General features: G+C 42.0%; 2 protein-coding genes across 5 annotated transcripts; one reads left to right on the forward strand and one right to left on the reverse strand.

The window, feature by feature from the left end:
• Positions 1–4201: 4201 nt before the first annotated feature.
• On the forward strand, positions 4202–21323 carry gnpnat1 (glucosamine-phosphate N-acetyltransferase 1). The gene is made up of 6 exons (XM_078406679.1): positions 4202–4306; positions 11703–11883; positions 14810–14872; positions 16337–16464; positions 16952–17013; positions 20677–21323. Exons 2-6 carry the CDS (start codon positions 11730–11732, stop codon positions 20822–20824), a joined length of 555 nt encoding a protein of 184 aa, XP_078262805.1. The 5' UTR covers positions 4202–4306; positions 11703–11729; the 3' UTR covers positions 20825–21323.
• Positions 21324–24778: 3455 nt separating this feature from the next.
• Positions 24779–51966, reverse strand: styx (serine/threonine/tyrosine interacting protein). 4 transcript variants are annotated; one of them, XM_078406682.1, is made up of 12 exons: positions 51893–51966; positions 45405–45437; positions 43476–43529; positions 39766–39863; positions 39051–39111; positions 36709–36745; positions 36582–36621; positions 36444–36494; positions 32365–32437; positions 29311–29392; positions 27973–28097; positions 24779–25390 (listed from the first exon to the last, which is right to left on the reverse strand). In XM_078406682.1, exons 2-11 carry the CDS (start codon positions 45429–45431, stop codon positions 27973–27975), a joined length of 648 nt encoding a protein of 215 aa, XP_078262808.1. In that variant the 5' UTR covers positions 45432–45437; positions 51893–51966; the 3' UTR covers positions 24779–25390. The 4 variants fall into 4 exon arrangements, 3 of the variants coding, with proteins under 3 accessions (XP_078262808.1, XP_078262806.1, XP_078262807.1); XM_078406680.1 differs by having other exon boundaries at positions 51795–51957; XR_013547744.1 differs by lacking the exon at positions 24779–25390 and adding an exon at positions 30270–30331 and having other exon boundaries at positions 28066–28097; positions 51795–51957.
• Between the last annotated feature and the right edge of the window lie 1202 nt (positions 51967–53168).

A 53168-nucleotide genomic window follows, 5' to 3' on the forward strand; every position in this document is an offset into this window, starting at 1 on the left:
TCACAGTACCTTAATACACATGACAATAAACTAAACTGAACTGAATTATGTGATGGACTACATGCACAATCTGCGATTTCTTGTGACTATGATGGACTACATGCACAACTCTGCGATTTCTTGTGACTGTGATGGACTACATGCACAACTCTGCGATTTCTTGTGACTAAAGGAAACCGTTACAGTGCTTCTTCGTTTTGCAATGCCCTAAACTATAACAATGAAGCATATTTATTCGCTCTGCCCGACAATAGCACCTTCAAGTTGGTGCAGAATTCCACTGGCAAACAACCAAATTTTGTGTTGCTCAACATTCCAACATCTGCATTCCTTGTGTTAACAGTTACGTTTCATTGGTCAGGCTGCCAGTTGCAGACTGGCTGGCCAAGATTCTTGATGGGAGTAATTTGTCATGCCAGACCATGCTCGAGGGCATCAGTCTCCTAACAGGGGACCCAATGCAAGGAGACAGAGGGCCATAAAAGGAGGTCAGAAGCAAAAGGTAGCAGGGCGATAAGAAAAACAAACCTGAAAGCTTTGTGCCTTAATGCGAGGAACATTCGAAATAAGGTGGATGAATTGAATGCGCAGTTAGTAGTTAAGGAATATGATATAGTTGGAATTACAGAGACAGGGCTCCAGGGTGACCAAGGCTGGGACCTAAACATGCAGGGGTGTCCGATATTCAGGAAGGATAGACGGAAAGGAAGAGGAGGTGGGGTGGCATTGCTGGTTAAAGAAGAGATTAATGCAACAGCAAGGAGAGACATTAGCTTGGGTGCTGTAGAATCGGTATGGGTAGAACTGCGAAATAGAAAACACTTGAGAACTGCAGAAAACGCTTGTTGGAGTTGTATACAGACCACCAAAGAGCAGTAGGGAGGTTGGGGATAGCATCAAGCAGGAAATTAGGGATGCGTGTAGCAAAGGTACAGCGGTTATCATGGGTGACTTTAATCTACATACTGGAAGAAATTTAGAACAACAAAGAAGGACAAAGGGGTTAATTAAGAGGGGGAAAAAGAGTTTGAAAGAAAGCTTGCGGGGGAAAATATAAAAACTGACCGTAAAAGTTTCTTTAGGTATGTAAAAAGGATTAGTGAAGACGAAGGTAGGTCCCATACAGTCAGAGACAGGTGAATTTATAATGGGAAACAAGAAAATGGCAGAAAAGTTAAACGAGTACCTTGGTTCTGTCTTCACTAAGGAAGACACAAACAATCTCCCGGAAATACTAGAGGACCGAGGAACTAGTGGGAGGTAGGAACTGAAGGGAATCCATATTAGTCAGAAAATGATGTTAGGTTTAAGGCCTGTCCCACTTAGGCGATTTTAAGGCGACTAGGCTGTTGTCGATAGTTCGCCGGGGTATCGCGGGTATGATCGTGTGGAGTCTTCAAAGAATCATAGTGGATCTCGGTGCGTCGCTGAGAAATTAACCGGATTGAAATTTCTCGGCGACAGCTGGCTTGTCGCCAGGTATCGTTACTTATTGCTGGCGCTGTCGCATGCTGTTCCCAGGTTTGCTAGGTTGTCGCAGATGCATTTAGAAGCACGTAATATTAAATTAAGTAAAGTCATTTGAAGATACCATAAAATACTTGTGTTTAACCAATTTATTTACCGTCAGGACATTTGACAGGTACATTGGAGGCAACAGTTTGACGGTCAGGTAAGCATGGGAATTTTGCGATGTTTATGGCTATCAGCAATTACTTTTAAAGTAGGCTCCCAACCCAGATATGCAACCCAGAAACCAGATATGCATCTTCCGTACATTTTCACAGAATGCCCACACTCGCACAAAAATCCATTTAACCACGTTTAAAATTAAATTTCTTAATACTGCTATAAGTAAACTGGAAGTCAATCCAGTTTATGCCTTGTTACCGTGAAGCTTATCAAGTAACCCGGGCAAGATGTTATATTCCAAAACTCTCAAGTAATTACAGACTTGTCAGAGATTTCAGCGAAAATTAGGACGCCGGAGAAGCATTGATAAGCGTGGGAATTTTGCGATGTTTCCGAAGATGGTGTAATCTCTTAGCCAGAAATCTCTTCACAAAAAAAGTAACTTGTATTGACCTGACTTGGCATTGTCGTGGTCATTGTCGTGGTCATTGTCGTGTCATTGTCGTGGTCATTGTCGTGGTCATTGTCGTAGGGTAAAAGAAAATTTTGGCGATCTGCTACGACTTTGACAGTCGCCGGCAGTCACCTAAAAAATTGCTTACGTGGGACAGGCCCTTAAACTGTTGGGACTGAAGGTAGATACATCCCCAGGGCCTGATGGTCTGCATCCCAGAGTACTCAAGGAGGTGGCCCTAGAAATCGTGGAGGCATTGGTGATCATTTTCCAATGTTCTCGCTTCTCTGGATCAGCTCCTGTGGACTGGAAGGTAGCCAATGTAACACCACTTTTTAAGAAAGGAGGGAGAGAGAACAGGGAATTATAGACCAGTTAGCCTTACATCAGTAGTGGGGAAGATGCTTGAGTCGATTATTAAAGATGTTATTACAGCGCATTTGGAAAGCAGTGACGGGATCGGTCAAAGTCAGCATTGATTTATGAAGGGGAAATCATGCTTGACTAATCTTTTTTTCTGAATTTTTTGAGGATGTAACAAGTAAAATGGATAAGGGAGAGCCAGTGGATGTGGTGTATCTGGACTTTCAAAAAGCCTTTGACAAGGTCCCAAACAAGAGATTAGTGTGCAAAATTAGAGCACATGGTAATGGGGGTAGGGTATTGACATGGATAGAGAACTGGTTGGCATAGAAACATAGCAAATAGGTGCAGGAGGAGGCCATTCGGCCCTTCGAGCTAGCACCGCCATTCATTGTGATCATGGCTGATCGTCCACAATCAATAACCCGTGCCTGCCTTCTCCCCATATCCCTTGATTCCACTAGCCCCTAAAGCTCTATCGAACTCTCTCTTAAATCCATCCAGTGATTTAGCCTCCACTGCCCTCTGTGGCAGAGAATTCCACAAATTCACAACTCTCTGGGTGAAAAAGTTCCTTCTCACCTCAGTTTTAAATGGCCTCCCCTTTATTCTAAGACTGTGGCCCTTGGTTCTGGAATCGCCCAACATTGGGAACATTTTTCCTGCATCTAGCTTGTCCAGTCCTTTTATAATTTTATATGTCTCAATAAGATCTGGAAGCAAAAAGTAAGCAAGAAGCAAAGGGTAGGAATTAATGTGTCCTTTTCAGAATGGCAGGCAGTGGCTGGTGGGGTGCCACAAGGCTCAGTGCTGGGACCTCAGTTGTTTGCAATATATATTAACAATTTAGACGAGGGAATTAAATGTAACATCTCTAAGTTTGCGGATGACTCAAAGCTGGGTGGCAGTGTGAGCTGCGAGGAGGATGCTATGAGGCTGCTGGGTGACTTGGATAGGTTGGGTGAGTGGGCAGAAGCATGGCAGATGCAGTATGTGGATAAATGTGAGGTTATCCACTTTGGTGGCAGGAACAGGAAGGCAGATTATTATCTGAATGGTGTCAGATTAAGAGAAGGGGAGGTGCAACGAGACCTGGGTGTGCTTGCACATCACTCACTGAAAGTAAGCATGCAGGTACAGCAGGCAGTAAAGAAAGCTAATGGCATGTTGGCCTTCATTGCGAGAGGATTTGAGTTTAGGAGCAAGGAGGTCCTACTGCAGTTGTACAGCGCCCTGGCGAGACTGTACCTGGAGTATTGTGTGCAATTTTAGTCTCCTAATTTGAGGAAGGACACTTTTGCTATTGAGGGAGTGCAGCGTAGGTTCAGCAGGTTAATTCCTGGAATGGCAGGACTGTCAGATGATGAAAGAATGGGTCGACAGGGCTTGTATTCACTGGAATTTAGAAGGATGAGAGGGGATCTCATAGAAACATAAACAATTCTTGGAGGATTGGGCAGGGTAGATGCAGGAAAAATGTTCCCGATCTTGGCGGTGTCCAGAACCAGGGGTCACAGTTTAAAGAAGGGTCTCAACCCGAAGCGTCACCCATTCCTTCTCTCCAGAGATGCTGCCTGTCCCGCTGAGTTACTCCAACATTTGCGTCTACCCTGCCTGACACGTTACGTCATCACGTTGCCGACATTCCCGCACCCTGTTTGACACGCTCTCTGTAATACGTCATCACGTTGTCGCCCGCGCCCACACCATGCCCATCCACGCTGCCTGCGGCGCGTCATCGCGTCGTTGCCACCGCGTCGTTGCCACGTCAGTGGAGGACGGTTGACGCTCCTCCCGCGGGCCATCCATCACAGAGTGGAACCGGCGGAGGAGCGCCCGATCTCCCGATCTCCCGGGGTGAGTGAGAGTGAGAGTGAGAGTGAGAGTGTGAGAGTGTGAGAGTGTGAGTGTGAGTGACGCCTCGGCGTCTCCATGCGGCGACAGCCGGGACAGGCTAATGCCAAGTTTACAGCAGTTAGGCTGGAGGCTGAGCCCTGGAGCGCGGCGCCGGGCCCGGGCAGGACCTGCTGACAACAGTGTGTCCGGCCCGGCCCCAATCTCACTGGGTACAGCCGTGAGTGCCCCCCTGTCCCACTGGGTACAGCCGTGAGACCCCCTTACCCCTGTCCCACTGGGTACAGCCGTGAGTGCCCCCTTTACCCCTGTCCCACTGGGTACAGCCGTGAGTGCCCCCTACCCCTGTCCCACTGGGTACAGCCGTGATCCCCTGTCCCACTGGGTACAGCCGTGAGACCCCCCTACCCCTGTCCCACTGGGTACAGCCGTGACCCCCTGTCCCTGATCCACTGGGTACAGCCGTGAGACCCCCCCTACCCCTGTCTCACTGGGTACAGCCGTGACCCCCTGTCCCTGTTCTACTGGGTACAGCCGTGACCCCCTGTCCCTGTTCCACTGGGTACAGCCGTGACCCCCTGTCCCTGTTCCACTGGGTACAGCCGTGACCCCCTGTTCCACTGGGTACAGCCGTGACCCCCTGTCCCTGTTCCACTGGGTACAGCCGTGACCCCCTGTCCCACTGGGTACAGCCGTGACCCCCTGTTCCTGTCCCACTGGGTACAGCCGTGACCCCCTGTCCCACTGGGTACAGCCGTGACCCCCTGTTCCACTGGGTACAGCCGTGACCCCTATCCCACTGGGTACAGCCGTGACCCCCTACCCCTATCCCACTGGGTACAGCTGTGACCCCCTTCCTCTATCCCAATGGGTACCGCCGTGAGTGACTCCTGCTCCTGTCCCACTGGGTGCAGCCCTAACCCCTGCTCCTGCTGCTGTCCCACTGGGTACAGCCGTGACCCCCTGTCCCAATGGGTACAGCTGCGAGTGACCCCTGCTCCTGCTCCTGTCCCACTGGATGCAGCCGTGACCCCTGCTCCTGCCCCTATCCCATTTGGTACAGCCCTGACCCCTGCTCCTGTCCCACTGGGAACAGCCATGACCGCCTATCCCTGTCCCACTGGGTACAGCAGTGATCCCTGCCCCTATCCCACTGGGTACAGCTGTGACCCCTGCCCCAATCCCACTGGGTACAGCCGTGCCCGCTGTGGTGGCCTTCCCTGGCTGTGCCCCCTAACCTGCTGGGTGCCCGGTGCCCCTGTCCCTGGATATGTTGCAATTATGTCTACCCCACCCCCTCCCCAAACCATCCTTGCCTGCTGAATGCAGCTGTGTCCCCTGCCTCAGTCCTACTGTTTACAGCCACACCTCCTGTCCCTGTTTGTCAAGAGCAGCCTGTGCCCCCTGTCCACTGGAGCACAGCCATGCCCCTACCCTGGTGTTCACCGGCTGTACCACTGCCCCACTGGGTGCAGAAGCTTGTCATGTGCACTGATGCCCTACCCCTCTCTGCTGGGCACTGCTGTTTGCCCCCTGCCCTGTCTGGTGGCCCTGTCGCTTGTCTGCCAGGCACACCTGCCCCCTGCATTGTGCCCGCTGCCTCACCTGGTACCCCTGTCCATGGTTGTCGGATGTATCCCTGCTCCATCAATCACAGTTCCTAATATTCTAAGATCCGGTGTGCCCCTGACCCAGGCTAGATGATGTTACTCCAAAGTTGGCCTGACAGCTGTCCCAACTCTGGAAAGCGCGTACAGAACACAACAGGTGGCTTGTGAGTTGACCAGTAATGGAGCTGGGCATAGCCACTCTTAATGTGGTACTGCCAGGATGTGTCCTGTGCCACGCAAGCTCTTGAGCAGTTTTCCTTGTGGCCCTGGTGTTGGAATGTGAGTTGCATATTCTCGGGTGTCTTACTGGGTGACCAAGTTTGTCCTGTGAAATAGGATATCCTACATTTACTGTAGACAATTGTGTAAGATATTCCATTACTTTATAAAAGCTTTCATTGTTTTGGTAATTGCAGTTGCTCCTTAGTATCTGCCAAGAGCTGTAGTATAGCATTAACTGCATTTATCAACTAAATGGATGCGAAAGGGCATTGTTTGTGTAAATAGGACATAGAACAGTACAACATGAACAAGCCCTCTGACTTACGATATCTGTGCTAAACAGAATGCCAAATTAAATTAATCCATTCTGCCTGCACATGATCCATATCCTTATACCTAATACCCTCTAATCCAGGCAGCGTCCTGGTAAACCTCTTCCTTCTTCTCAATAGCCTCTGCATTCATTCTCTAATGCGGCAACGAGAACTGCAAGCAATACTCTAAATATAGGCCAACCAAAGTTTTATATAGCTGCAACATGACTTTCTGATTCTTATACTCAATGCCCTGACCAAAGATGGCAAGTATTCCATATACCTTCTTTAGCACTCTATCTACTTGTGTTGTTACTTTCAAGGAACGATGGACTTGGACCCCAAGATCCCTCTGTTCATTGGTTAAGAGTCCAGCCATTAGCTGTATACTTTCCTCTTACATTTGACCTCCCAAAGTGCCAAAATGAATGTCATGCGGCGTCTGTAATTTTTTCAATAGCAGTAGATGAACTCACCCAAACTTTATTGCAGTGCTTGTCAGAGATGGTTAAATCTAAACATGGAATTTACATTTTATTTCTTGGATTCCCAGAGAATGAGTCTGAGTTGCCGTGATGTCAAAGTGCATAATGCAATTTTGCCCTGGCATTTGAAATCACATTGCAAACATGAAATTTATGGTTTCAAATGCTTGTTGCATTATTGAATCAGCATGGTCTATGAACAGGCAAAGGCTGCCAACGTTTATGAACGTCTCACTGAAGGTCATAGCTGTGGGTGTGAGAACCTGCAGGTATATCCTATTCTTTGAAGGGAAGCTGACAGCTGACATTAAAAAAAAAACTGGCTGGAGATAGTAGACATAGCCATTAAAGTAAGATGAAGGATGGTGCTCTCACACTGAGAGTGCTATTACACTGCGGGGGAAAGGTTCGTACAGTGCTCCCATGTCCTGATACACTGAGATTCCAAACTTCTTAATCTGCCCTTCATCATTCCTAACATTGCATTCATTTCTCTCAACTTCAACTTTGCATAGTGGCATACCTTGTTCTTGCAAAAGACTGGTGATGAATACATTAATTAAGAGGGTTAGTTGTGGTGTTGCATGAATTCTAGGTGTGTCCTCTTCAGGGATGCTGCCTGTCCTGCTGAGCTACACCAGCATGTTGTGTCTATCTTGATAAAAATAAATCTCACCTAACATATGAGTTGAATGAGTGAAGGTCAGATTAAGAGGCTTGGAATCAAAGATATATTAGCCAGTGCTGTCACCCACGGGCTGCTTGCATATATCAGGATAAAGCACACAGCACATCAGAATGATGCAGTGATGAGCTTGGCTTTCCAGCCATCATCCCGCTAGCAATAACTAACATTTAGTTAGTTGGAATGTTGGCCTTCGTAACAAGAGGAGTTGAGTATAGGAGCAAAGAGGTCCTTCTACAGTTGTACCGGGCCCTGGTGAGACCGCACCTGGAATACTGTGTGCAGTTTTGGTCTCCAAATTTGAGGAAGGATATTCTTGCTATGGAGGGCGTGCAGCGTAGGTTCACTAGGTTAATTCCCGGAATGGCGGGACTGTCGTATGTTGAAAGGCTGGAGCGATTGGGCTTGTATACACTGGAATTTAGAAGGATGAGGGGGGATCTTATTGAAACATATAAGATAATTAGGGGATTGGACACATTAGAGGCAGATAACATGTTCCCAATGTTAGGGGAGTCCAGAACAAGGGGCCACAGTTTGAGAATAAGGGGTAGGCCATTTAGAACGGAGATGAGGAAGAACTTTTTCAGTCAGAGGGTGGTGAAGGTGTGGAATTCTCTGCCTCAGAAGGCAGTGGAGGCCAGTTCGTTGGATGCTTTCAAGAGAGAGCTGGATAGAGCTCTTGAGGATAGCGGAGTGAGGGGGTATGGGGAGAAGGCAGGAACGGGGTACTGATTGAGTGATCAGCCATGATCGCATTGAATGGCGGTGCTGGCTCGAAGGGCTGAATGGCCTACTCCTGCACCTATTGTCTATTGTCTATTGTCTATTCCCAAATAACAAGGCCATCATGGCTACTGAGTGCCAGAATCAAATGGGATCAAGCATCACTGGCTAAACTGAAGTCAGGGGGAAAACACTCTGCTGGTTTGGAATCACAAATGAAGGTGTATGCAGTGTCAGCCTCAGGACATCTCTGCAGAATCCTAGATCCATCCATCAGCTGCTTCATCAGTAATGAATCATTTGTTCATTCCTTCAATCATAAGGTCAGAAGTAGGGCCATTCACTGATGGTAGCACAATGTTCAGAAACGTTCACAACTCCACAGATAATGGAGCAGTCCACATCCAAGTGTAGCAAGACCTGGACAATATACGGGTCTGGACTGATGTTGTTTGTCACCTAAGTGCCTGGCAATATCCAACAAGAGATAATCCACCCATCATCCCCTGGCAGTTAATGACATTATCAACACTCAATCTCTATTAGTAGCCTGGGGGTTAACGTTGACCAGCAACTGAACTGGAGTAGCCATACACACAACGTGGGGAATTCGCCTCCTAACGTGGGGAATTCGCCTCCTAACTCCCCAAAGCCTGTCCAGCATCTACAAGGCTCAAGTCAGGAGTGTGATGGAACACCCTCTACTTGCCTATATTAGTGGAGCTTCAACAATACTCGAGAAGCTTGACACCATATGGGGACATAGCAGCCCAGGAGATAGAGCATGGCCCACTGAGTCCACGCTGACTAATGATCACCCATACACTATTTCTAACCTACACACTAGGGACAATTAACCTACAAACCATCACCCCTTTGAAATGTGTGAGGAAATCGGAGCACCCTGAGAAAAGCCATGTGGTCACAGGGAGAACGTACAAACTCTGTACAGACAGCACACGTAGTCAGGATCGGACTCGGATCTCTGGCGCTGTAAGGCAGCAACTCAACTGCTGTACCACCGTGCCACACCTATAGAGAACCAAGGCCTGCAAGAGCGTTCTGGGCACCAGAACAGGGATGTGTGCAATCTATTTCAAATTCTCAGTCATAGCTGAAGAAAGCTTCCATTGTTGTGGAATTTCTGGTTGATTGAAAGTTGTCTCCAGGTTGGTCAAGGCAATTGAAGCATATCCTTAAGCATGTTCAATAGCATTTCTTGGTGGTAGATAACTTTGGTTAAATCACTATAGCACCTTGTTTGAGTTTCTCAATGGGGCCATTAATGTGAACTTGACCAATTTCCCTCCTGGGATAAATAAAGTTCTATCCTATCATATCATAATTTTTTTCTTCATGCAGCTGGCTCATACCTCACCTTGGAGGTCTAATAAGTTGAGAGGTTAACCTATTGAAGAATAAACAAGTCATTGGATTCAACTGGGAATCTTGCATACACCTGCACAAAGTGCTTTCTGTTTTTGTAGATCAGAAGCCTTCATGCTTAACGACCGATCCCTGATAACCTTACATTGTATTAGTGGGAAGCCAGCCATACTCACATAGTTATACAGCACGGAAACAAGCCCTTTGGCACAACTCTCCCACGAAAACCAAAATGTCCCATCTAATCTAGTCCCATTTGCCGGTGCTGACCCTTATCCCTCTAAATCTTTTGCATCCATGTACCTATTCAAATGTCTGTTAAATGTTGTTATTGTACCTGCCTCAACTACTTCCTCTGGCAGCTCATTCCACATACCCACAACCCTCCAAGTGAAAAAGTTGCCTCTCAGATTCGTATTAAATATTCCTCCTCTCACCTTATATCTATGCCTTGCAGTTCTTGAGTTCCCTATCCTGGGGGAAAAGACTGCATTCACCCTATCTGTTCCCCCTGATAATTTAATACACCTCTTCCAGAGGTGCAGGATTTTATACACCTCACCACATACTGCTCAATTTTGACTTGCTTCATTGGTAATGGCGGTTATAATTGGATCAGATCAGGAAGAGATAGAGGAAGAAAGTGTTAATATTTCAGGTGATCAATCTTCTATCGGTTAGTATTGAGCACAGCCATATAAGATGTTGGCTGTTGGAGTACTGTGTACAGTTCCGGTCACTCTGTTATAAGAAAGGATGTCGTTGAACTGGAAAGGGTCCAAAGATTATTCACAGGGATGTTACTGGGTCTGGGGGGTGTTTGAGTTATAAGGAGAAGTTGGATAGTTTGGGTCATTCTTCCCTGGAGGCTGAGGGATGACCTCAGAGGTATATAAAATCATAAGGGGCATAGATAAGGTGAATAGCCACAGACTACCGCAGGGTAGGGGAGTCTAAAACTTGATGACATTGGTTTAAGGTACGGCGTTAAAGATTTAAAAGGGACCCAAAGGGCATCTTTTTCACATAGAGAGTGGTGAGTTGTGGAGCGAACTGCGAGAGGAAGTTCGAGAGGCAGGTACAATTCCAACATAAAAAGTATGTGGACAGTTACGTGGATAGGGAAGGATGTGGGCCAGGTACAGGCAAGTGTGACTATCCTGGTTCAGAAACTTGGTCTGCATGAACTTACGATGGAAATTAGGAGGGCATAAAAAGGCGATGGAATATCTTTGGCGAGTTAGATCATGAGGAACCCCAAGGCATTTTGTAACTATATTGGAAGGAAGAAGGTAATCAGGGAAGGAGTGGTCCTCATCGCAAAATCGTAAATACAATCACTGTTTAGTTTAGTTTAGTTTAGAGATCCACTGAGTCTGTGTCGACCAGCGATCCCCGCACATTAACGCTACCCTACACACACTAGGGACAATTTACACTTAGACCAAGCCAATTAACAAACCTGTACGTCTTTGGTGAGGGAGGAACCAAAGAATTTAGACAGGCAGTTAAATAGACAAAGTAAAGAAGGATATGGACTTTGAGAGCAAATTTGATCAGCGTAGACGGTACGTAATATCATCATGGATGTGGTGGGCTGAAGGGACTGATTCTGTGTTGTATGATTCTATAACTCTACAGTGTGCATATTATCGTTACTTAATTGAGGTTGTCTGTGTGCTTATTAAATAACTCAAGTGATGTGTGTTGTTATGTTCCTAAATAGCATTGACTGTTAAAATGTTATAAAACAACGATGGTCACTCCTTGTTTAATTACTCTGAGAACATTAATTAATGTTTAATTACTGAGAATTTATTACTGTACAACTCTGTCTAACTTGCAATAATCAGGAATCATAATGAGCAAACTCACATTCTAAAGGAGAAATATGTTTTTCTTGTCGAAATTTGTTATTGCATTAATGTAAACTAGCCAAAAATTTTCAGTTGTATATTTTTCTTTCCACAGTGCACTGATTTATGAACTACTTCAGCCATGATTCTTGATGACACGCCCTTGTTTGATCCCAACCTGCTGAGTGAGCTGGACTGGAGTCAGAAAATGGTGAAATTCTCGCCGGACATTTCCCCGATGAGCCCAGGGGATGGGCTCATTCTGAGGCCTCTCTGTACTGCAGACTTCAACAGAGGTACTGTTCAAACTGTAATCAGTTAGTTACCAACAGATGTTAATACTAACCCATATGAGTATAACTTTTACTGATGTGCTGGTTTTTAAAACTAGAGTTGAATATTTTTCCAATGCGTTTTTTCATAGTCAGAATTTTTTGCAATTATTTTCAATAGCAGTATTTTCATTTGTTGAGCAAAAGAACAAAATGCCCGAGGAACTCACCAGGTCAGACAGCATCTGTGGAGGGAATGGACAGACGATGTTTTGGTTCAGGCCCCTTTTTCAGATACATGAAGTAGTGAGGAGAAAACCAGAAAGGAGAGGCGGTGTGGGGAAAACCCTGGCAAATGATAGGTGGATACAGGTGAGTGGGGTGATTGGCAGATGGGTGGAATAAGTGACAAAGCCTGGAGATGAAATGGAGACCAAAGGGTGTTGGGGAGAAGAGGAGGAGTGAAATGTAACGCCGGAAAGAGGGGTATTGGTGAAAAGGGCGAGAGAAGGGAAAGAGGGGGAATAAAAGTGAAATGGGGGAATCTGGGATGGAGATGGGGTAATGAGCAGGATGACTGGGGTGATGGGAAATTATGCGAGAAATGTGCACTTGCTGGGAAGGAAGGGGAAATAGAGGGGCGGGGGGATGTGACAAAAATGTTGGAGAATGATTGTTGGATACAGAGGCTGGTGGGGTGAACTATAATGACTTGGGGAAACTCTATCCTTGTTCTGTGGGGGGGGGGGGAGAGGGAGCGAGAATTGCAGGGCACAGAGGTGACAGGGTGAGGTGACAGATCCATCCACAACTGCAGAGGGGAAATCACACTGTTGCTGCCTCCAACAGTTGTACAGAATACGTTACATTGTCGAAGCTGCCAATTTCCATCCTGCCCTCATTTTCATATTAACCACCCTCACTATTCGATTATCTTTAAGGAGATATGGTAACAATCAATATACATTGCAGTCCACAGATTTTCACCCTGCCTCATGCATGGGCCCCATTCTATTCTGAAGGAGGAACTCATTGTGCTTTGCTCAAGGGTGTGCAACTTCCACTCCACCAGCCACCGTGTTCAGTGGATTATCCTTGTTAAATTCTGCTATATTCAACACAATGTCTGAGGCACCACAAATTCTCTTCCCCTCCCATTTCAGCTTTTTGACAGGGTTGTTTTCCCCCATGGTTCCTTGATTCGCTTTCATCTCCACCAATATCTTACCTCCTTTCTTATTGCACCTTAACATGTGGCTGTGGAGGATATAAATCCAGCCTTTCACCTTTTCCTTTTCACCATCCACCAACCCAAGCTTTCATTGAAAAGCAAAAACCGCAGATGCTTGAATTCTAAAATAAAATATGAATATGCGGGAAATATTCCACAGGTCAGGCGGCACCTGTGGCAAGAGTGCAGAATTAATGTTTTGGGGCAATGACCCATCAGTTACAACTGCATAGATTACTCTGCTTCACTGTCTACATTGCTGCCGACCTGCTGAGTATTCCAGCTGTTTTTGTCTTTAATACACACCTTCCTTCTGGACGAAGCACTGACTCAATGACACTTCCTCAAATTTAGTGTACTGCATCTGTGTTCCAGTTTTACTTGACCACTGCGTGGAAAAAAAAATCAGTTGTCTCAACTCAGTATGCTGTCAATGACGCAAAACCTATGTGGCTCTGCACTCAACTGCAAGTAGCAATCTGACTCACCATCACCTTTCAAGGACAATTGGGGACGAACAATAAATGTATATTTTGCACTGGATTGGAATAATCTGCAATAGTGTGAAAGCTGGATGCTGCTGATCATTATAGTTGTAGGATAAGAAGCACATGGGCCATGGCATGTTGTTCAGACCATGTAAGCTTGTCTAGTTGCTCGCAAACCTTGTCATGGCAGAGCCCAGGAGCTAATAAACCAAGGAACATCAAAAGCACAGACGCAGCCCAGAATTGCTGTGCTCTTTGCAGACGTTAGACATCCAGTCTTGGTCAGTCTTGACCATCTTGGTCTTTAGTTATACCTCTGAATATGTTTTCATAGTGCAAAGCAGGGAATAAGGTACCTACTTGCTGTAATATATCTTCCGTTATATTTTTCCTTTTAAAAAAAAAATTCCATTCAAGTCCTGGAAACAACGCGCACTCAAAATCCACCACGATATGTCTGCATCTGGCACAATGCCACTAAAATTGCAAAATCATCAAAACCTATGGCAAACGAGAACATTTGGTCGATTGTATCCACACTAAATGATAAAGATCTACTCTGACCGATACCGATTCCCAGTTGTCAACCTGTTGACTTGTAACTTGCAGCTGATTAATGACCCATTCAAATAAATTTTAAATATGCTGAGCACTTTTGAAATATCTCACACTTTCAGGCTGTAAGCTCCTGTCTTCGCCACGCTTACAAGTGAAAACACCTTTTTCCTTTGATCTTACCTTTGACAAATCTGAGCTTCTTGATATTGACTGCTGTGAAGGAAAAACTGGTCATTTATATTCACTTTATTTAAACCCCTCAATTCAGTACAACGATTAAATTCATTCCCTTTTTCCTCTGTACTCAGCCTTCCTAAACTCTCCTTTTAACTAAACTTCTCTGGACGGCATTAGTCTCATGAATCTCCTCCGTGATCTCATTAGTGCGGTAATATCAATCGTCAGCAAGAAGCCAATTGCTGTAATTACTCTGCGGGTGTGGCAGCATCTGTGGCGGGCATGTACTGATAAGATTTCGGGTCAGGACCATTCTTCACACTGATGCAAATCACATTCTGTCCATTTGGATGCTGCCTGACCTGCTGAGTTCCTCCAGTACTTTGGTTTATGCTGAAGATTCCAGCATCTGCAGATTCTTGTGTCTTCAATGTCAATTCTTCATTTAACGGTAACTCCAGCAAATATGTAACTCATTTAATTTTAACTTTTCCAGGCTTTTTCAAGGTACTCGCACAGTTAACAAAAGTAGGCGAAGTTGAGCCTGAACTCTTTGTAAGTAAGTAGGCTAGCACTTTCAAATATTATCATACTTTTACCTTAAACTATCCTCCATTATTATTAAACCTGGATTTTAAATAATCTGTAAGCTGTTTTTCTAATTTTGAAAGTATGTGAAAATTAGCTTTCAATTTTCTGTCATACACTTGTTTCAAGAAGACGACTTGATACCGCACGCCTTTAAGGTTTAATATCAGTGGTTCAATGGCACTTTATTGTCACATTTTTGTTTACAGTTCAGTATGTATCACTATACATAAGCATTTAGATACATGTTAGGTAAGCATCTCGGATACAGTGCAAGTGTATAGCAGTGGTACACTGTGACAGTAGACAGAGTTGCCCGATTTGGCGCAATTTTCAAGTCCCAGTTGTATGTGTAGGGTTCTTGACCTGACCATGAAGGCCCGTTGTCCTGGCGGCGTCGCAGGGTCGGTCTGGTTAACCGTAGCTGTTGCTTCTTCCACGGCTGTAGGCCGCGTCTTGAAGTGACGCCTGGTCCAGCTGAGCCCCAGGCTGTTCCAGGGCCTCCAGTAGCCCACTCTACCATCAAAGCAGTGCACTCCCTCCCATCGCCGGTCTGCTTACTGGCCCTACGTCTGACTCCTTCCTCTCTGGGCGGGTGAGCCAGGCCTTCTAGGTGGGTTCCCGGTCTGCAGCATGGGTCCTCGGTTCTTGCAGGCAATGCCAGGTTTGTCACTTTAAGCATGCAAGAATGAGTTTGCTGGAGAGTTGCCTAGGGCAGGGCATTGTGGTTTATGTATATGTGGAAATTAAAATCCATGGGGTTAAAGTGGAATAACAATAGCAGGGTTGCAAAACTGGCCAAGAATTAGAAAGCAGTGACCATTCTTTCTTCAAACTAGAAACAACTACACAAATGTTCTCTCTCATGGATTGGTAAAAGTCTAGACCCTGGCCATGGATATAAAAGCCATAATTTCAGAATGGGCAAATGATCACAAGCTTGTAATTCAGTTAATAATGAGCAGCATACCAGGAAGGTGCAAATAGGCAGACAAATGATGTATTGTGCTGTTTATTTTACTGCTGCCTCTCTTTCATCCATCATTTTTTGTGTACATATTCGTGTGACGTCGAAATTTGCATTATTTTCAAGTGAGGATCGATCACATTATGCTAAGATTACTCACATCTTAGGATGGATCGCCTTCATTATTCCTCCCCTGAAGATGATGAACGTTTAATAAAAAGTAAATATGTGGAATTTTTGTGTACCTGATTGTAGGAACTTGCTTTTGTTTGTCTGAAGTGGGCAATGAAGGCTCAACCAACTTGAAAAATGGGAGGGGAGAAAAAGGCTATTGTTTAAAAAAAATCTTTGATCAACATTTTAATGTTCTATACCTAATTGTACCTAATTTAAAAATAAACAAATAATGGCTGAAAGGAAAGTGCTGACTTTGGACATTTTTATAGTTTGTTTCCTAAAATTTTACAGATAAGTTTGAGCATATGAAGCAAACTGGAGATTATTATAATATTGTTGTTGAAGACACTCATGTTGGTCAGGTCATTGGTACGGCAACGCTGATAATTGAACATAAATTTATACACAGTTGTGCAAAGGTAAGCCTTCAACTAATACATTACAGTATTGTTTTGGTGGGAACCAGAGTTACAATTTAGTTCTTGAGTGAATTAACATTAAAGAAACATAATATGTGTATTATTTGTTCTGCTGGCAGAATAGAATTGAGGTATTTTGTAAGATTGTAGTATTTTGTTTGACAGGATAGAATTGAGGTATTTTGTAACCAAAAGTGAGGCTATTTGCCACAGTAAGATATTATCACACTGATGTATGATGGCAGATGAATGATGTGTGTGTTATTTTCTTTCTTTCCTCACCTACTGTCATGCAGTGTTAATGATTTTTGGCACTTGCATGTTTTTTTCGGTTAATGTAAGATCTTATATATGGCTACAAAGAAGGCAATGTTATCATTGTTTTAAATGACTTAATTTATCTTGGGTAGATAGTTCATCTCTGCATCTGGGCTTCATCCAATGTGAAACACTTTAAAATATTCAGCCTTTTTTTCCTCATCTTTAGCGAGGAAGAATAGAAGATGTTATTGTTAGTGACGAACACAGAGGAAAGCAACTTGGAAAACTGTAAGTATTTAAATCTGGTATAGAAACATAGAAAATAGGTGTAGTAGGAGGCCATTTGGTCCTTCGAGCCAGCACCACCATTCATTGTGATAATGGCTGAACATCCACAATCGGTAACCCGTGCCTGCCTTCTCCCCATAATCCCTTGATTCCACTAGCCCCTAGAGCTCTATCTAACTCTCTTTTAAATTCATCCAGTGAATTGGCCTCTACTGCCTTCTGTGGCAGAGAATTCCACAAATTCACAACTCTCTGGGTGAAAAAGTTTTTTCTCATCTCAGTTTTAAATGGCCTCCCCTTTATTCTGAGACAGTGGCCCCTGTTTCTGGACTCCCCCAAAATATTGGGAACATTTCTCCTGCATCTAGCTTGTCCAGTCCTTTTATAATTTTATATGTTTCTATAAGATCCCCTCTCATCCTTCTAAATTCCAGTGAATATAAGCCCAGTCTTTCCAATCTTTCCTCTTATGACGGTCCCGCCATCCCGGGGATTCACCTCGTGAACCTACGCTGCACTGCCTCAATAGCAAGGATGTCCTTCCTCAAATTAGGAGACCAACACTGTACACAATACTCCAGATGTGGTCTCACCAGGGCCCTGTACAACTGCAGAAGGATCTCTTTACCCCGATACTCAAATCCTCTCGTTATGAAGGCCAAAATGCCATTACCTTTCTTCACTGCCTGCTGAACTTGTGAGTTCTTGATTGAATCTATCTTGATATTTAATTATCCACTTTCAGAATGTTTACTTTCAGTGACTGGTGTACAAGGACACCCAGGTCTCGTTGCACTTCCCTTTTTCTTAATCTGACACCATTGAGATAATAATCTGCCTCCTTGTTCTTGCCGCCAAAGTGGATAAACTCACATTTATCTATATTATACTGCATCTGCCATGCATCTGCCCATTCACTCAATCTGTCCCAAGTCACCCTGCAACCTCCTAGCATCCTCTTCGCAGTTCACACTGCCAACCAGCTTTGTGTCATCTGCAAATTTGCTAGTGTTACTTTTAATTCCATCTTCTAAATCATTAACATAAATTGTAAAAAGTTGTGGCCCCAGCACCGAGCCTTGCGGCACTCCACTCCCCACTGTCTGCCATTCTGACAGGGACCCGTTTATTCCTACTCTTTGTTTCCTGTCTGCCAACCAATTCTCTATCCATGTCAATACCCTACCCCCAATACCATGTCCACTAATCAAAATGGGACCTTATCAGTGTATTTTATTATTGAATATAATCTTGATTGAATCTATCTTGATATTTAATTATCCACTTTCAGAATTTCCTGTTATACTTTATTCATCACACATTAGGTGTTTGGTATCATAATATGTATCTTTATTTTCAACCTTGCATCACTATCCTTTACTACTACCCGTGTTGCCTATTGTGGACCACCACTTTGGCTTTAGCTTATGACAACCCCAATGCCTGTAGCTCTGTCCCACAGAGCCTGGCATATGCCCATTCCTACTCTTTTGAATAGTGTTTCAGATGGGACGGCCTTTCCTTCTGATTTATCTGTTAAGTTCCATGTAGATTTTGCTAAAATGATGCTTTGGTTTTCTGGTTCCTGACGATGCCCAAACTACAAGGAGTGATTTCCATGTTGATGCTAAATTCTTTGGAATTTAGGATGGTTACATATTTAAATAAATAAAGGGAAACTGAGGGAAGACAATAAGCAGCTATATCTTTTCATGCTTCCAGTTTCTCCCTGCTCCAATCAGTCTGAAGAAGGGTGGCGACCCAAAATGTCATCTATCCATTTTCTACAGAGATGTTGCCTGACCCTCTGAGTTACTCCAGCATTTTGTGTCTCTCTTTGGTATAAACCAGCAGCTGCAGTTGATTTTTATTACAAAAAGCTACATGTGCTGGTTGGGGATTCTAGGTTTAGAGACATCTTCTAAAAATATTAATCTAGAGTGAATACCTCTCTACCTATAGAGTGATTGGGGTTTCCAATTGTGGTCATCAATTGGTGCTACGTGCGGTTACCCACAAATTAGAACTTGAATGTGGTTAACCAAAGTAACAAGGCTTGTGGGACAAGGGCAAGTATATGGAATTTACAGATTAGACAAAAAATCTTCAAATTAGGAGCTTTCATGGTAAATGTAATTTTATTGAAATTGCCACAAACAAGGATCTTTTTAAAACTCAACCTTCCTCTTTACCTTTTTGTTCATTTCCCTGTTTTCATGCTTCAGAGCTACCACTATTTTGATTTCTCAAATTTAAAATGTGCAATTCTGCAGTGATTCACGGAGTTAAAGGTACAGTGAACTTTCCCTTGACTTGAGATCTTTCTGTTGGGTCACTAAACTGGAATTGGTTAATTCCAATGGTATTGTTGGTTAGTAGTTATTTGAGCTGCTAAACTGTTTGATGCAGTTTAGTCTTAAAGGCAAACAATAATTTGGATACAGCAATTATTGTGGAGTTGCACACAAAATGCTGTAGTAACTCAGCGAGACAGACGGCATCTCTGGAGAAAAGGAATAGGTGACATTTCGAGTTGAGACGCTTGCTCAGACTGAGTCTAGGAGAGGGAATTTTGAGGTAGGAAAAGGTACAGAACTAACCAGAGCCGGCAACAATGGCCAAGGAGCCCACAATGCTCCATTGTTGACTGTGGAGGAGGTGATGACGAAGGGATATGAAAAGTGAAACTAGAAGGGTGACTAGGGTGGGAGAGGGACGGAGAGAGAAGGAATGCAAAGGCTACTTGAAATTAGACAAATCAACATTCATACCGCTGGGTTGTAAGCTGCCCAAGCGAAATATGAGGCGCTGTTCCTCCAATTTGCATATGGCCTCACTCTGACAGTGGAGGAGACCCAGGACAGAAAGATTAGTATGGAAATGGGGAGTTAAAATGTTTGGCAACTGGGAGATTGCGTAGACCAAGGCGGACTGAACGTAGATGTTCAGCGAAACAATTGCCCAATCTGCACTTATTCTCGCCAATATATAGGAGTCCGCACCAAAAACAACGGATGAATTAGATGAGGTTGGAGGAGGTGCAAGTCAACCTCTGCCTCACCCAAAAGGATTGTTACGGGGTCCCTGGAATCGAGGGAGGAGGTATCTCCTGCACCTGTCCCTATATTTCCTCCTGAACATCCCAACAGACTACATTTATCTATGGACTGATGGTTTCAGGCAATAGGGGTGGGATTGATAGTACTTGTAGAACTGCATTCCACAGCAAAGTGGAATATGAGTGACAACATCTGAACTCTTAAATTATTGAAACGTCATTCACATCAGAATGCTCTTGGTTTCACAATGTACCACACTGCCTTGCATTTGACTTGTCAAACGTAAATGGCATTTTTAGTTTTGTAAAGGATACTAGCTTCTCATGATATTCCCCATTTATCCCTCCTGTATTTGTTTTCCCCGGTGAAGAAGTTATTCCTGTTAAATACTTTCACAACTTAAAGGTATGATTTTTAAAAAGCTAATTATTGAGTTACCTTACATATATGCCTTGTATTTTGAATTGTCTATGAGACTGCAATTACATGTTTCATGTTGATGACTCCACCTAACCTGGAGTGATTCACTATTTAAAAAATTGTCTTTCACATAGAAACTGGTTTGTTTCAAAATTCAGGATTTTTTGCTGTTCTATTGCTATAGGTTAGTTGCGGCCCTTACACTTCTCAGCAAGAAACTCAACTGCTACAAAATTACTTTAGAATGTCTACCAAACAACAAAGACTTCTATCAAAAATTTGGATTTCAAGTTACAGAGGAGCTTTACATGCAAAGCAGATTCTTTGACTGAAATTTGCAGAGGTTTTTCCTTCTTGGGTAATTTGTCATAAGCTGTTGATTTAGTACTGGCAGGACATGTTGTATATTACAATACAAATGGCAACCTTTTTCGACCTGTTTAATGGTACTGAGCACATAGTTGAAATTTAATAATGTATTTTTCTTAAACTAATCTTGTGGGTGATGGGGAAACTGCAGCATGGTTCATTTGACATTGTTAAACTTTAGCTTAAAGGGAAATCAAAAGCACTAGCATCGTGATGGAATTGTTTCACCGAGGAACTGAAGATGGAGATAATTGGACCAAAGTATTTTTATTCAGAACTTGGAGTAGGACACTTCTATGCATTTATTTCTGTTTTTTTTAAGAGAATTTATAATTGTAGCTGTCATACTGTTGTGGGTTCCAGGTTGAAATGGAGATTGTTACAGTGCCCTCCATAATGTTTGGGACAGACCCATTATTTATTTATTTGCCTCTGTACTCCACAATTTGAGATTTGTAATAGAAAAATTCACATGTGGTTAAAGTGCACATTGTCAGATTTTAATAAAGGTCTTTTTTATACATTTTGGTTTCACCATGTAGAAATTACAGCTGTGTTTATACACAGACCCCCCCATTTCAGAGCACCATGTTTGGGACACAGCAATGTCATGTAAATGAAAGTAGTCATGTTTAGTATTTTGTTGCATATCCTTTGCATGCAATGACTGCTTGAAGTCTGCGATTCATGGACATCACCAGTTGCTGGGTGTCCTCTCTGGTGATGCTCTGCCGGGCCTGTATTGCAGCCATCTTTAGCTTATGCTTGTTTTGGGGGCTAGTCCCCTTCAGTTTTCTCTTCAGCATATAAAAGGCATGCTCAATTGGGTTCAGATTGGATGATTGACTTGGCCACTCATGAATTGACCATTTTTTAGCTTTGAAAAACTCTTTTGTTGCTTTAGCAGTATATTTGGGATCATTGTCTTGCTGTAGAATGAACCGCCGGCCAATGTGTTTTGAGGCATTTGTTTGAACTTGAGCATAGGATGTGTCTATACACTTCAGAATTCATTATGCTACAAACATCAGCAGTTATATCATCATTGAAGATAAGTGAGCCAGTACCTTCAGCAGCCATACATGCCCAGACCATAACACCCCCACCACTGTGTTTCACAGATGAGGTGGTATGCTTTGGATCTTGGGCAGTTCCTTCTTCCCTCCATACTTTGCTCTTGCCATCACTCTGATATAAGGACCTTTTTCCAGAACTATGGTTACTTTTTTAAGTACTTCTTGGCAAACTGTAACCTGGCCATCCTATTTTTGTGGCTAACCAGTGGTTTGCATCTTGCCGTGTAGCCTCTGTATTTCTGTTCATGAAGTCTTCTGCGGACAGTGGTTATTGACAAATCCACATCTGTCTCCTGAAAAGTGTTTCTGATCTGAGAGAATTCTTCTGTCATCAGCTGTGGAGGTCTTCCTTGGCCTGCTAGTCCCTTTGCGATTAGTAAGCTCACCAGTGCTCTCTTTCTTCTTAATGATGTTCCAAACAGTTTATTTTGGTGAGCCTAAGGTTTGGATGATGTCTCTAACAGTTTTATTCTTGTTTCTCAGTCTCATAATGGCTTCTTTGACTTTCATTGGCACAACTTTGGTCCTCATTTTGATAAACAGCAATAAAAGTTTCCAAAGGTGATGGAAAGACTAGGTGCTGAGAGCTCTCTTATACCTGTGTCAAGGAGGCAATTAAACGCACCTGACCAATTACAAACACCTGTGAAGCCATGTGTCCCAAACATTTTGATGTCCTGAAATGGGGGTACTATGTATAAACACAGCTGTGAAACCAAAATATATTAGAATGGTCTTTATTAAAATCTGTCAATGCGCACTTTAAACACACGTGAATTTTTCTATTACAAATCTCAAATTGTGGAGTAGAGGCAAATAAATAATTGATGGGTCTTTGTCCCAAACATTATGGAGGGTACTGTATGTCTGTTGGAATCAATGCAGTTACAGAAAACTTTTTGAGTGCAATTCTGTTCAAGTCCCAGGGTCTGCAAATCTGAGAATGACACCACATGGACCTTTATGGGCACTTTACAAGTTGAAATGGAGATTCTAAATGCTTTGTGCAGGTGATTTCATTGTCTTTTTTTATGTATTGATGGTGGGATATTTTGGGAGCACGTGGAGCTATGCCTGCATGGATCTCTGTTGCACCGACTGGAATGTGCAGCTGTAGCCAAAGACAGGCCACCGAGAATTAGCTGCCGAGGTACAATGTAACTCAATCCGTCTGTTAAAATGTCGATCAGTGTGATTTATCAACCGGGTCAGATTTTTTTAAAATCATCATATAATTGAAATTAATTCATCCAAGGCACACATTTTATATTGTTTACAAAAAAAAGTTTTGTTTGAATATTTGTTATATTTGTATGCACTTCATTGAGGAAGATTACCTCAAATAACATGTATCAATTTACCCATCAGGAGACTTATTACAATGTATACTCAATGTTATTTATGAAATTAAGGACACAAACAAATTCCTCCCTTGTGACCAATGTAAATGTGCTGTTTATGGCATTAGTTTTCTTCTATGCATTATGGAAACTGCTTGATGACTTATGTATGAGCTCAAACTAAATTTTATTAGATCAAAATTGATCGCCAAGTGTTGCATCCATACACTTAAATTCAACAGCTGTAGCTGACATAAGGAAAATATATTGGGCCTTCTGCCTCTCAGCGCCAGACGCGGCCGGGTTCAATCCTGATCTCGGGTGTTGTCTGCATGGAGTTTGCACATTCTCCCTATGACCGAGTGGGTTTCCTCCACATCCTAAAGACGTGCGGGTTTGTAGGTCTCTGTAAATTGCCCCTAGAGTGTAGTGGGATAACTAGTGTGAACGAGTAATCACTGGGCCTGTTTCCATGCTCTCTGAACTCAAATTTGAACAGACTTCAGTAAAATAAAGTTTTGTAAGTTAAAACTTATTTTTTTCCTGTATGTTTTATAAAATTAGTATGAAATTAGAATGTTTTGTTTAAGCCCCAAAGTATACAGACAAAATATGTAATAGTCATTTAAAATACTGAAGTAAAAATTGGGACTTGAAGATGCATTAATTAAATTTGGCAAATAATGAATGTAGTTTTTACCTTGTCATAGGAAAAATAGATTCTAGCAAAATGCTGTTTTGGTGAAAACTTACTATGCTGAAGGAATTGTACAATAATATACAGAAGATTGTATATTTTCACCAATTAGTTTTTTTAAATGTTTTTGGGTAAATTGTTGAAGCTTTACTTTTGTACTAAAGGGTCAATTAATAGTTCTATGTAGAATGATACATTGATGGGGGGCATATTTTATCTACCAGATGGCCGGTAGAAAATACTATTAAAAAATCTACTGTGTACTGTTTCTAGATTAGGACCAAGATGGAACATTTCAGCCCCATTTTGTTTACTGCAGATGGTAATAATCCTTCAAACAAAAAAATGTGTGCTTTTTTCGAATTATGGCTGCTTTTAAGTACTGTTTTAATCTGGAGATGGTTATTTAACTAATGTGAATATTTTTTCAGTAACATTATTTAGTATTGGGTTAATGCATTTTTACTGTATTTATTTAATTATAAGTATACCATTTTTGTGCAGAGGGCAAATAAAGTATTAAAGTATTGGTGTGAATGTCTATGCAAGGTCATTGTAGTTGGTCACTGTTCAGGTTAACTGTCTTCCTTTCGATAGTTGGCATAACTCAATTTTGTGTAGAAAATCATCTTAAGTAGCAAATGAAAGAATTGAAAGTTGCTTTGCTGTGGAAATTGGATAATGCATAATTAGGGTATGAGCATAAAGGAATCAACGTTTTACAGGGGATGAAATGATGATGAGTGATTCCATTAAAAACAATTCACTTACACACACACAAAGTGACACTGCACTTATAAGGAATTAATCAGAAAAAAACTTTTATTGAAAGTTTTAATAAATTACACAAAAAGATTAACACTTTGTAACATAAATTGCATGTATGGGTCTGACCTCAAGCACACAGTGCATATTTTCCCTATCAAACTTACATACAATCAAAATTCAAGTATCAAAAGTGCATCCATGTATTATTTGCACATACTTACTTAATAACTGTCAAAATGGCAGTTTTGGTAAAAAATGTAAAATTAGTATATGAAGACTTGTAAATCCATCAAAAAATCATTTGCTCCTCTTTCTGGTCAGAATTAAACCACTATAATACATTTTCACAGGCATACGTTGCTCCAGGTTGTTCTTAAGGGCAAGTTCTCTGTTCCAGCATCACTTCCTCAGAAGTAGCAAGACAGCTGAGAAATGGAAATAAAGTAAATGTGCCATGTAATATCAGCTTCTAGTATTTGTAATCTTAAGTAGTCCATACCACTTCTTTCTTCTACGTGCTTAATATTTAATACAGTAATCACATCCATTACAAGCCACAGGGTATTATTACAGGTTACCCATCATGCGCTACAGCCACCTGCATACTTGAGAAATCATCATCATCCTCCAGTGTTCTTTTCAATGTTCCTAAACAAGACAAAATACAAGGCATTAGAGCATAGAGCACAGGCCCTTCGGCTCACAATGTGAAGCCAAGACCAACCCTTGTCTGCTTGCACAAAATCCACATCCCTTCATGTCTTTATCTAAAAGCCACAGATGCCACTATCATGTCTGCCTCCATCACCAGCCCTGGCAACACATTCCAGGCACTAACCACCCTTAGAGTTTAAAAAAAAACTTGCCCTGCACAACTCCTTTAAACTTTGCCCCTCTCACCTTAAAACACAAATGTAACAATCGTTGAGTGTAATGACAAATGCACAGCAAATATTTAATTAGTATTGTATAAATATATTTTCTATCAAATTTAAATAATGAGTTTAATTGCACATCATTTTTCCAGTAAACGTAAGGAACAGTGAATGGCATCCCTATGGCTCCATCTATTTGCAACCACCCTTAAGGTTTTTAAAGGTGAAAAGATAATTTGCTTTTGTTAAATGGGTATTTCTGAAGAGCTGCATCGGAGAAATTGCTTTAAATGCCAAGTCAAAAATACTGAAACAAGAGGATTGTTCAACAACCATTGATTGATATGTGCTGTCATTGTGGACAGGAACAAAGTAGATCTTTTGAATGATGAAGTGAGGGTTTCGTAAATAAATTAAACCCACCTGTATTAATTAACAGGATATTCTTGTAACTCAAATTTAAATATTAAGGTTTGCCTTACCCGATGTACGATTACTGTGATTTTACATAGACTGAGTACAAAACTAACAAACTGAGTTTGAATAGGCATTTTAAATGTCTAACTGCATTGTCTCAAAGGGTTACTTAAGATTGTCAGGAATATGTTGTCATACACATCAATCCTGGGAGGTGCCACATTTAATACTTGATATAATCCATAATAAAGCAGTCTTAGATTGACACTGTAAGCATTAACTGTCCTCAATACCAGTGCAGCATTGGTGCAATGGGCACCACTCAAGAAATGTAATGCATCAACTTGACATGATTTTTTTGACAGCACCTCAGAACCTCTGTCACCTACATATATTAGTTTGGGGGAGACATGCAAATACGACTGCCTCCAATTCATATACAGATGCTCCCCGACTTACGATATTTCGACATTACGATGGTGCAAACGCTGGGCAACGGCAGCAGCTCGCTTCCTGCCAAGTGATCAGGTGTATTAAATGCATTTCGACTTACGATATTTTTGGTTTACAATGGGTTTCATCGGAAAGTAACCCCATCGTAAGTTGAGGAGCACCTATAACATTACAACACTTACAGTATATTGTCTTTTAAATCTCCACCCAAAAACAATGAAGATCCCACAAATAAAGGGTTAGTACATTCCAGCATGTACTCATTTGGTATAGAATTCAGTAATAACATTTTTTTTCCTGGACATTAGTCAACAACTGAATAACTATTTGATTTTAGGCACCACACTGACTCGGTTGTCATTTGAGCCAAAGTAACAGGCAAGTTCTTTCTAACAACATCCATTCTCTGTTGCTCAATTCCAAGTTACGTTCCCATTTATATTTTAGCAATGCGTTACATTTTGCACATCTAATCTACTGCAACAGAAACTCAGGAATACTTTGCACATTAACACATTGCCATGACTGGCTTTCATCAATTGTTATTGCTTATGGGAATGTCCAATTGAAATCTTTAATGTTTGTTACTTTTAAGACAAATGTTAAGTAAAACCAGAAAATGTACATTACTAATTGCAGACAAAAAGGAAAGCAAGATGTGCCCTTGTAACAATGACAACAAAGACAGCCATTTGTGGCTCTGCTGGGATGTTAAGTCTATTAATTTACTGTGTGGGTACAATAAGAATAACAAAAGACTTTCTAATTCGCATGCCCAGTTACACTCAGGATAGGAAATATTATGTCATACTAGGTTTTTGAAGTTAATTATCCAGATTTGCTAATATCACTTTTTATTCCATCTTGTGGGGAAAAAATACTTCCAGTAAGCTGCCATATCGGCTTTTTTTTACTAGAGGAAACAAGTTATTTGGAATTAGAGGAAAGTATTAGGATTGACCGTGCAGGTTCTTGATCTGGTGAAGGGTGTTGCATTCAAAGAAAGGCCATCTTACACGCAAGGAAATCCACTTCATTATAACATCGTCCACAGACATTCAAATCAGTAATGTCTTAGAGAAGGGAAATGAAAACTTTTACCGGTCTAGAATATTCATCGAGTTCTGGGGATCATCCGTTAACACTATTGACGTAGGATTTTAATTGATGTTACCCAAGACAGAAACTCCAGCTAAAGAAGTCCAAGATGCTTGCGGTCATAAACAGGCACCACGTAAATAGTTGGCTGGTTAACAAAGCATTATTGTATGGGTATAAATGCAGAAATTACTGCAAAGAGCTTTGTAGATACTGTTGGGCATAGCAACACCAAGCAATATCAGTGGATCAACTGACAGTACTCAAAAATATATATCACATAAATGAATCAACTGTATGTATTCAAGCAAACATCTTACTAATCTGTGTTGAGGTGGCCACGCCAGATATATGTGGTCTGCAGAAGACAACTAGGAAATTCCCTACCTAACACCTTGGTATGAATACCATCAGCAGAAGGATTGCCAGCAGTAAAAAGAAGGCCTTCTCAGGACAATTAAGGATGGGTGATAAATGTTGTATTTCCAGTAGCGCCCATATCCTGAGAACAACTAAAAAAGGAAAAGATTGTGTTGCATTTACACAGATTATATATCTATTACCAACCATACAACAGAACAAGAATGGTTATAAAATCAGCTCTGTGATCACACCACTGGAAGACTAGTTGCTCAGCCAACAGTAATTGAAATACATGGACCATTCCAACTGAAATCAGACCTGCCAGATCTAAGTTATAAGGACAAATCTGTTAGAAGATTTAGATCAAAGGCTTAGTATGGGTTGTCAGACTTAAATCCGAAGGAAGAAATAAAGCTAATTCTGCAAAACCTTTCATGCCCCCTTCCCAACTGATAATACACAGGATTTTCATCGAGACTTTCTAAGAAGAAACAGGAGGAATGCAGATGGACAATGTTACTTTTGCAATTCAAAACCAAGTTCAGCAGACTTTGGTTCCAGGATGTATTCCTACTGATTTAACAACTTCTACTTTGTAATAAGAATGCTTTAATCATGAGGCTTCCTGGATAACAAAGAGTTCAGTACAAAAAAAGAGCCCCCTTTAGCCAGAGAATGATGAAAACGAAACCAGAAAACTGTAGACTTTGAACAAAGGATCTAATTTAATAATTGGGTAACATGGCCCTCCCAAGGAACAGAAAGAATGGATGGACATTATTCAATTTGAGAACGCTTGAAGCACTAATAATGTCACCTTCGGAATAAGAGGATTAAAATCTCATCTTCATTCATGCTTAATTTTGGTTAGAGGTGCTCTGACTCAAGGGCAGTAAATTGTCCTGTTCTTTCCACTCAAGGCAGTGAATGTGGCTCACCGAAGGAATGTTGATGCCACGAAGAAACGTTTTTATATGTTCAGGAGAAAGACATGAACACATGCTAACCAAGTACTGTAAATTGTCCAGTTGTCTGATGCTCTGCAGTAGAAGGTCAATACTGAAAAGAATAACTATGCAGGAATGTGTTGCTTTTTTCTTTCCAAGCTTTTGCCCTGACTGGAGCTGTTGAAACATTGATCCTTTACATCCCACGCGATTTTAAAAACCTGGACATTTCTTTTCACATTCTAAATTGATTACTATACTTTTTACTATGTCTGAAAGAACTGAATTATTAAAAATATTTGTATCAAGGTGTTATATACACTATTTCAGAATGTCATTTTAATCAGATGTAATTAATATTCATCAATTCCAAAATAAATTTTAGTGAATGTAATCATTTTCAAAAACTACTAACCTTGTGCAGGAACAGATCTACCCAGCTGGAGTGGTGACATCATCTTTATCGTCAATTTAGCTAAATAAATGGCTTCATATTCCTATTAACAGAATAGCATTTGAGTCAATTCTTTTAATCTTCAAATTTCAATGCAACATATTTATCTCAAACAGTTTATGGATTTATCACATATTCTTCAGAATCCCAAAAACATAACATGCATTAATAATGCAAAATGTTATTATCCAATCAATTTGCATCCTCTGTTTAGCAAGAGATTTGATGTGAATTCTCAATTACTAACGGTTTGCTGGACTTTCCATCAAACATCAGGCTTTATCACCATGCCGCACAGCCCTACCTCAGCTCTGAACCACTGCAGACTTTGGCAGCTATGACTGGTCTTTGTACTGTGGTTTTTTTTCCCACTACCAGGGTCTGATTATTTTAGAATAACTCATAATTTATCGTATATTTATCGTTGTCGCCTCTAATGGGCTTGTACAGCTGCAGCAAGGAAGACTTTCATCTTTCTAGTTCACCTCTGGCAACATATGAAAACTTGACTCTTGACTGTAACTCCAAAAGGGGTATCTTCACAAAAACTCCTACTCTTAATCTCTGAAGACTTTCATGAAATTGGTCTGTTTGCACATTACTTACTGATTTAACATCACAGAAATATTGACAACGCATAGTCCAAAAACCCTTTCAGTGACATACTTGTTAATGATTTCAGTTAGCCTCGTTTGCCCAGAAAGTGAGCAATTGTAATTGTGGAAGCTCCTTGTGAATCATTAGATCCCCTGTCTATTTCCCCACTTTTCATCTATGTTTTTTCCCATCTCCATTTTCTTTGACCAAGTGAATATTTATGGCATCCCCTTATTTAATTTCTGTGCCTGGTTTAACATTGACACCTCCATCTAATTTACCTGCCATTTCCGTTCTTTCATTCTGTCTCCCAATCTGCTTACCTCATCTGTGAAGGAGGTACATTATTTGTTCTGAAAAATCAAAGATTGCAGATGCTGCAAATCTGAAACAAATGCAGAAAAAGCCTGAAACACTCAGCTGGTCAGGCAGTAGCTACAGAAAAGGGCAGTTAATCTTTTAGGCCAAAGACCCCTCGTCAGAACTGGGAAAGGGTTAAAAAAAGAAAAGATACAACTAGGTTCAGTGTGTGCTTGAGGATTAGAACGTCATCATCTATCTAGACATGCTGTCGCCTTCCAAACCTAATAACAAGTTGTCCAACCTCTTCAAACTTGCTTTCTTTGTCTATATCAGAGGCAGACAGTTTTGCTGCAAGTATACATCTTTAATGTTAGATTCAGGGTTTTCTCCCCCATGTTTCATTGGATACTATTGCAACAACACAAAAGAGACAAAGTGCTGGAGAAAATCAACGGATCAGGCAGCATTTCTGAAGAAGAGTCCCGACCCAAAGTGTCATTTATCCATGTTATCCAGAGATGCTACCTAACCCATTGAGTTACTCCAGCATCTGTGTCTTTTTTAGTAAGTTGCTTGTGTCTACGTAGATGGCTTTCTCCATCGCTGCTCCCACCCTCTGGAACTCACTACCCCAAACCGTCAGAGACTCCTCCTCACTCACCACATTCAAAACATCACTGAAGTCTCACCTGTTCAGCACTGCCTTCAACCACTGACCGTCACCTCACCTTCTGTCTCCTTTTTCTGTTCGTTTACTTATTTATCTATTTATTTTCTTCTCTATGTTCTAGTAATCCCTGTAAAGCGTCTTTGAGTGTTTGAAAAGCGCTATATAAATGTAATGCATTATTATTATTATTATTACATTGCAACACACTTGTTTTCTCTCTCCAAATGCCTCACAAACAGCTCAACAACACAACCCTGGTCTTAACCAAACACAGATACTCCCTTTGTCCTCTCTGTCCCTACTTGATTGCAGCTTAAAACCAACTTTTATCTCACCTCCCTAGTTCTGACAGAGGCTCTTCAACCTAAAATGTGAACTCTATTTATTGTTCCACATTGTTTGCAATCCAAGGTGAAACATGTACTGTTAGCCTTAGCTTGCATTTCCAACATCAGCGTGGACTAATATATTTTGAGCTGAAGTACATAAACAAAGATAACGGCACATGAGGCAAGAAAGCTTGATCCAGTAAACTATGCACCCGAGGAAATAGATGAAGCAGAAATTAACCAGCACTTCCTCTGCCACACTGCTTGGTTGAGAACCTCTGTTCATTCAGTCTGTGGGGGTGACCTCAGCCTCCCAGTTACCTGTCACTTTACTGAACCAACCCACTTTGCATCAGGCAAAAGTGATCTGCACTTTTAAAATAAGTACCAATGTGAGCTTGCAGCACTACACCTCATCTTCTGTCTCAACATGTGGAAGTCTTCAGCACAATTTCTGGCTAACTTGCATTCTCCACTGGTATCAGAAGTGGTCAATTCTACTGCAAAGTCTCCACCTGTAATTAACTCAGCTTTCCTCTCCTCCACTGGTCTGTGGGGTTTCAACATTTTTTATTTAATTTCTGATGTTAAGTTTCAACATCAATTCTGACCATACAGTTCACAGATTTCACAAGATCCTTGTTTTCTCTCTCTTCAATTGACCAGATACCTCTATCATCATTTACGCAACTTTGGCCCCACCATTTCCTTTGTTCCATCCAATCCTCTCTGCAACTTAAAACTTTTCTCAGATTCAATGAATCTTGGCTTTGACAACTGTTTCTCTCTGCAGGTGAAAGTATTTCTGGCATTTTCTGTTTTGATTTCAAATTTCCAGAGTTTTTCATTTACAATTATGCACCCTATTTTTTTTCATGAAATGTCCCTCAATGAGAATACATCACTTCATTTCGATCATCAATAATTCCCTATGCCTGGAAAATGGTTTTAAAGCAAATTTATTTTTAAAGGAAATAAACCAAACCTAAATGAAAAATAATCGCAACTTATTGATAATTACAACAGTCTAGCGCATTTATATACAAATTATATTCAAAATAAATGTTACATTTGTTTTAAATTAACATTTTAACATAATTAATAAAGGTCAAATACCTGCAACTGATGGACGAATCCAGCATTTGGATTGATACAAAATCTCCTTTCCTGAACATAGGTAAAGGCATCCCTAAAGAAATGAATATATCCATGAAGATTTTTCAAATATGTATCATCAGTCATCATCCACTGATTTAAGGTTTTTTTTTCATGCCCTTGGACAAGTGAAGTGCGTGTGGGATTTTTTTCACCAACTGGTTCACTAATGATTCACCCAATAACATTCCTGCTTTCCGTAGAGAAATATATGGCTTTCTCTCTGCTAAGATTTCTGATCACAGAGTGTGCTTGTTCACAAATTTTCCTGTAACCTAATTATAAGTTATATTTAATGAAGCTATTAGATATCTTAAGTGATTAATTTGATGGAAGGGAAACATTCTGCGGCTAATAGCACAACACAAATTGGAACATTTAATGTAAAATGTTGGAAATTGCAATAACTTTATACCTTTGTCATGCTGATCAAAAATTGTATTCTCCTACGTTTGGAGCTGGAATCAACTTATTTATTATGAACCCTATTTAATATCAAATATAAGGGTGAAGATATTCAGAACCATAAGATAATAGAACAGACAGAACATATGCATTTATGGGGTCATTTTTTATTCCCCACAAGGTGTTCCATTTTGACTGAAAAAGCATGAAATAGGAAGTTAAAGCTCTCAATGAACAGCCACATTTCAGTGTTCAACTACATAAAATCCTGAGAATCTGTGCAAGTCCACAAGCTTTTTTTTTTTTAAAGTCACAAAATGTGCTTTCATAAATATGGGAACAAATGGGAAAAGTAAAAAGACTCTTGTGTGTAAAGCACTGGTTTGTCTATAGTGGAGACCTATACAAAAGAAAGTTACAGACAAAAATCCACCTGGATCATGTGAGTAATAACAAACGATAAAGACTCAAAGCTCGTAAAGCTGCAGCAAGTTAGAATGTCATTGTTCCGTTGCCAATTAAACACTCTTGACTTGAGATACTCTAGCAGAGAACAGATTTGATGGAGGTTTAAAGCGTTTATTTTAATCCAATAAAATAGAATAAATTGAACAGTTGCAGCATAGAATATTACATTATAGCAAGTACTGGGTGAGTTCATTATCAAGTAGGACAATGGAATCTATGGGGAGACAATAAGGCAGTGGGATTAATTTTGGGCTATTCTATCAATTCAAGCACAATAGCTAAATAACAACATTCAGTGATATAAGTTTAGATTGTACCACTTGCCTACCACTCAAGTTCATGCCATCGGGGCAGAATGAGGCCATTCAGCCCATCAAATGTACTCCACCGTTCGATAATGGCTGACCTATCTTTCCCTCTCAACTCCATTCTCCTGTTTTCTCCCCATAACCTTTGACACCCTTAATAATCAGGACCCCGTCAATCTCCGCATTAAAAATACCCAATAACGGCCTCCACAGCAGTCTGTGTCAATGAATTCCACAGATTCACCACCCTCTGACTAAAGAAATTCCTCCTCATTTCCTTTCTAAAGGCACGTCCCTTTTATTCTGAGGCTGTGCCCTCCGGTCCGAGACTCTCCCGCTAGTGGAAACATCCTCTCCACATCCTCTCTATCCAGGTCTTTCAGTATTCGGTAAGTTTCAATAGGAAGGAAGGAAAATATTTCAATACACTAGGCAATATGAGCACAATCCTTGATTCATTTAAAAAAGCTTTTGAAGTAAACATAGAAAATGCAGCACAGGAACAGGCATTTTGCCTACAATGTCTATGCTAAACATGATGACAAGATAAATTAATCTGCCTGTATGTGATCTATATCGTCCATTCCCTGCATATCCATGTGTCTACTTGAAAGCTCTTAAATTACACTATAGTATCTGCCTCCACCACCACCTGTGGCAGTGTGTTCCAGGCACTCACCACTCTCTGTGCTTGCTCAGCACATCTCCTTTAAACCTTGCCCCTCTCAACTTATTTGATATACTTCCATCAGGTCTCCCGTCAAACTTCAATTTTCCAGAGAAAATAATCCATGCTCATTCAACCTCTCCTTGAAGCTAATATCTCCTAATCCAAGCAGCAATCTGGTATCATCTCTAAAGTTTCCTCATCCTCCCTGTAATGGGGCAGCCAAAAGTGCATGCAATACTCCAAATGTGGTACAAGAAAGTCTTATAGAGCTGCATCATGAGTTCATGATTCTTATACTCAAGACCCCAACTAATGAAGGCAAGCATATCATACGACTTCTTTACCGCTCTATCCACGTGTTGCCCTTCCCTGGGGACTATGGTCTTGAACCCCCAAAACCCATGCACATTGATGCTATTAAAGGTCTTGCCATTAACTGTATACTTTCCCCTTATATTTAACTTCCCAAAATGCAGCACCTCACATTTGCTCAGATTAAACTCCACTTGCCATTTTTCAGCCCATTTTCGTAATTGAACCACATCCCATCGTATACTTTGACAGTCTTCCTCACTATCCGCAACTCCAGCAATCTTGGTATCATCTACAAACTTACTGATCAACCCATCTACATTTATGCCCAAGTAATTTACATATACAGTAGACTCTCGTTATAACAGATTACGAGGGGGGGGGGGGGGGGGAGGGAGAGAGAGAGACGGTGTCCGTTATAGCCGGTTGTCCAATATAACTAGGTAAGGTATTAGCATGGGAATTAGTTAAAACAAAGAACTGCAGATGATGGTTAATACAAAAATGAGACAAAATGCTGGAATTACTCAATGGGTCAGGCAGCATCATTGGAGAACATGGATAGGTGACGTTGGGACCCTTCGTAAGACTAATTCAGTCTGCTAAGTTATTCCGGGGAGCCCTTCGTTACTGGTTCACGCTGCTGTTGTTACAGCTTATGTTATAGTCCCTGGGGACATCGTTTTCTTCAGGCCACTGCCAACGACAAGATGCGCTCGGTCACCGCGGGGCTCTCTCCAGGGCGTGAGGAGTAAGCTGTGGCGGTGGAGTGGGAGTGAGAAGATGTTGAGTGGACAGAACAACAGACAAAGCCATCGCTGATAGCAGGAAGTGGAAGGTGAGAGGGAGGGAGCCTCATGGTGACTGAGTGCATCATGTGGGTGGCGGCAGCTCGAAGAAAGAGCTGTCCCTAAGGGGTTACAATATGAGCATCAACAACAGCCATTTCACTGGACCGTGCGTGCGGTGGGTGAAGGAAGATTCGATGGTGCACCTTGCAATGTGGGGGTGGTATCGGAAGCCAGGGCTCTAAATGGCCGGAGAGATAGTGACAGCCCAGGGTGTTATTGACAGGTCCATCCGCTATATCCAAAATCATTTATAAAGGGGTCCGTTAAAATGAGGATTTACTATGTATCACAAACAACAAAGTCGCTGTACAGATCCCTATGGAACTCCACTCGTCAGAATAATGCCCTTCCACAACAATGCTGTCTGCTATGAGTAAGCCAGTTCTGAACCCATATGATGAAGTTACTGTGAATATTGTGCATTTTAAACTTATGGATTAGCCTACCACGGGGGAGTTTATCAAATGCCTTACTAAAATCCATGTAGACAGCATCCTTCATTGACCTTTATTATCTCCTAAAATGCAATATTAACCATATTCTTCAAAAAATATTAATTCTTCAGTTTGATGAACAATGTAAAGTGGCAGGGACCTAGTTTATTGACATGGAACCAAAGCTGTCAATGTTAACCCCAAACAGCATAAAACTGTCATTTATCAAATTTTTGGCAAAAGTAAACATGACTAACCTTTTTTCATATTAAGTAACCACAATCACAGAATGCATTGTGTCATTTGACCCTTCTTGAAGTTCCTCACTGCAGCATCCATGACTTTTAAACTATTGCATTAATTTTCAACTCCATCTACAACTGTAATAACATATTAACTGCTGAAATCAGTTCCAAATCAGTTTTGACCATCTTAAACTTGTGTCCACGTGCTCTACTCTAAATTTGAATTAAATGTTGTTTAATATTTGTATTCCCATTCCTCAACTCCATGGTTCAGTTGAACCTAAAATTTATCATTGATACAATTAATATTTAATCAGCTTAATTTTAATTTTCTTTTGATTTCTTACCTATACTTAACACCAAATGTTTCCATTACATATGCTATCACCAAGGCTGCACTGGAAAAGAGAGAAACAATAAGATTACCTTTAAATATAGGGTAAAGATAAATAGATTTTAACTCCAGAGTTAAATCATGTTCCTACCTTCGAGAAATACCTGCATTTCCATGTAAAAGAACTTTTCCTGAAAAAAGTAAAGCAATCAGGTATATTACCATGACTATGCTTTTTCAAAATACAACACAGGAAATTAACTCAAACTGATAGTTACCTCCATTTTTCAAGCATCCATCAATGAATTCTTTATTCTGAAGAAATAACAAGAAAATTAGAATTCATCATTCCAATGCATGCTTCCAAAGTACAATTAATAAACAGAACAAAAGTTCCATTGTTCTGTGACTGAAATCAACTTTATATTACAATGCAAACAGATAAGACTCATTCGTGACTAAGTAGTAAAAGTTACAATTATAATGATGACTTTTTCAAATCAATAAACGACAATATTTGACCTGCAAGCTGTGAAAAAATATCAAAGTATTTCTGGTAATAAATACATCTCCACCTCTGAAGATAATATTGATTCCAACCATATTAAGAGGTTGAAGTTTATCCCTGTTGGGTTTCGAATGCATGCACCACAGTAGTGGGTTGGATCTTAAACAATGACAAAATGGAGTACAGTAAGGAGATAGACAACCTCTCCTTTAATGTCAGCATCACAAAGGAGCAAGGTATTGACTTCGGGAAGCGAGTTGGAGCACATGCCCCAATCAGCATCAATGCCACCAATGGAGATGGTCGAGAGTTTCAACTTCCGAGGTGCAAATATCACCAAATATTTGTCCTGGACCAACTACATGGAAGCTCTAGCCAAGAAAGCACACCAACACCTCTACTTCATCAGAAGTCCAAATTCTGCACATTTCCAATGACTCTTACCAACTTCTACAGATGCACTGTAAAAAGCAGCCTATCGGGATGCATTACAGCCTGATTTGGCCACAGCTCTACCTGAGATCATAAGAAATTTACAAGAGTTGCAAATGTATCCCAGTTCAAAATACACTTTCCCCACTAGCCTCCCCACAATTGTCTCCATCTACACTTAATGCTGTGTTGAGAAAGCTGTGAACATAATCAAGGACTTGTAGTCATAAGATCATAAGGAATAGTAGAATTAGGCCATTTGGCCCATCGTCCACTCCACCATTCAATCATGGCTGATCTATCTCTCTCTCCTAACCCCATTCTCCTGCCTTCTCCCCATAACCCCTGACACCTGGGGTCAACATAGGGTTCTGAAAGAGGTGGTTTTAGAGATTGTGGAGGTATTAGTGGTGATCCTTCAAGAATGTCTAGTCAGGAGTGACTGCAAGCTGTTTGGAAAATTGCAAATGTTACTACACAACTGTTCAAGAAGCGAGAAAAGCAAAAGAGGGGAAACTGTAGGCTGGTTGGCCTGACTTCAGTGGTTGTAAAATTTTAGATTCCACTAGACTGAGGTGGACTCGTTGGGTCCAAATCTGTCCTGCGGGGTTCCCCTGCGGCAACCCTCCCCCGACTAATGATCCCGCGGGCCCGGTAACAATCTCCAACTGACGAGCCGGGCAGGGAGTGTCGCCCGGGGCTGTTGAGGGGGGACAGGGAAAGGGGGCCACTCACCTCAGCCCCTTGCCGTCAGCAAGGGGGTAGGGGGACAGTGGGTGTGGAGGTGAGGGGGTCGGGGTAATAGAGTGGGGGTGGGGGGGGGATAGGGGACAGTGCGGGGCAGGGGAGAGTGGGGGTGGGGAAGAGGGGAGAATGGGGGGAGGGGGTGGGGAGAATGGGGGAGGGGTGGGGGGGAGAGAGTGGGGGAGGAGAGAGTGGGGGAGAGTGGGGGTGGGGAGCAGGGCAGGGTGGGGTTGGGGAGAAGGGAAGAGTGGGGGTGGGGTGAGTGGGGAGGAGGGAAGATTGGGGGTGGGGGGAGAGTGGGGTGTGGGCAGGGAGAGTGGGGGTAGGGGATGGAGGTGGGGGCGAGTGGGGGGAAATAGGGGCGGTTGCAGGGCTGGGGGGAGTGGGGGTAGGGGTGGGGCAAGTGGGGGTGGGGGCAGGGGAGGGGCAAGTGGGGGTGGGTAGGGGGGATGGAGTGGGTCAGTGGGGGGGAGGAGGGGGGATAAGGGGGATTGAGTGGGGGGTTGAGGGTGCAACAATATAGGAGAGGCTTTGGGTCCAGGGCTCACTCACTCACTCACACCCTCCCCTTCCCTGTCCTGTCCCCTCTCTACGAGGAATGGGCCCAACGGGTACACTTGGTCTAGTAATTTATAAAGCTCTCCTCAACTGTCCAAGATGGATTAACGATTTCATTGTAAACCAAGATTCGCCTCTGCTACTTTCTGATCGGCACCATTTAGTCTTCATTAGGCTAACAGAGACTTTGATAAAAAAATCTAAAACATAACTTAAAACGAAAACTAGTGGATTGCCAATTATTCCAAGGTAAAACTGCTAGTTAAAATTTCTGGTGTAAAAACATGTGAACTCTGTTCAGAGTTTATATTATTGAAAAATAACATATCAATGTAAATGAGAAATTCTGGCTCATCAGTACTTGTCAAGACCACCTACCACTGGGAAATATCGTATTATATTTTCCACTGGATTATCAGCGATATCCAAAATTAAATACCTGTAAAACAGAATACAACATATTTCAAATTCACAAAACATTGTCTTTTATCCATTACAAATCCCCTAAACGTATTTTCATTTAAGAAGAAACAGTAGTTTTGACAAGATTTATTTTTAAATTAGTCTGTCAAATACGCCAGTGCAGCAAAAGTGACCTGATCAGCGTTCCCTCACTTTCTCAGGTAACTTTTAGAAAAACATTGTGTGATAGGAAATGGATTAGTTAAAGCCAACATTGGAAGGCAACTGTTGAATTGTGATACATTTGCACTTGCATAATCTGCCTCACTATTGTAGTGCCTCACTATTGTATGCCTCACTATTGCATTGAACAGATGTATTCTTACAACAGAATTTAGAAGCAACAAAAAATAAAAATCATTAAATTAAAAGTGAGAGGCAATATTTGCCATGTTTTTGATTCTCATGAGTGGGAAACTGACCTGATTTGTAGTTAATAAGAGAAAGATGCTGTATTTACATTTAGCCAATTAGCCAAGATTTAAACCATGAAAAAATCCACCAATTCAAATCTGATAAATCTAATTTAGTGCATTAACTCAATGAAAGTCACTGCAAAAATAGATATTTTAATTATAACAATTTAAGAATCAGTGAAAAAAATGCAAATAAAACTTGAAACAATAATTACCTAAACTTCTCTTGAAAATTTGCTTTGATGAAGTTGGCTTCAATATCTTGCCGTACACAAATGATGTGAGTTATTCCATTTTCTTCAAGAATAGGAAGCTACAAACAAAAAGTGTTGTTTTAAACTTTTCAACTCCAAACAAATATAGTTTGGTTTATAAATAGCATGAAGCCCAACAAGTTTTATTTTTAAAATATTCCAAAACTTTGATAGCAAGCAAATTGGTTTTCTATCTTTCACTGATGTGATTGGCTTCAATGTGGCAACCATGAAGGGCTTGATTCCTTTAATGACTTAAGAATTACAGCAGGGCCTTCATGAACCACCACAAGACCTTTATCTGCTGGGTAAGTGATCGAAAGACTGGCTTATAGAATTTAATTCAGATAGGTGTGGGATGTTGCATTTTGAGAAGTCAAACTACAACAGGAGCTTCACATTGAACGGTAGGGCCCTGGGGAATGTTGTAGAGCAGAGGGATCTAGGAAACCAAGTACATAATTATCTGAAAATGGCATCACAGGTAGATAGGGTGGTGGTGGCGGCTTTTGGCACTCTGGCTTTCATCAATCAGGGAACTGAGTATAGACGCGAGACATTACGTTATAGTTGGCCAAGACATTGGTGAGGCCGCACTTGGAAGTATTATGTTCAGTTTTGGTCTCCCTGCTACAGGAAAGAAGTCATTAAGTTGGAAAGGGTACAGAAAAGATTTGCAAGGATGTTGCCAGGACTCAAGGATGAGGTTGTGCCTGGATCCTGGACTTTCTCACCGCCAGGCCCCAAGTGGTCAAGATGGGGAGACATACTTCTAACCCCCTCTCCCTGAACACAGGATCCCCCCAGGGTTGCGTCCTTAGCCTCCTACTGTATTCCCTGTACACACATGATTCCATCATCAAGTTTGCTGATGACACTATGGTGGTGGGCCTGATCTCCGATAACGATGAGAAGGCTTACCGGGAGGAGGTGGCTGATCTGGCACTCTGGTGTCAGGACAGCAGCCTCCTCTTGAATGTCACAAAAACTAAGGAGCTGATTATAGACTTTAGAAGGGCTCAACATCCGAGGACGTACACGCCACTTGAGATAAATGGGATTACTGTGGATAGGGTGAGCAGCTTTAAATACCTGGGAGTCCACATCACAGTGGATCTGACATGGACAACACACATTGCCGTACTGGTGAGTAAGGCAAGGCAGCGCCTTTACCACCTCAGAGAGTTGAGGAAATTTAGAATCTCTCTGAGGATCCTTCAGTGCTTCTACTCTGGGGCTGTAGAAAGCATCTTGTCCGGGAACATCACAATCTGGTTTGGGAACAGCTCTGCCCAGGACAGGAAGGCTCTGCGGAGAGTAGTGCGTTCGGCGGAACGCACTATGGGAACTACACTTGTCCCCCCCCCCCTGCAGGACCTTTACATCAGGAGGTGCAGATCCAGAGCCAGCAACATTATGGGGGACCCCTACCACCCCAGGAACAGACTGTTCCAGCTGCTACGGTCAGGCAAACGCCTCCGCTGTCACGCTGTGAAAACAGAGAGGATGAGACGGAGTTTCTTCCCACAGGCCATCAGGACTGTTAACTCTCATATCAGCAGGGATTAATTTAATTTACTGTATTAATTTATTTTCTGTGTTAAAAAAAAAATTCTATTCTGTTTTGTAGTTTAGCACAATCCGCAGGCGTTGCCACTTTCATTTCACTGCACATCTTGTATATGTATGTGACAAATAAACGACTTGACTTGCTATGAGTTTATCCTTGCAGTGTAGGAAGCTGAGGGGTGATCTTGTAGAGGTGAATAAAATCATGAGAGGATGATACATTAATGACTTGGATGAAGGAATTAAAAGTACCATTAGCAAATTTGCAGATGATACAAAGCTGGGTGGCAGTGTGAACTGTGAGGAAGATGCTATGAGGTTGCAGGGTGACTTGGACAGGTTGTGTGAGTGGGCGGATGCATGGCAGATGCAGTTTAATGTGGATAAGTGTGAGGTTATCCACTTTGGTGGTAAGAATAGGAAGGCAGATTATTATCTGAATGGTGTCAAGTTAGGAAAAGGGGACGTACAAGATCTGGGTGTCCTAGTGCATCAGTCACTGACAGGAAGCATGCAGGTACAGCAGGCAGTGAAGAAAGCCAATGGAATGTTGGCCTTCATAACGAGAGGAGTTGAGTATAGGAGCAAAGAGGTCCTTCTGCAGTTGTACAGGGCCCTAGTGAGACCGCACCTGGAGTACTGTGTGCAGTTTTGGTCTCCAAATTTGAGGAAGGATATTCTTGCTGTTGAGGACCTAGGTTTACTAGGTTAATTCCCGGAATGGCAGGACTGTCGTATGTTGAATGACTGGAGCGACTAGGCTTGTATACACTTGAATTTAGAAGGATGAGAGGGAATCTTATCGAAACATATAAGATTATTAAGGGGTTGGACACGTTAGAGGCAGGAAACGTGTTCCCAATGTTGGGGGAGTCCAGAACCAGGGGCCACAGTTTAAGAATAGGGGTAGGCCATTTAGAACGGAGATGAGGAAAAACTTTTTCAGTCGGAGAGTTGTAAATCTGTGGAATTCTCTGCCTCAGAAGGCAGTGGAGGCCAATTCCCAGAATGCATTCAAGAGAGACCTGGATAGAGATTTTAAGGATAGCGGAGACAGGGGGTATGGGGAGAAGGCAGGAACGGGGTACTGATTGAGAATGATCAGCCATGATCACATTGAATGGTGATGCTGGCTCGAAGGGCCGAATGGCCTACTCTTGCACCTATTGTCTATTGTCATTAAAATGTAAAGTGTATTTTCCCTAGGATAAGGGATTCAAGAACTCGAGGGCATAGATTTAAGGTGAGAGGGGAGATTTAATCAAAATCTGAGGGGCAGCTTTTTCCACATAGAGGATGATGGGTAAATGAAATGAATTGCCAGAGGAAATAGTTGTGGTAGGTAAAATAGCAATATTTAAAAGACACTTTGTCAGGTACATGGCTAGGAAAGGATTAGAGGTAAAGGGCCAAATAAAGTCAAATAGGACTACTTAGAAAGGACAGACGCTTCAGCCTGCTATAACTAAAATCCGTTATATTGAGTTCCGTAATATTCAGGGTAACCTGTAATGTATTTTTAATGTGGCACGAGCAACAAGACTACCTTAAGCCAGCCACAAGAAACAATAATTATAAATGAATCGTTTATATTTAAATTCACTTTTCTATTGAATTAAAAATGAATGATCTTTAAAATCACATCAGTCTGAAGGAGGGTCTCGACCCGAAACGTCACCCATTCCTTCTCTCCAGAGATGCTGCCTGACCAACCGAGTTGCTCCAGCATTTTGTGGTACCAATGATCTTTAAAAAGTCAGAATACTGCACTTTGCCTTAGTTTCCACAGATAGATATAATTATAAAATGACAAAGATGCTCCTGACAGTATGCTATCCTATGTGAATTCTGGCATCCACTGTTGACCAATGTACATGTGATACGATAATGTATCAAGTTCCTTGAAAACCATCCTAAAATATAACCAGTAAACACAAGAATTTGCAGATACTGGTTTACAAAAAAGACACCAAGTGCTAAGGTAACTCAGCAGGTCAGGCAGCAAATCTGGAGAACATGGATAGGTGATGATAAATGCAACAATTTTTAAAATAACTTTCATTGCGCTGAATGCTTTTTCCTTTATTTCTGAAAGTTCCTACCTTACTTTTCATAGCGGCTGAATACGGGCCCAAGTACAAGCCAGGCAGTATTTCCTATGAAAGAAAGTTATGATTGGCACAAAAGATAAAATTGAAATAAAACACACAGCAGAGTTATTGGTGAGTGAAATGAAAAAATATTATTGGACTACAAACATCAAGTTGAAAGATTCAGTAATAAAATTCTTATTAAAATTATTAAAGTTTGCTCCTTTTGTCTACTCACACGAAATGCAATATATTTTTTATCTTTATAGAATGTTTTTGTACACTGTAATTATTCTTTCATTCAAATATTACCCCAGAAAATTCTTCACAATCTTACTGCAAAAAAGTAAATATCCTCCATTCAGTAATACTCAAACAAGGAAATCGCTGACCGATAATTGCTGTTATAAGTCTTGCCTCACAATATATAACAACTTGCATCCTCACAATATTCTTCACGTTGCATGCCCACCTATTTTGAACAGTAATCTATCTTCTTATTTGTATCTCAACTGTGGCAAACAGCACCCACATCCAAAAGCACTCCCAAACAAAACTGAGTCAACACCATTAAGCATTATTTCAGCATCTGCTGGTATTTACAGACCACATGAAACAAATGACTCAGTAACATCCTGGTTACTTTACATTTTAATACAAGAGCAATGAGGGTTTTTTGGGGGGGATCAACTTGCCATTACTGTCTCTTGCCATTTATTAATTGGAGGAAATACACTACAGCGGGGCGGTTTAATTATTTTTGGAGATACATCATGGAAACAAGGCAAAGATAGATACAAAATGCTGGAGTAACTCAGCGGGACAGGCAGCATCTCTGGATAGAAGGAATGGGAGACGTTTTGGGTCGAGACCCTTGTTCAGCTACTCAAAGACCTGAAACATCACTCATTCCTTCTATTCAGAGATGCTACCTGTCCCGTGAGTTACTCCAGCAATTTGTGTCTACCTTTGGTTTAAATCAGCACCTGCAGTTCCTTCCTACAACATGGAAACAAGCCCATCCACTGGCCCACTGAGTCCATGCCAACCATCAATCTTAACCCACTTTCACATCCACGCCCTGCACCTCTGGGAAATTTACAGAGGCCAATTAATGTACAAACCCGAGCGTCTTTAGAGCGTGGGAGGAAACTGGAACTGGAATGTGGTATGCAGGTATTAAAAAATGTGTTTAAAGATGCAAAATAGAAGCCTTTAACATTAAAAGAACAAAGTGGAAGAAAGAAAATGAAGACTAAAAAAGTATGTTAATGTGAAGTAATCTAAGTTCATTTAACAAACTAATAACTTTATATTAGAACTGGGAGAGTGATCAGATTGAGGGAGACTGACCTTCCTGGCAAGAGGGTAGCAGAAAGAGGCATGCCATTATTCTGGTTAGAAGGGGAATACCGAGGGGACAGAAAATCGATCGTCCAATAAGGCAGCACAGTGGGACTGATAGAGCTGCTGCCTCACAGCGCCTAAGACCCAGGTTCGATCCTGACCCGGTGTGCTTTAGATCCTGATCTTGTGTGCTATCTGTGTGGAGTTTGCACATTCTCTCTGTGACTGCATGGGTTTCCTTGTTTCTCTGGTTTCCTCCAACATCCCAAAGACATGCAGGTTTGTAGGTTAGTTGGCCTCTATAAAATTGGCCCTAGTGTGTAAGGGTTGGATATAAAAACAGGATAACATCAAATCAAATCTGTGTGAATGGGTGTTTGATGGTCAGCATGGATTCGGTTTCCACACAGTATATTTTAATCATCAGCTTTTAATAGGAACCATAATATACACAAATAATTCTGTGATCTCAAGATATTTTTATTTTATAAAATTATCAACTTTAAAGTAGTAGTTCATTCAGACTATACTTTTACTATACATTTTATAACTGACATTTATTCCCTTAAAATTCAAAATGTTTAAAGAAAATACCTGCATTGCTCTTCTCATTGGATACATCCAATCCTAAAATGGCAGAAAAAAAGTTGTAAGATAACACAAATGTGAAGTCATGCTGATAAATGTGACCAAGAAAATTCATTTTCTTATACCTGACTTACAACCATGATGAATAAATTACTTTCCTATTCTTTCAAATTCCCCCAAATCATGAAAATCATCATTAAATACCCAAGCAAATACTGATTAAAAAAAATAGAATATTTTAAAACTTACTTGTGTAGGAAAGAACTGCAGATGCTGGTTTAAATCAAAGGTAGACACAAAATGCTGGAGTAACTCAGCGGGCCAGGCAGTATCTCTTCTTCAGACTGATGTCAGGGGAATGGATAGTACAGAGATAAAATGTAGTCGGAGACAGTAAGACTGATGAGAGAACTGGGAGGGGATGGAAAGAGAGGGAAAGCAAGCGCTACTTGAAGTTAGGGAAGTCAATGTTCATACCGCTGGGGTGTAAGCTACCCATGCGAAATATGAGGTGCTGTTCCTCCAATTTGCGCTGGGCCTCACTCTGACAATGGAGGAGGTCCAGGACAGAAAGGTCAGATTAGGAATGGGAGGAGTAGTTAAAGTGCTGAGCAACCGGGAGATCAGGTAGGTTTAGGCAGACTGAGCAGAGGTGTTCAGCGAAATGATCGGCGAGCCTGCATTTGGTATACAGGAGTCGACACCTGGAACAGTGGATACAGTAGATGAGGTTGGAGGAGTTCAAGAAGAATCGGGTCAGTCAACTTGTCAGACCTTGACTTCGTGATGACATCGTCCTGCTGTCAGACCAAATTGGGGAGGCACAAGAACTGCTCGGCAGGGCCGCGACAGAGTGCGAGATAGTGGGCCTCCACCTCAATGCCAAGAAGACGGAGTACATGGCATTCAACGGTGGTGACCATGAGCCTCTTAAGACCAGTGGCGGTGCATCTCTCAAGAAAGTGGTGGACTTCAAGTACCGGGGAGCTCGGAGGCAGAGCTCGGAGAATGACATCAAGGTCCGGAAAGCGCTCGCATGGAAAGCCCTCAATAACATGGGGAAAATCTGGACGTCTCGGATGTCTAAGGGTCTCAAACTGAGATTCTTCCATGCAACTGTAGAGACAATGTTATTGTACGGTTGTGAGGCAAGGACTCTCACTCGAGCACTGTCCCAGTCTCTTGATGGTATCTACACCCGAATGCTCAGAAAAGTTCAAAATGTCAGTTGGAGGGATCACACCTCCAACGCCCAGCTCTATGGGGAGATTCCACCTCTAACCAAGAAGATCAGGTCGAGAAGGATGAGGCTCGCTGGTCATTGCCGCCACCAGAAATACCAGCAAACAAGGTTGTGCTGTGAGAACCCACCCATGGAAGACGGAACCCAGGACGACCAAACAAGACGATGCTGAAGACATTGATGGAAGACGCATATGTAGAGATAAAAGGAGCTTGCCAGCTGTATGGAGGACAGAGATGTGTGGTGCGTCCGTCACTGTGCCCGTCGGAAACCAGCACCACTGCGTCGCTAATGATTTCAACTAATAATTAAAATCAACCGATCAATTAATTAATTAATTGGGTTGGAGGAGGTGCAAGTGAACCTCTGCCTCCCTGAAAAGACCGTCGGGGTTCTTGGACGGAGTCGAGGGGGGAGGTAAAGTGACAGGTGTTGCATCTCCTGCGGTTGTAGGGGAAACTTGCTTTCTTTACTTGGCCTGATTTTACTTATCTATATTGTCAGGACATCTTGTGAAATAATATTCCATAAACAGGCTCCAAAATGATTTGCACATTAATTAAATGGACAGTTCTCCTTAAGAGATGTTACTGCACTTCTGATTGTAAACGGAACATCACTGCATCACTACAGTTGGTTATATCACAGGAAACCTTTGTTTTTTATTGCACAGTCAATCTAATTAAATGTAAGCAACCTATGTATTAATTTATTTCAGTATTGATGCACTAATAATGTGAAAACTAATTGTTTTTCACATCATTGTAAGTAAACTAGAACAATGAAGTTTTCTTGTGTAAGAAATCCAGTCAGGGTATAAGTGAAATTGCAGGTGGTGCTGGTTTACACAAAAGGACACAAATTGCTGGAGTAACTCAGCAGGTCAGGCAGCATCACTGGACAAGATGGATAGGTGATGTTGCGGGTCGGGACCCTTCTTCAGACTTACTGAAATTGACAATTTTTAAGAAATTTCCATTCACTGCCATTTCACTACCAATAATGTTGAATTTTATAGTAGTATTTGAATGTTTTAAACTGTTGAAATAGATGTGATGAGAAAATGGCAGGTGCAACGGAACAGGTAACAAGAACTTAAGGGCAATATACTTTTCAGAAACCATCTTATATAGAAAAGGGAAATTCGATAAGTTGTTAACAAATGGAAATTGCTGTTTCTGGTTCCTTCAAAAATAAAAAGTAGGCACCTTCAACAGAATTTGTTTAAACATAACTGAAGGATACAAAACTTAGCAGCAGGTTCCCGTGCATTCATGAAATGACACGTCACCTCTCTGTACTTTAAGATACTCAATTTCTATTAGCTGCAAAAAGGACCAATACTTTTTTTGCTGTCATAATAAAAATATTTAAATATTAAAATGCAATATCTTAGATCTGAAATATATGCTTATCTTTCATTTAAATTGCGTATATCACTGTAACTTTAAAAACACACCTCTAATCGTACTAATCCTACTATCCTAATGTGGTCTTTTCGCTGACTGGTTCGCATGCAACAAAAGCTTTTCACCGTACCTCAGTTCATGTGACAATAAACTAAACTGAACTGAACTTTGGCAATATAATACAACGGATCATCTCTTGCACTATCGTGGACTCAATTTTTATTTTGCATTTTGTGTGTTGGTCTGAGTCTCTTGTGCCTGTGGTACTGCTTCAAGCAAGGGTTTCTTGTACTTGTACCTCACTGTACTTGAGCATATGACAATACATTCACCTTAGCTAACCAATAGTCAGTTCTTTACCTCACAGAATATGTCAAAACACATCTGTTTTAATTTTTTTGCCATCTCTGTCACTTGAGAAGAGGAAACAGAGATCGTTGGATTGTTAAGAGACTGTCCATGTAATCATGGATGTGAAGCATCACTGCTGGGAATAAACTTCTGGAAAAGTGTATTACACAGGGAATAACGCAGACATGAGCAGCCGTTTAATCACAGGTCTGCTTCGATAAAGGTTGACTTTAACAGTAATAATCCATTGGATTGTTTAAAGAAATTCTTCCACAACATTTTTAAAATCTATGTTTTATTCAATCCACCTTCTTTAATTATTTAGTTATCGGAAAACCTCAAGCCAAATTATTCTAGGGATGTATTTTAAATTGCAGGGGGGAAAAAATCAACTATAGTAAAGCTACAGATATAATTTCATAACAAGAGTGGACAGAATCCAAGCAGTAAAAAATACAGCAGAAAATAATCTTTCCGCACACAAGATGTTGACAATCATTTCTCTAGCATCTTATGCATTAAATATATGCCATCTCTGACTTGTCTTATCTTTAAGTATTTAAGTCTTTACATCCAGATTAAATAACTTTGCTTGTAGAGTTTAGAGTCAAGCTTCTTTAAAACTTTTTACATGGAGAGTATCTATTATACTATTTTAAAGCATCACTACAAGCCTTCTTCACGGCAAGCAATTAAAAAAGTTCAAAAGTTTAATTTGACATACAAATCTCCTTTAAAAGTGATTAACTGTAATTACTTTGCAAAATTGTAGATGCCTACAGTAGACAACAGTAACAGAGAGAATTATTTTATACCTTAGCAGTCTCCCTTATACCCCAAAACTTCAGCTATATCCCCCAAAAACGAAAAGCTCCCCAAGAAAGCAAACTTAATGCTAGCATTTATTTCAAGATGGCTTGTATACAAAAACAGGGATGTACTGGTAAGGCCGCATTTGGAATATTGTGAGCAGTTTTGGGCACCATATCTGAGGAGGATGTGCTGGCTCTGGAGAGGGTTCAGAGGAGGTTTACAAGAATAATCCCAGGAATGAGGTTAACCTATGATGAGTATTTGGTAGCACTGGGCCTGTGGGGGGACCTCATTGAAACATACAAAATTCAGGATTCAGGATATCTTTATTTTAATAGTGAAAGGCTTGGATACAGTGGATGTGGAGAGGATGTTTCCATTAGTGGGAGAGCCTAGGACTAGAGGTCACAGCCTCAGAATTAAAGGACCTTCTTTTGGGAAGATAAGGAGAAATTTCTTTGACTAAAGAAGGGCGGTGAATCAGTGGAATTCTTTGCCACAGAAGGCGGTGGAGTCCGTCAGTGGATATTTTTAAGGCAGAGATAGATAGATTCTTGATTAGTACAGGTGTCAGATTATGTGGAGTAGGCAGGAGAATGGGGTTAGGAGGGAGAGATAGATCAGGCATTATTGAACGGCAGAGTAAACTTGATGAACCAAATGGCCTAATTCTACTCCTGTTCCTTATGAGCTCTGTACCTGGAGATCATATACAATTGTATCATATAGCACATTATGCAAGCCACTGGTTGTTTGCTCTTTCACTCAACCTTAAAATTGGCTCAGAATTTCTTGAAGCTGAGTTAAAAAAACAGGAATCTGATACTTCCAGATCTAACAATGAAGAATGAGGATCATGTACATAGTCACACATTTCCTTGCAGTATGTAAGTCAGAAGTTTAGGAGTTGTTATTTCAGCACCAGCCAGCATTCATGAAAACTTAACACAGGAAGTCACTTCATTCCTCCAAACTCTCCACGTGGTTCCAGACTCATAGTCTTTCAATTATTTTCATTCAAATAATTATCTAGTCCTCTTTTGAATGCTAATGTTGAATCTTCTGCCACCCACTACCCCTGGCGGTGCATTCAGACCCTAATTATTTGGTCTGTATATTTAAAAAAATTGTTGGATTTGATTTTTTTGCCAACATTTTGAGAGCTCTCGATTACTTGGCCAATGGAAACAGTCTCGATCTGCTACTGCATCAGTTTGGCAAATAATTCCTGGACAATCTGACATCAAAGAACAAATCACATAAAGGATGTTTATTTCTTTAAATAATTCATTTCTAACTCTCTAGCCAAACCCAATTGTCTGCACGTTCTCACCATGTCTCCAACCAGGAAGAGATCATCGGATATGCAAACACCAAACTTCTCTTTTCACTAGTCTAAATTGAGGTATGTGGCTCCTCACAAAAACAGAATCATGCTCTTGATCACTACACACCACTAACCTTAATAACTATGATGTTCTATGGACTGTGTTTTTCACACTGTGGACTTTAGTTTTGTACCATTATAATGACCTAGTATTAGTTATTAATTTAGTATATTTATTTGTGTGTTGTTGCGGTAATGGGCCTGTTAAGTCGCAGCAAATAAAAATGTCAGTGTTCTGTTTTTAGTGCATATGACAATTAAACACTCTGGCCTCCCCCTTGACAAAGAAAGTATTTATCAAATGGTTTAACTACCATGAATAATTTATAGAGCCCGACATTCTCTTGGGTCTCGACCCGAAACATCACCCATTCCTTCTCTCCAGAGATCCTGCCTGTCCCACTGAGTTACTCCAGCTTTTTGTGTCTATCTCCGACATCCTCTTAATCTGGCTGAATTAATAGTAGAATTTTGAATTAGATTAAAGAGAGCTGGTTTTGTCCACTGCCTCGGCCTCACTTGCCAATTCACTTAAACAGAGTTGTGGTGCTAAAGAGAAAGGAGCCACTAGTTGACAGGCACCAGAGATCAATCCCCACATGACTCTCAAACTTCAGACTTTCCCCAAGGCTGTCATCCTGGATGTCCCCCAGCTCATGGGACCATTGGAGACGCGGCCACGTGGTAGTCACAGCAACATCCATAGGTCCAAGGGGCCACTCCCCCCTTCCTGCCACTTCTTCCCACTCTCCCCTTCCTCTCACCACATCTCTCCCTCTCTACCACTTCCCCTCCCACCCCGCTCTCCCCTCCCCCTCCCAACTCCATTCTTTCCATCCCCCCACCTCTCCTAACTTCTCACCCCCCCCACTTCTCCACCGTACTCCCCCTTCCATCCACCTCACTTTACCCCTCCTTTTAAGCCAGCTCTCCCCCTACCCATCCCCTCCCCCACCTGACTCTACCCCTTCCCTCTACCAACCACTGCCTCACTCTCCCATCCCCACCCACCTCCCCCCTCCATCGTCCAACCCACGTTGCCGTCTTCTCCCGTTACCTTTCTCACTCTCCCTTCCCCTCCCCGTACTGTCCCTCTCGCTGACACTCCTCCACCTTTCCACCCTCCCGCGGCCCCAGCCCGGCCCGGCCCGGCTTTGTTCCCAACTCGAGGCCGTGTCGACGCGGTGACCTACCCCCGCGTTCTCCCTCGAGGAGGGCAAGGCCGGGAAGTCCAGGTGTACCCCGTCCATGGCTCGGCCTGCCCAGCGGCACCGCCAGCCCAGCAACCTACCCGGCGCCAACAGTCGCCGCGCCTCTGTTACGTGAGGGGAGCCGCCATGCTGCCGGGGAGCGCCATGAACACGACGTCAGCACGCACGCACGCAGGCGCTGCGTCATCGCGCTGCCCAGAGTCAACGTTCGGACCCGGAAGCTCGCCTGTCCATTCCCTCCACAGATGCTGCTGCCTGACCCACTGTGTCCCTCCGGCACTGTGTCCTCCACAGATGCTGCCTGACCCGCTGAGTCCCTCCACAGATGCTGCTGCCTGACCCGCTGAGTCCCTCCACAGATGCTGCCTGACCCGCTGAGTCCTTCCACAGATGCTGCTGCCTGACCCGCTGAGTCCCTCCACATATGCCGCCTGACCCGCTTGAGTCACTCCGGCACTGTGTCCTCCACAGATGCTCCCTGACCCGCTGAGTCCCTCCACAGATGTTGCTGCCTGACCCGCTGAGTCCCTCTCGCACTGTGTCCCCCACAGATGTTGCTGCCTGACCCGCTGAGTCCCTCTAGCACTGTGTCTTCCAGATGCTACCTGACCTGCTGAGTTCCTCCAACATACAGTGGCCTCCGCAAATACTGCCTGGCCCACTAAGTTCCTCCAACACGGTGTCTCTCTCTCTCGCCCCCCCCCCCCCCCCCCCCTCCAAATGCTTCCTGACCCACTGTTTCTCCACAGCTTTGTGATTTGCTCAAGATTAGAGCATCTGCAGTTATTTTGTCTCCAGTGAGGCTTACGCCATTTACAATAGTAACCAGAATTCCAGTAATGCTTCCTTTACTTGCCTCCTTACTATCTCCTTTGGAGTAACAACCAATTGTGCAATGATACTTTATTGACACGTGTACCTAGATAGAGTGATTTTGTTTTGCAGTTCGGTAACAATCTTATAATAAATGGTACAATCATACTTAAGTACAAATGTGCAAGAATAGTCGATTACACTGTATATAAGAGTGGCCAAGTTTCCAGCACCATCTTGTACCCGTCAAGTGCAAAGGTAAAATTGTTAGTTTAACTTGGCCATAAAGTCCAGTTGTCCCAGCAGCAGCCTTCGGTCAGAGATGCAGAGGTCGTCCAGGCCAGGCGATGTCAATGTCCTCCATCGCTGCAGGCCACGTCCAATCTGCTCGCTTGGCCTCTTGGAGCGATGCATGATCCAATTGATCCCCAGGCAGCTAAAGGGCCACCAGCAGCTCATTCCACAGATATCTCGACCAGTGAACATGCCACCCAGCCACTGCTCTAACTCCATGCAGCAGGGCACCTCCCACAGCTGACTTCT

Source organism: Rhinoraja longicauda, chromosome 10 (genome assembly GCF_053455715.1).
Source record: "Rhinoraja longicauda isolate Sanriku21f chromosome 10, sRhiLon1.1, whole genome shotgun sequence".
NCBI classification, from domain to species: domain Eukaryota; kingdom Metazoa; phylum Chordata; class Chondrichthyes; order Rajiformes; family Arhynchobatidae; genus Rhinoraja; species Rhinoraja longicauda.

Bases quoted from the DNA above. Each gene is read 5' to 3' on its own strand.
- styx (XM_078406680.1), bottom strand. From the start codon at position 51,851: ATGGACGGGGTACACCTGGACTTCCCGGCCTTGCCCTCCTCGAGGGAG. The intron at 39,864-43,475 runs GTAGGAACTTTC...TTTTGTTTGTAG, and splicing joins CAGCCGCTATGAAAAGTAAG to CTTCCTATTCTTGAAGAAAA. The intron at 32,438-36,443 runs GTAAGAAATCAA...TCATTTCTTTAG, and splicing joins ACATTTGGTGTTAAGTATAG to GGATGCCTTTACCTATGTTC.
- gnpnat1 (XM_078406679.1), top strand. From the start codon at position 11,730: ATGATTCTTGATGACACGCCCTTGTTTGATCCCAACCTGCTGAGTGAG. The intron at 11,884-14,809 runs GTACTGTTCAAA...TAACTTTTCCAG, and splicing joins TACTGCAGACTTCAACAGAG to GCTTTTTCAAGGTACTCGCA. The intron at 14,873-16,336 runs GTAAGTAGGCTA...AAAATTTTACAG, and splicing joins TGAGCCTGAACTCTTTGTAA to ATAAGTTTGAGCATATGAAG.